Here is a 71,827-nt window from a genome sequence, read left to right as displayed (position 1 = left end):
CCCCTGAGGCGACGGTGGTGTCTGTTGACACCCTCCAGCCCAGGGTCAATATCAGGTGGTGGTGGAGTATGTTGTCCCTGAGGCAACAGTGGTGTCTGTTGATGCCCTCCGGCCCAGGGTCAACATCAGGTGGTGTGAAGTATGTTGCGACGATGGTGTCTGTTGGCGCCCTCTGGCCCAAGGTCAACATCAGGTGGTGGTGGAGTATGTTGCCCCTGAGGCGACAGTGGTGTCTGTTGACACCCTCCGGCCCAGGGTCAACATCAGGTGGTGGTGGAGTATGTTGCCCCTGAGGCAACAGTGGTGTCTGTTGATGCCCTCCGGCCCAGGGTCAACATCAAGTGGTGTGAAGTATGTTGCGGCGATGGTGTCTGTTGGCGCCCTCTGGCCCAGGGTCAACATCAGGTGGTGGTGGAGGATGTTGCTTCTGAGGCGACGGTGGTGTCTGTTGATGCCCTCCGGCCCAGGGTGAACATCAGGTGGTGGTGGAGCATGTTGTCTCTGAGGGGACGGTGGTGTTTGTTGGCGCCCTTTATCCCAGGGCCAACATCATTTGGTGGTGGAGTACGTTGTCCCTGGGGTGACAGTGGTGTCTGTTGACACCCTCCGGCCCACGGTCAACATCATGTGAGGTTTGAGTATGTTGACCCTGAGGCGACGGTGGTGTCTGTTGACACCCTCCGGCCCAGGGCCATCATCAGTTGGTGTGAAGTATGTTGCGACGGTGGTGTCCTTTGGCGTCCTCTGGCCCAGGGTCAACATCAGGTGGTGGTGGAGGTTTTCGCAGTTACTCCCATACCCTTTCTTGGTGATCGGTGCTTCCACAAAAGGAAAGACTACCCGCCTCACGCATACTGCTTTGGGAGGTAATAATGTGAATGTTAAGGCTAAATATACTTACAATCTCTGAGAGATAATGAGGGGAAGACAGGTGGCAGCAGACTGAGGGGCAGGGACAGGCAGGTGTCAGCAGACTAGGAGGCAGAATCTGGCAGGTATAAGCAGACAAAGGAACAAACGGAGAAAGGCAGGCAGCAACTGACTGCAACGAGTGGGAACAAGCAGGTGGCAGTGCACTAAGAAGAGAAATAGACAGGCTGCCCACTACTAGAAGGTGAACAGGCAGGAATAAGCAGGCAGCAAAATAGGGGTGGACCAGGCACAAAGGAAAAGGCTGCCTACACACAAGTCAGTAAACAGGCAGTCTGTTTCAGAATAATGGGGTTAAACAGGCAGGCGACAGTAGAATGGGTAAGAGAACTGGGTGGAAAAAAGCGGACAGCAGCAGACTGCTATGTAGGAGAGGCAGAAGTAGCAGCAGAAGGTGGGTAGAAGGGGAGCAGACTGCAATTGTGAAGGGGAACAAGCAGGCAGCATCAGACTGGAAAGGGTACAAGAAAGTGACACTTGACCGAGAGAGGTACAGTCTGGAGGCAACAGTCTGGAGGGGGATTAGGCATTCTGTAGCAGGCTAGGAAGAGAACAGACAGTTGGCATCAGGCTGGGGGAGCTAGAGAAGAGTGGCATTAGACTGAGGAGGAACACAGCCAGGCAGCAACATACAGGGGGTGTTAGGCAGGCAGTAGCATACTGGGAAAGGGGAACATGCAGGTGTAATCAGACTGGGAAGGGTTGAGGAAAGTGGCATTAGACTGAAAAAGGTAAAGCCAGACAGAAGGTGAATAGGTAGATAACAGCCAATGGGTTATTTGGGCAGGTGGCAAAAGATTGTGGGAAGTAACAGACAGGTGGCAGTAGAGTGTGTGGATAATTGGCAGCAGGCTGGAATAACTGGCAGGTAACCGACTAGTAAAGCAGGAACAGGCAGGCAGCAAAAGGGGAGGAAGGCGGCAGCAACAGAATAGGAGGAGAACAGGAAGGTGGGAACATGTATGCAACAAACTGGGAGGGCAGGAACCAACCGTTGGCAGCAGTCTTGGGGGGGCGACAGCAGGGGAACAGGCTGGCAAGATCAGACTGATGTGACAGCCAGACTGAGAGGGGGATCAGTCAGTCAGCAGGGGAAAAGAAAGGAGGGAATACGTATGCAACAAACTGGAGGTGGCAGGCAGCAGTCTGGGGGAAAATGCATCAAAGATTAGGCAGGTAGGTGAAGAAGGGGAAGGTAAGCAGGAGCAGACTGAGAGAAGGAGGAAGGGGCAGCAGAGGGGTGCAGCCAGGTGGCGAAAGACTGGGGGAATAGGCAGAAGCAATGGACCAAGGGGATGGTTGGCAGGAGGCACCATACTAGAGCGCAGAAGGCATGTAATAACTTACTAGGTGGGAACAGGCATGTAGCAGAAAACTGGGGTAATAGGCAGGCAAGAGACTGGGAAGTGGCAGGCATCCAGCAGATTGGGGGAACATGTAGGAAGGAATAGGCAAGCAGCAGAATGAGGGGAAACATGCAGAAATTAATAGGCAGATAGTAACTGGGGGAGGCAGGAAGTCATCAACAGACAAAATGCAGGCAGAAGTGGACTGGCAGACAGCAAACTAGGGGTGAGATAAAAAGCTCCATCAGGGGCAGGCAGGAAAGAATAGGCAAGTGGCCTACTTGGAAGGGGACAAGACGGCAGCAGAATGAAACAGAGAGAAGGGGCAGGTAGCAACAGACTGGGAGGGGGAAGAGGCAGGCAGTATCGGACTGGGAAAGGTAGCGCACAGCGGCATTAGACTGAAGGAGGTAAAACCAGGCAGCAACATACTGGTGAAGTAACAGGCAGCAGACTAGAGGGGGTGAATAGGCAGGTAACAGCCAACGGTTCATTTATCAAACAGGTGGCAAAAGATTGTGGCAAGGAACAGGCACCTGCCTGGGGGGGGAAAGCAGGCAACAGATGGAAGAGGCAGGCAACAGATGGGGAAACGGTCAGGCGGCAACAGACTTGAGGACAGGCAAGCAGCAACTGATAAAGGAGGTGATAGGTGGGGGCAGCATACAATGCAACAGCTATGTGGTAGCTTACTGGGGAGAGAATAGGGGGAATAGGCAGGCGGAAAACTGGGAAGGGGAAGGCAGCCAGTAGATTGGGGGCATACAGAAAAGAATAGACAGGCAGCAAACCGGGGGGGGGGGGCAGAAGAAGGCATGAGACCAATAGGCAGGAAACTAGGGGAGAAGGTACCATCTGCGGAGGGGGCAGCAAAAGAATAGGCAGAAGAAAGCATCATTACACTGGGGGAAATAAAGTGGGAGTACGTGGAGAAACAGGTGGGGAGAAAGTCAGGTGACAACAGATAGGAGGGACAGGCAAGAAGTAGCAGTAGAAAGTTGGTGTTAGTAGAGAAGTGGGCAAGCAGCAGCAGATTGGGAAGGAGAACAGCATTAGCAGCTCAAAGGTGGAAACAGGCAGGAGGCGGCACAGGGGGAGGCATGTGACATTAGAGAAGGATGGGCAGGCAAGGGGTAGCAGCAAAAAGGTGGGAACCAGGCAGTAGACTTTGAGGGCAACGGATAGGTGTCAGGAGACTGGGAAGGAGAACCATCAGAAAGTAGAGGGGCGAGGCATAGGCATGCGGAAGCAGACTGGGGAAAACAGGAAGCGGCGTGGGAGGGAGGAAGAGACAGGCGCAAACAGACTAGGAGGGGAAAAGGAAGGGGCGAATATGCAGGCAGCATACTTCAAGAGGGGGCATGACATATAACCCTGCGCAGGATGACACTTACTAAACCATAGAAACACCTAATAGTGGTCCAAACTACATGTTTTAAACACAGCTCCATGTTACTTATGGAGCTCATCTTCTGAGTTTAACTTTTTTTTTTCTCTCACTACACTTTTTTTTTTTTTAAGTTTCACACTGTGTGTTGATTGTTTTCTTACAATATTTTTTGGATACACTGAGGATACTTCCTTTGTTTCCAGCTACATATTTTTTGTAAGTGCGTATGCGTTAGCACTATTAGATGTTTTTATGGGTTCGTGTCATCCTGCAGGGTTATTTGTTTTTTTCATTTTTCTTCTTTATAGAGTGTATACTCTATTGTCACTCTTGCTGCAGGGTTTCATTTGTTTTTAGCAAACGAGGGGGGTGAGGCAGGCAGAAAGCAAATTAGCAGGGGAATTGGCAGGCAACAAAGTGAAGGGGAAAAACAGGCAGAGGACAGCAGACTGGTAGATATCGAAGAGGCAAGCATCAGACTGGGTAGCAGAACAGACAGGATGCAGCAGACGGGAAGAGAACAAGAAGGCTGTGGAGGGACAGGCAGGTTGCTGTAGACTGAGGAGGACAGGTAAGTGTCAGCAAACTGGGAAGAACTGGCAGTTGTTAGCAGCAGAAAACAGGGGGAACAGGGAGGTGGCAGTAGGGTAGTAAGGAACATATGCTGTAACAGACTGGGAGTGAAAGGAAGGCATCGGCAAACAGACCATTGTCAGCAGACTTGGGGTAAAAAGAAAGGCAGCAGCAATAGGAGAACAGGCTGGTGGGATCAAACTGATGGGACAGGCAGACTTGGAGGGGAAGCAGTCAGACCGCAACAGAATAGCAGGGAAAAGGAAGGAGGGAATATGTATGCAATAAGCTTGTAGGGGGGGGCAGGCAGCAGACTGAGAGCAAGATGGAAGAAAGAATAGTGAGGTAGCCTAACGTCAGACGGTAACAGACTGGGGAGTAGGCAAGGGGCAATAGACCAAGGGTGTGATTGGCATGGGGCAGCATACTAGAGGGCAGAAGGCATGTGATAGCTTACTAGGATGGAACAGGCATGCTGCTGAAAACTGGGGGGGGGACAGACAGGCAGAAGACAGGCAGGAAGGTGATTGAGAAGGCTCCATCAGGGAGCAGGCCTGAAAGAATAGGCAAGCGGCATAGTGAAGGGTTAAAACAGGCAGGTAGCAGCAGACTCCGAGGGCAAGACACATTCAGTAGAATGAGTAGTAGAAAAAGCAGGCAGCATCAGAGTGCGAAGGGTAATGGCAAGTGAGATTAGACTGAGAAAGGTACAGCCAGACAGTAGCAGACTTGGTGATAAGGCAGGCACTAGCAGACTGGGAAGAGGAACAGGCAGGCGGCATCAGACTGAAACAGGAAGAGCAAATTGGCATTAGACTGAGGTAGGTAACACCAGGTAGCAGACCTGAGCGGGTGAATAGGCAGGAAATAGCCAAGGGTTTATTGATCAAACAGGTGGCAAAAGATTGTGGCAACTGTCTAAGAGGGGAAATGGAAGGCGGGAATAGGCAGTGAGCAAACTGGAGGGGGCATCTGGGCAAATGAAGGAATAGGCAGACAGGGAACAACCAAGCAGCAAAGTGAAGAGGAGGGGGGAGAGGTAGACAGCAGCACAAAGTGCAGGAGTGCATTTAGACAGCATCAGACTGGGGGATAGGCAGGCAGCTGTAGATGGGGAGGGAAGTAGGCAAGTAATAGGAAACTGTGAAAGGGAATAGACAAGCGACATCAGACTGTAATAGGCAGCAGAGTGGAGTTTAGTGGCAGCATGCTGAGGCAACTGGCATGCCGCAGATTAGGTGGGGACAAGAAAGGCAGGAATAGGCAGGCAGCAGACTGGGAAGACCATGTAGTAATGATTAGCCATAAAGCAGACAGGGTGAAAAAGACAGGCTGCAGTAGGAGACTGGGAGGGGAACTGACAAGTGGCAGCACATGAGGAAACAGGTAGGAGGAACAGACAAAAAGTAGCAGCTGAAATGTGGTGAGGAGGCAGGTGGCAGAAGTAAAGGAATGGCAAGCGACAGCAGATTTGGAAGGCGAACAGGCAGCATTAGCAGCACAAAGGTGGGAACAGGCAAGAGGCAGCAAAGGGGTGGCATGTGGCATCAGAGTAGGAGGGACAGGCAAGGGGTAGCAGCAGAAAGGTTGACAGTAGACTTTGACGGCAACAGATAAGTGTTAGGCAGAATATGAGGGAGGGAACAAGCAGGTGGCAAAGTGAGGGGATGGGAAGAGACAGAGACAGAATTGGACGGGAAAAGTAAATATGTATTCTGTAAATGTGGATGATGGGGCCAGACTGGAGGGGAACATCCAGAAAAAACTAGGCAGTCAGTAGACTGCTGGGGAAAGCCATGCATCAGCAAAATGAAGGGGGGAGAACAGGCAGGCGACAGCAGGTTTTAAGGTATGAGGAAGAAGCAGACGGCAGCTGATTGGGGGAACTGTCAGGCAGCAACAGGCTGGGGTGGATAGGTAGACAGCAATAGACAGTGGGGATGATAGGCACCAAACAGGGTAGGTAGCATCAGACTGGATAGGGTCCATGAAAGGGATAGTCAGGCAGATGCAGACTGGGGTATTAACAGGCAGGCACGGTGCTCAAGGTGTTAAATAGGCAAGTGACAGCTGACAGGTTGATCAAGCAGATGGCTAAAGAATGTTAGAAGTAACAGGTAGGCCGCAGCAGAACGAGGAGTGTAAGTGGCAGCAGAAGAAGGCGAGAATAGGAAAGCAGTAAACAAGAGGGGCAAGCGGCAGTAGACTGGGAGGGGGAACAGTCAGACAGTAACTGAATAGGGGTGGAAAATGAAGGTGGAAATATGTGAACAGCTAACTGGAGGGGGCAATCAAGCAATAGAATAGGGGGAACATGCAGCAAAGAATAAGCAGGCAGCAGAAGATTCGAGGAGAAAAATTACCCCGATGAACTATTAAAAGATAGTCTAGTAAAAACTAAAGATATCAAAAGAGAAAAGATGCTGCATAAAGAAAAACGAATACAAAAAACGGAGGATTTTAATTTCGCTTTTATTACTCAATACAATGATAAAGCGTTTAAAATAAAAAAGGCGTTTGAAAAATGTTGGCCAATTTTACAGGGTGATAATGTGCTGCAGAATTTCCTTCCAGAAAAACCCAAAATTATATACAAAAAATTGAATACTTTGAAAAGTTTAATAGCCCCCAGTGCTCTTCCAAACAAAAAAATAAATAAGGATCACTTTTTAACCCATAAACCTGTGGGCTTTCACCGATGTGGCATATGCAAACTTTGTAAAACCTGCCACTTGCAAGATAAAAAAATCACCTCTTTTAAATGTACTATAATGAAAAAAGAATATAATATTCTTCGTTTTATACACTGCACATCAAAAAATGTAGCGTATTTATTAGAGTGCAAATGCGGAATTCAGTATATAGGACGTACATCTAGGGAACTAAAAGTTAGAGGTCTCGAAAATCTAGGAGGAATAAGAAATAATAATATGAAACACAGTGTCCCAAGACACTGTGTGAAATGTAATAAATTTTCGTTTCCAGATTTTAAAGTAATAGGGATAGATCTAGTATCCCCCCATTGGCGGGGAGGAGACGTAAAAGAAATTTTATCAAAAAAAGAAACCGAGTGGATATATAAATTCCAAACGTTTAAAAAAGATGGTTTAAATGTAGAATTTGATATATCTATTTTTTTGAATTAATCCACCTTTCTAATTAATCCACTCATTTTAAACAAATAACTCACACGTTTCCTTTTAAAATTCATTTTATTATATTCTTTTAAATAAAACATATTTTAAATATATAATAAATTTTATAGCTACATATATATGTTAGTATTCATATACATTTTATTTTATTTATTACATTCCCCCTTTTCTTAATATAATTTTTATACATCTCACATAACATCTCCACTCCATCTACGGGTTAATTGCTTAACCACAGAACAGATGGATATTAGCAACATTGTTACGGCAACATTCAATTAATCAATTAACGATGTTACAATGATTATATTTTATTCATCTCTCTCTGACGTCCTTTTTCCCTATGGGGGTTCTGTTCAACAAGATATATTCCTGTGGAAAGAAGAAAATATTCTTTTAATACATCAGATGCACTTTCCATCTCTTAATTGGTATCAATTAACATTGCTACTATGTTGCTACATTGTTTCACTTACCCACTTAAGTTTGGACAGATTCCAAACCGCATACACAGATGTCTTCTATCTTGATTTCGCCTGTCTGTTTTCTTCTATGGGTTCCCCGCTGTTTTGTGGCTATATTCCTGTGAATTTAAAAAAAGAAATTATTCAATTAATATATTCGATATGTCATTTTCGATTTCATATATTATTTATCTTGTATACTTACCGATCACGAATATTGGCGGCTACGAGTCCCGATGATACGATGGAATGAAAAGCTTCACATCGCTCGCTGTCATTTTATCCTGAGGCAACAACTAATAAAGAAAAGAGGAAAAAAGAAAAAAAGACTAAACGTGATGACGTAAACAGAAGAAGACGGCGAGCGGGAACCTTAAAAAACCGCGAAGATACAGACGGGATACATACTGACTTTTGAATTTCTCCTGAGGAAGCCGACATTGAAGTCGGCGAAACGCGTTGAGAGACTTTATAATCATCGATATTTGGACTTTATAAGGACTGGCTGAGTACCATTTCCACTTTTGTGAAGGACATCCTCACACTGCTTTTATGCATAACTCATTTGTTATGCCCATCCGTTTGTAAGTTTTTTACCTTTATTTATTAAAGAAATACCAATTTTTACTGCACTATTTCGTTTCCTATCTTCATCACAGAAATTCCAAGACAGAAAAGAGTCTGGATTTTTGACGAGCAATCACTTTCAAGTACACTTGTGAGTGCAATTAATATCAAAATTTTAATTTTCTGTCAAAATTTATTACACTATATTTGTTTTATTTTTTTCCCACATATCTATGCGCCCCGGTTTTTTGTCTATCCATGAAAGGGATAGCCAGGCAGATGCAGACTGGGGTATTAACAGGCAGGCACGGTGCTCAAGGTGTTAAATAGGCAAGTGACAGCTGACAGGTTGATCAAGCAGATGGCTAAAGAATGTTAGAAGTAACAGGTAGGCCGCAGCAGAACGAGGAGTGTAAGTGGCAGCAGAAGAAGGCGAGAATAGGCAAGCAGTAAACAAGAGGGGCAAGCGGCAGTAGACTGGGAGGGGGAACAGTCAGACAGTAACTGAATAGGGGTGGAAAATGAAGGTGGAAATATGTGAACAGCTAACTGGAGGGGGCAATCAAGCAATAGAATAGGGGGAACATGCAGCAAAGAATAAGCAGGCAGCAGAAGAGATACAGACATGCAGTAACAGAATGAAGGGGGAGAACAGACAGGCGACAACAGACTGGGAGGAGGTGGAAGAGGCATCTGTCAGGAGACAGGGGGAAACAGACCAGGGAGTTTAAGTTGATGACAATAGACCAAAGGCATGATAGGCAGGGGGCAGCATACCAGAGGGTACCAGGCATGGAGTAGCTTACTAGGGGGAAAACATGCATGGTGTAGCAGACTGAGAAATTGTAGAGGACAAAAGCATTAGACTTGGGTAAAGCCGGGCAGCTTCAGACTGGTGTAGTATCAGATAGGCAGATTACTGGAGGGGTTGAATAAGCAGATGACAGATGAAAGGTTGATCAGACAGGTGGCTAAAGATTGTGAGAAGTAACAGGTAGGCGGTATCTGAGTGGGGGGGGGTAAGCGGCATCAGGCTGGGGCAACTAGCAGGCAGCAGACTAGAATGGGAGAAGGAAGGCAGAAATAGGGAGAGAGCAAATTGAGAGGGGCATGAAGGCAGGAGATGGGGACAATGCAAAAAGAAATAGGCAGGCAGTAGACGGAAACAGAAAGGCAGTGGTCTCAAACTGGGGAGGAACTGGTAGATGGAAGCAGCAAAAAGGTGGGGAACAGACAGGTGGCAGTACACTGTAGGGTAATGGGCAAGCAGCAGATTGGAAAGGAGGGTAGCGTTAGAAGCACAAAGGTGAGAGCGGGGAGGAAGCATGTAGTAGCCGGCTATAGTGACAGACAGGGGGTAGCAGGTGAAAGTAGGCTTAAGGGGCAACAGGTGGGCAGCAGCAGACTAGGAAGGAGAACAGACAAGTGGCAGTAGATCGGGGAAGTATAGGCATGAGAAAGCAAACTGGGTGTAACACGCAGGTAGCGAATTGGGAGACAGATGACAGAAAACTAGAAGGGGAAAAGGCAGCCAATAAACTGGGGGCAGGCACCAACTTATCAGGGAAACTTGGAGGCAGCAGAATAAAGGTCTGAACAGTGGACTGCAGAATGGTAGAGGTAATAGGCAATCATCAGACTGGATAGAAGAAAAGGCAGATAGCAGCAGAGGGTAAGCCAACATGTAGGTGGCATCAGTATGTGGAGGGAGAGGCAGGATTAGATTGGGTGAGGAACAGGCAAGCAACAGCCTCTGAGGGAACACACAAGCCCCAGCAGAGTGGGGGAGATAGGCAGGCGGCAATTGACCAAGGGGGCAGTGAACTAGAGGGCAAAAGGTATGTGGTAGGTTACTAGAGGGGGAATTGAGTGAATAGGCAGGCAAAAACTAGGAAACTGTAGGCAGCCAGCAGATTGGAAGGGGGTGAAGGGAGGAATAGGCAGGCAACAATCATGGGATGTGTAGCCAGTCAGCAATAGCGCAAGAGGGGCAGTAGGCAGACAGAAGTTAACTGAATAATAGGCAGCAAAATGGAGGGGAACATCTAGGGGGAATAAGAAATAATTACGAGCAGCAGATGGGGAGTGAAAAGCAGACAGCACAGTGGAGGGGAGGGGAAAGAGGCTGCTGGCTGGGTGGGGGGCACAGTCATAAAGCAAAAGTATAGGAGGGGAAAATAAGGTTAAAACTGTATGCTGCAAACTGAGGGAATAGAGGCAAGCAGGCAGCAGACTTGGGTGAACAGGCAGGAAAGGATTGGCAGGCAACAGACAGGTGGGGACAAGCGAGGGGCAAAGCTAGGTGACAACAGACTGGACGACACAGGCAGTCGGTCACAGCAGAAAGGTGGGGAACAGGCCGGTAGGCAGTATACTTTAGGGGGAATTAGTAGACGGCAGCAGATTGGGAAAGACAACAGGAAGCGTTAACAGCAAAAAAGGTGGGAACAGGCAGGAGGTAGCAGATGGGTGAGGCTTGTGGCAGCAAACTGGGAGAGACAATGGTAGGCAGCAGACTGAGAAAAACAGGCAGGGGGTTGTAGGAGAAAGGTGGGAACAGGCAAGTGGCAGTAGACTGTGGGTATAGGTATGTTGAATCAGACTGGGAGGAACAGGCTGATAGCTAACTGAGAAGAGTGAACAGGCAGCAGCAGACTAGAAGGGAAGAGTAAGGCAGGCAGCAAAATTGATGGTTAGGCAGGCAAATAAACAGAGAAACTGGCAGGCAGTAGAGTGAAGCAGACCTGAAGTTGGAAGCAGACCTGAAGGAGGAGGAAGAGGTAGGCGGCAGCAGATGGGAAAATGGTCAAGTATCAGCAGGCTGGGGGGATATGCAGGCGGGAATAGACCAAGGGTATGTTTGACTGGGGGCAACAAACTAGAAGGGAGAACAGGCATGTGATAACTTACTAGTCCAACCTGCGGCCCTCCAGCTGCTGCAGGACTACATCTCCCATAATGCTCTTTCAGCTAAGGAGCTGGCTGAGGAGTATGGAAGATGTAGTCCTGCGGCAGGTTGGACGCCCCTGTACTAGAGGAAACAGGCATCCAGCAGAAGACTGGGAAGGAGCAGGCAGCCAGCAGCTTTGGGGCAATATACTGGAAAGAATAGGCAGGCAGCTGACTCGGGGGGGGGGGGGACATGCAGGAATGAATAGTAAGGACTCAAACAGAGGGGTGGGTGGGTAGGCAGTCAGCAATTGAAGGAGGGGGGATAGGCAGGCAGCAGCAGAATGGTTAGTTCAAGCAGGTATTATCAGATTGCGAACAGGAAGGTGGCATTAAACTAAAGGATGTAAAGCCAGGCAGCAACAGACTAGGGAGCATTAGGCAGGTGACATTAGACTGGGAAAGGTAGAGGAATTCTGTATTAAAATGAGGTAGGCAAACCCAGGCAGGCAGCTTGAGATGGAAAAGGTATGGGGAAGTGGTATTAGACTAAGGAAGGTACAGCCAGGCAGCAACAGACTGGGTGGAGGTGGTAAGATGCAGCAGTTTTTTGCAACTGGCAGGCAGCAGACTAGGAGGGGAAAATGAAGATGGGAATAGGAAGGCAGCAAACGGGAGGGAGAGGCAAGCAGCAACATACTGGAGGGGGAACAGTCAGATAGCAAAATAATGAAAATGAGCGCGGGAACATGTATGCGGCAAACTGTGTGAGGCAGACAGCAGATGGTGCGTCATATGTTGAAAAGAATAGGCAGGCAGCAGACTTGGGGCAGGCAGGCAGTAGCAGATTGAGGGAAACATGAAGGAAGGAATAGGCAGGCAAGGGAACAAGCAAGCATCAGAGTGAACTTGAGAGAACAGGCAGCAGCAGATGACGGGATGTGCACAGAGTGATGGGTGGAGAACAGGCAGGCGACAACAGGGGGGGGTGAAGCGGCAGTGGGCAACAGACTGGCCGGATAGGAGGGTGGTAACATACTGGGGTGAGCTAAGTAGATGGTGATAGACCAAGGGGTTGATATACAGGGGGCAGCATGCTAGAGGGCAACATGCATTTGGTTGGTTACTAGGGCAGAACAGGGATGCGGCAGAAGACTGGGCACAGCAGACAAGGGACAGGCAGTCATCAGACTGGGGGCATGCAGTAAAGAATAGGCAGGCAGTGGACTGAGAGGGGTCATGCAGGAATAAATAGTAAGGCAGCAAAGTAGGGGCAGGTAGTTAGCCATAAATCAAGGAGGAAATAGGCAGGCAAAACCAAACTGAAGAGGTACAAGCAGACATCATTAGACTGGGTATGGGAAAGTGGCATTAGACCGAGGGAGGTACAGCCAGTCAGCAACAAGAGGGAATAGGAGGGAAAAGGAAAGGCGGGAATATGGTGGGAGCAGGCAGGTGGCAGACTGGGAAAAATATGCAGAAATTAATAACCATGCAGACAGAGTGAAACAGACAAGCAGTGGCAGGACACTGGGAGAGGAACTCACAGGCGACAGAAGATGGGGACGCAGGTAGGTGAGTCAGGTGACAACAGACAGCGGGACAAGCAGGAAAAGCAACAGAAAGGTAGTGAACAGGCAAGATTAGCAACAGAACAGTGGGAACATACAGGAGGCAACAGACTGGGGGAGGCTGCAAAGGGGTAGCAGCAGATAGATGGAAACCAGGCAGCTGATATTTGACTTTGGTAAGGAAAACTGTCAGAAAGTAGGCGAGAAGCAGAGTGGGGGGAACAGGTAGTTAGTGGAGTGGGAAGGAGGAACAGAAAGGTGTCAGCAGATTAGCAGGGGAACAGGAAGGGACGAATAGGTAGGCAGCAAACCTGGAAGGGATCGCGATTTATAACCCTGTGCAGGATTACACTTACTAAGCCATAGAAACACCTAATAATGTGACCAAATTACATGTTTTAAATGCAGCTCCATGTTACTTACGACACTACGCTTATAGGCAGGGGACAATAGACCAAGGGGGTGATGGCAGGGGGCACCATACTAGAGGGCAGAAGGCATGTGATAGCTTACTAGGTGGGAACAGTCATGCTGCAGAGATCTGGGGGAATAGGCAGGAAGAAGACTGGGAAGTGGTAGGAAGCCAGCAGATTGAGGGGGACTCATAAGAAGAAATAGGCAGCAGAATGAGGGGAAACATGCAGAAATGAATAGGCAGACAGCAAATGGGACGAGGCAGGCAGAAGCAGGCTGGGGAGGAATAGGCAGACAGCAAAATTGGGGTGGGGTGATTGTTGGAAAGTAAAAGGCACGCAGCAGAGTGAGGAGGGGTAAGTGGCACCAGGCTGTGGCAAATGTCCAACAACAGACTAGGAAGGGAACAACAGGCAGCAGAGACCTTTACTCTGCTGCCTGCTCCCCGTCTGGGGAGAGAAAGGAATAGGCAGACGGGAAGCAGGCAGCAGAGAAAAGGTGAGAGAATAAGCAAGCAGTAGAGTGAAGAGGAGGGATAAGGCGGCAGCACAAAGTGTAGGAGTGCATTAAGGCGGGGAGGGGAGCAGGCAAGCAGTAGCAAATTGTGAAAGGAAATAGACAGGTTGCATCAGACTGGGAAGGGTAGTGGAAGTAAAGACAGGAAGCAGCAGACTGGTCTAGTGACAGGCAGGCAGCAAACACGAGTGGTTGAATATGCAGGTGGCTAAAGACTGTGAAAGTAACAGGCCGGGGCAACTGGAAGGAAGAGTGAAAATGAGAGAATAAGCAAGCAGCAGAGTGAAGAGGAAGGAAAGAGAAAGATGGCAGCACAGAGTGTAGGAGTGCATTTAGGCAGCAAAAGACAAGGGTAACAGGTAGTCAGCAACAGACAGGGGAGGGGGGAAAGGTGGCTAAAGATTGTGGGAAGTAACCGGCAGCCAACAGCAGTTGGTTATAAGTGGAAGCAGGCTGGGTGAACTGGCACGCAGTAGAATAGGATGGGAAAGGAAGATGGGAGTAGTCAGGCAACAAATTGGGTGGGGTAGACAGCTGATTGGGAAGACTATGCAAAATGGAATAGAGAGGCAGCAGACGGATGGGTGAAACAGACAGGCAGCAACATGAGACTGGAGACGAATTGGCAGGGGGTAGCAGATAAGAAAATAGGTGGGGGAGAATGTAGATGGCAACAGAGTACGGAAACAGGCAGTTAGTAGATCAAGGACATTATAGATGGGGGCAGCATACAAGAGGGCAACAGGCATGTGGTAGCTTACCAGGGGGTAACAGGCATTTGGAAGAAGACCAGGGGAATAAGAAGACAGCCATCAGATTGGGGGGGTGAAGGAACGAATAGGCAGGCAGCAGTCTGAAGGAGATGGGGAAGAGACAGATACCAACAGAATAGGAAGGGAGAAGGAAGGGGGTATTTGTGCAGGAAAGTGGGGATGTGTGGACCAGACAGAAAAGGCAGGCAGTAGATGGAAGAAAGAAGCAGTCTTCAGCAGACTGGAGTGGAGATGAGGCAGGAAGCAGGGGGCAGGCAGCAATAGACCAAGAAGGGGTGTAGGCAAAGGGAGACTGGAGAAGAATATTTTTTCACTTTTCTTCTTTATAGAGTGTGTACTGTGTTGTCTCTCTTGCTGCAGGGTTTAATTTACTCTGCTTCTTATTTCATTTGTTTTTAGCAAACTTGGGTGGGCATAAAGCAGATTAGCAGGGGAATTAGCAGGCAGTAGAACAGGGGAAAAACAGGCAGAGGACATCATACTGGTAGAGCGAAGAGGCAAGCATCACACTGGGTAGCACAACAGGCAGGAGACAGCAGGTGGCCGAGGTCGGGGCAGGCAGCACAGGTTCAGAATCAATAACAAAACCGAGGTCGGGGCAGGCAGTGTAGGAGCAAAGGTCAGGAACAATAGCTGAGGTCTGGTACACGGAAATCAGGTAGCGAAGGTTCAGGAGTACAAACGAACAAACACACACCCAAAGTAATACAGACTCTGCACTAGTGATGTCCGGATCATGAACGAATCGTTCATTTGATCCGATTCTTTTTAGTGATCCGGATGAATCGGTTCAGTAGACTGAGCGATTCATTTGTAGCGGTTCAGTCTGTGAATCATGCAGCTGTAACCTGATCCTAGAGCTGTGAGTCATCTGCAGAGCACTCAGACACAGACTCTGGGGTCAGGTTACAGCTCATTAATTCACAGAGGAACGATGACTCATAGAGTCAGAGACTCGTTCAAAGATTCGAATGATCCGAAGAGTCGAATGATCCGAAGAGTCGAATGATTCGAATCTTACAGGGATCCGGATCTTACAAGGATCCGAATCTTACAGAGATTCGAATCATTCAGAGAATATTACTGATACCATACTTTTATAAATAAATACATTAATAATGTTCACACTGCCCCCAGGATTTAGATTCCCCTGAGTTTGCCCCCCTTTACCTATAACTGCACCTACAGTTAACTTTATTAAATTAATTAAATTAACCCTCAGTCATCAGCATAAAATTAACCCTTATACCCCATCAACCATAACTGCCCCTGAAATTAACTGTAAAGATCCCATTAACCATAACGGTCCCTGAAACTAACCCTAAAGACCCCATTAACCATAACGGCCCCTGAAATGAACCCTAAATACTCCATTAACCATAACTGCCCCTAAATTAATTGCATGTACTCCAGATAAATTACCTAATAAATTGGTATGGTTGATGGGGTCTTTAGTGTTAATTTAGGGGCAGTTATGCTTAAAGGGGTGTTTAGGGTTAATTTAGGGGCAGCTATGCTTAATGGGGTCTTTAGTGTTAATTTAGGGGCAGTTATGCTTAATGAGGTGTTTAGGGTTAATTTGGGGGCAGTTATGCTTAATGGGGTCTTTAGTGTTAATTTAGGGGCAGTTATGCTTAATGAGGTGTTTAGGGTTAATTTGGGGGCAGTTATGCTTAATGGGGTGTTTAGGGTTAATTTGGGGGCAGTTATGCTTAATGGGGTCTTTAGTGTTAATTTAGGGGCAGTTATGCTTAATGAGGTCTTTAGGGTTAATTTGGGGGCAGTTATGCGTAATGGGGTGTTAAGGGTTAATTTTAGGGGCAGTCATGGTTGATGGGGTGTTTAGGGTTAATTTAATGGTGAGGGTTAATTTAATTAATTTAATAACTTTAGCTTAAGGTGCAGTTGCAGGTATGTAAAATCCTGGGGGCAGTGATTATTAATGTATTATTTATAACAGTATGGTAATATTATCTGACTGATTCGAATCCCAATGAAGGCAGAGAGTCGTTCAAAGATCCGGATCTTACAATGATCCGGATCTTACAATGATCCGGATCTTACAGTGATCCGGATCACTGTAAGATTCGGATCCCTGTAAGATCCGAATCTTTGAACGACTCTCTGCCTTCATTGACATCACTGGAGGCAGGGGGGGGATTCATAATGAAAGGGGCGGGGCCAATCGTTAGTGTGCCTGCACGGAGTTACTGGAAAACAGTAACTCCTGTGAGTCACACTGAGTGATCCGAAGATTCGGATCATGAATCGGATCATTTCAGTGAACGAATCGAAATGATCCGATTCACTTTAATGATCCGAACTTCCCATCACTACTCTGCACGGGCAGTAAGCACTGGGCAAAGAGGGATTATATGGACTGGAGGCGGGGAAAACATCCAATGGATGGGCGATGACGTCATCGCGACTGGCGCCCGAGAATGGCGCCGTCGCGATGACAACATCGCCAACAACAAGCTCTGCCTGTGTTACCTCCGCGCGCGGCGTGGATGGGCCACACAGGCAGAAGCGGTAGCAGACCGGTGATAATCACCCGATCGCCGCGGCAGCTCGACCCGAGCCGTGACTGGGCGGTAGGCGTGGCCTACCGCTGCGCACGTCCCCCCGTGCATGTGGCATGGCACAACCACAAGGAGAGAACGCGCGAGCGGCACCTCGGGAGGCCGCCCCGCCCATCCCATCCCAGACGGGACGGCGCGGGAGCCCGACCGGACAGGTAAGTGTAACAGCCGTAGTGTGAGGGGGAGGGCAAGTGGCAGCAAACTGGAAAGAACTGACAGAGTATTTGGGAACATATATGCGGTAACAGACTGGGAGTAATAGGAAGCAGGTGGCAGCAGCAGCAGCATTAGGGAAAATAGGCAGCAGGGAAAAAGGAAGGAGGGAATATGTATGCAAGAAACGAGGGTAGCAGGCAGCAGACTTGGGGAAAGATGCATGGAAGAATAGCCAGGTAGGCAGGGGGCAATAGACCAAGGGGGTGATTGGCAGGGGGCAGCAAACAAAATGAAGGCATGTGATAGCTTACTAGGTGGGAACAGACATGCTGCAGATAACTGGAGGAATAAACAGAAGACTGAGAAGTGACAGGAAGCTAGCAGATTGGGGGCTTGTAAGAAGGAATAGACAGGCAGCAGAATGAGGGGAAACATGTAGGAATGAATAGGTAGACAGCAAATAGGGTGAGGCAGGCAGAAGCAGACTGGGGAGAAATATTCAGGCAGAGATTTTGGGGGGAGGGTTGAGAAGTCTCCATTGGTAGGCAGGCAGAAAAGAACAGGTCTCAGTGATATTAGACTGAGAAAGGTACAGCCAGACGTTGGCAGACTGGGTGATAAGGGAGGCACTAGAATACTGGGAAGAGGAACAGGCAGGGGGCATCAGACTGAGAAAGGTAGAGGAAAGCAGTATTAGACTGAGGGAGGTAAAACCAGGCAACAGACTAGAGTGTTTGAATATGCAGGAAATAGCCAAGGGTTTATTGATCAAAAAGGTGGCAAAAGATTGTGGCAACTGTCAAACAACAGACTTAGAGGGGAAATGGAAGGCGGGGATAGGCAGAGAGCAAAATGGGGGGCATCTGGGCAAAGGAAGGAATAGGCAGATGGGGAGGGAACTAGCAGGCAGTAGAGTGAAGAGAAGAGGGAAGAGGTAGACGGCAGAACAAAGTGTAGGAGTCCATTTAGGCAGCAACAGACTAGGGGAACCAATAGAGTCGCACACACGTACCTTCACGGCGCGAACGCATCTGCTGCTGCTCCGATGTGTCTTAACCCCGTATTAACCCCTGCTAGGCAACCGGGAGAAAACGAAGATGAAACGAACACGAAGAATGTCCACGAATATTCGCTCGAAAAGAAGACGAAGTCTAGTTAAAACCATTTGTGACGCTACTGGAATAAATGGATGAATTCTGAGATTCTCTTGGAACGTTCCCCGCGTGCGGGATTCTATCCCAGTACCTACTACTGCTAAGATCATTTAGTTAAACCGTTGTGTCTGTGCCATGTAGCTGGTACGTCGGTGCTTGTGTTGGGATAACAAATACGCTGACTGACTACAGAGCTGCTTCATGTTCCCTGGGGGTCTCTGAATGACCCGAGTTTGGGTTTTGTGTCGGTCTCGACTATGTCCGCGCAAATCCTAAATCACAGAGAGACCCGTGAGACCTAAGCCACAGCTCCGGTATTATATTCCCCGGCTAAACCATGTCGATATCTGTGCTGTGATCGGTTACTGGGACTATTTTGCTGACATTCGCTTTGAATACATTGATCAAAGGCTTCTTTGCACGAGGAGTTACACAATAAAAAGGACGAGCTATTGGGGGGGTTATTTACATATATACATTACAGTGCATATGGTGGCAGAAGTTGAATACAGAAAAGCCGCCATCATTTCTGTGCTTTGACAGGGTGGTAGGTGACTGGAACCACCTCCCAGCAGCACACAGCAACAGAACTGAAATATGCCCAGGACTCCAAGATGAGAAGAAGGCAGCAGGAGCTGGCCAAGGTCACAAAGTCTGCCTAGAAAACAAATAAAACCGAATTAATCACAAATAAAAATACCGCCTACCCCTGGGAGTAGGAAACATGTCTAAAAACTGTATCAAAAAGCCGTTCAAATATAATAGTAAAATACCGGCTAAGGATTACAATGCATGGCGCGAGTTTAAGAAGAAAAGGACTTTTGTGGACCATTTGACCAAAATCTGTCACTGAATACGAGACGATTAAACAAATCTAATACTGAAAGAGTGAAAGAAGCCGATCTCTAATCCCGCTCCAGTCGCTCTCCAGCATTAACTCCGTATATCGTTTTAGATGAGCGCGTTCTGTTTATAGACAGGATTGAGTTGCGGAGATTACGGTGCAGAAATGTGAGTGTGAGTGAGAAGTTACCGGCCGGCTTCCACTCCAGCCATTCCGTTCCTCTCTCGGAGTTCTCATCGCTTCTGGATGCAGCAGCAGAATATTTGGAGGAATCTCCGCCGTATCGTCTCCCTCTCTGACTGCGCCTGTTTCGTTAGAACGTTCAGATGCGATTAGCGGATTTTACAAGGAAAACGCAGGCTGTTTTCAGATGGGGTTTCTCGGCTATGTGATAAGTACCGGGGCCGGGAATAGTAACGCTTTCGTGATCTCGTCATCGCAAACTCTGGACCTCCCAAAGATTTCCCATAACTTAGCAATTACGCCCCTTAATCCATCTCAGATACTTCTTAACCCCTTATATACCCTATGAGAATCAGCTCTAGGTCATTCTGTGTGTATACTGCTCTCATCTGATACACTGTATTGTATAAATATTCTGCACTGATTTCCGTTACTAGTCACACACGTATATATATATCATTCAGTAAGTGATAGACTAGCAGGCTCACCAGTTCATATTCCCTTAGTTTTTGCCGGGACGCCTCGAGTTCTCTCTTTTTTCGCAGGTAGTTGCTGTCCGCGCGTCTCGCTCGTCTCTGCTCTTTCCAGCCGGCTTTGCAGATTCCGCTCTCTTGACTGAAGCTGTTTCATGCGATTATGTTCCTTGTCTAAGGTCCAAAAAAGTTTCATCAAAGGGAGGAAAAATGGTTGATATATATGATGTATATGATATATATATATATATAATACACAGTAATAGACAATGATTACCGACTGGTATCAGCTATCCCCTTATTTAGAGTCTCTAGCGACTCCTATAATGGTCTCATCTCCCGGCTCTATTCCAAATGTTCACGTAAAGCCCACCTAATTCTTAGAAGTTTATTCTGTGCCCACCTAATACCCTCCACCCACATCTATTCTCTAGATCTTCACAGAGACCTTTCCACGTAACCTTTGCTTCTCCAAGTAATGACCCCCTTATGTTTCATTGTCCTCGACGTCCATTAGGTAGAAGCTCGTACGCTCTCGCCCTCTATTCCCTCTTGTCCGATAATGTGTGTTAATGTCATTGAAGTCTTTAAATATTGTATTTTTTTTTTAAACATTGCTTGTTTTTATCGTTCCCCTCAAAAACTGTATCCCCCCAAAAATCTGAAATTTAAAAAAAAATTGTGATGTTTTCCCTATATATATTTTTCCTATTTCTATTCCATATAAAAGTCTGGGCATATAAGGTGGGCTAAAAATCAGGGCAAGTTTATTAATATATTAATATATAATATATTATTATTTTACCCACATTAGCTATAATGGTGTTCATTTATGTCCCCGTGTTTCCTTCCATTTATACATTTATGAATTCGGTCTCAAATGTGAAAAGAAGAACAATCATTGGATTTTACCTTTTTGTAACTTCCGCATTTCTGCTTGAAAGAGGAATTCTTGGGCTTTCTGGCTGTGGCGGTTTATATCTTCCTTCAGATTTTCAATTGAAGCGTCTCGTTCTTGCAAAACCTTAAAAAAAAGCCAACATGGTATAGAGGTCGTGATCAAGGTTAAAAGCCAGACACTGCATTTACCTAACTGTGCTCGTTTATAACCTGTATATTTGTAATTCACTAACTTTATTAGTGTCCTCGTGGAATGAAATAATTTTAAATGTATAAATGTATAAAAAGCATATTGTTCTGTTAAAAGGGAGCGCTTCATTTGAAAGAGTGGATCCGTGTTTCTAAAACATCCGAACTACATAACACAATGTAGTATCAACACAGTGAAATACTACATACTATACACAATATTCTAAATAAAATTTAAAAAATATGTCTCTATAAAACTAAAATTATTTATTAAAAAAAATAAATTCAAAAAATGTAATTTAAAAATTTGTTTATATACGAATAAAAATATTTATAAAAAATTAAATTAAAAAAATTGAATTAAAAAAATATGTTTATATACGAATAAATATTTATAAAAAAAATTTAAAAAAAATAGAATTAAAAAAATATGTTTATATCCGAATAAAAATATAAAAAAAAGGAAAAAATTAAATTCAAATAATTTTATATCAGAATATCCTATTTATGTGTAGAACACGGAGCAGAAAAGTGTGAATAGTGCATCGTCCTGATCAAATACTTCTAGCTTATTATATGAGAGGGGCTTGTAAACCGTTTCCATATATATATATATATACACACGATCATACTTAATGTATTTATTTATTTATAAATTTATTTATTTACTCCATTTACTTTTTAACAACCAAGGAGGTCTCTAGTGAGAAAGTCTTCTGAAGTTACCTGCCGGAGATCGTCTTCTTCCTTTCCAGCGATTCTAAGCTCATCTTCCAAACTTCTCACCGTTCTGCCATATTCTTCCAGCGTCTTATCTATAGGTTCCAGTCTTGTCTGCCATTCCTCTACTTGGGCATCAAGAAACCGTCTGAAGTTCCGGTCTTCTTCATCCAGCTCTTCACGGCGTCTTATTAGTTGCTGCACCTTGTGTTGAATCCATAAAAAAAATGTCAAAAAACATAAAACACTCCATGTTATTTTTTGCTTCACATTTACTAATACTAACAGATTGTAAGCTCTGCGTCATGCCCTCTTGTTACGTGCATTAATAGTCTTTTTATATGCTTTTTTGGTTATTTGTGCTATAAATATCATATTATATATATAAATAATTCTATTATATTAATATTATATTAAATATATATAAATGTTTATTAAATTGGATGTTATGTTTGGAGTCACCTGAAGAATATTGCCGTTTGTTCGCTCGCACAGTTCCCCGATAACGCGATCCGAGCGCTGTATAGAAATCCTCGATTGCTCGTGGATTCCTGCCAAGCGATTCATCGTCTGGGCCGTTACTTCCGTGATTTGGGCCAGCAGCTGCCGCTCGGCCCCCAGACTCTCACCGTGGGCCCTTAGGAGCTGAAATGTAAAAAAAACCGAGCATTTTTGGCGTAACGTCGCGGAAACCCCATCGCTGAGGTTATTTGGGAGAAATACGCAAAATACGCGAGATTTGTCTGGGAAATTTTACCGGAATCCGTGAGTTTCGCCAGCTTTGAAATCTGGGTCTTTTAATAACATTATCGTACAAATGGCATTTTTACCGTAAACATTTTGGATGAAAAGATAAGGAAATGATCAAAAACGTTCCCCAAAACGTTCTTTCTAGAATGGTTATTATTCTTACGTTAGCGGCGCCCTGACATCGCTGAAGCTCCGAATCCTTTCCGGAGAGGACGGATTCGTACGATTCCGTCTGGGAGTCAATCTGTCTCTTGAGCTCGGCGACTTCATCCAGCCGTCGGTCTTTCTGTTTCAAAATATAAGCTGAGGCTTCAGTGTTTTCCTTTCTTATCATTACTATTGTTATTGTGTCCCTTTTAGTCTTTTTTTTAGGTTGGGCGCTCTGCTTTTATTTGTGAATTTTTACTTTGTAATGTTTAATGACGACACAAAAAAGGTATTTATGAAATTAAGAAGGTTTTTCCATCACCGATTAAATAACAATAAAGACAATAAAGTAACGCATCGGCTGTTATTCTGCAAAATAAAACAAGTTAAAAATCTAATAGTCGCTGCCCCTACTTATCATTTTAGCTGATATGATATTATTTAAAGGTTTTTGCACATTTACCATTTACCTAAAGTATTTGGCCCCCGGGGCGCATCCTATATTTGGAACGTCCCATGTCCTCTACCCTTTAAAGCAGGGGCGTCCAACGTGCGGCCCTCCAGCTGCTGCAGGACTACCTCTCCCAAACTCCTCAGCCAGCCCCTTAGCTGAAAGAGCATTATGGGAGATGTAGTCCTGCAGCAGCTGGAGGGCCGCACGCTGGACCCCCTGCTTTAAAATGTAAAGACCCCCGCACTCTCTCTCGCTCACCCTACCTCCGCTGTCTGATTGCGTGCGTCCATCTCCTCTCCCGCAGCTCTCCCTCGGCACTCGCCCATTTTATCTCCGTCGATCAGGCCTCCCGGATGACTTCTGCCAAAGGGGCCGAATGTTCTCCGAGAGGCCCGGCCAACGGTGCCGGTACCGAGGAGAAGCGGACGGAGAAGAGGCGGCAAATGAAGAAGCCGAGCTGCGGCAAAAAGAGGACGATGGAAAAGGTGGGGAGACAACGAGAACGAGAGAGAATTTCCTTCCGCATCCCCCCCCCCAGAAAAAACAAATACCCCAACGGACCAACCTCACGTCTGAGCTTCGTGAATTCAGTAAAACGTTCTCGATTCTGACGCGTGACCTGAAATTACAAAAATACATTTCGTTTATTAAGTAAAGTATTTGAAACGAAGTATCGGGGAGGAAAAACTTTACCTTTTTGTTGATTATTTCATGTTGCCAACACATAACATAGGTGGCCGGAGTGGCCCCGGTAGCAATGTAATCCCAGCCCTATATTTCATGGTGCCGTTTTGTGGCCCCCGATGGACAAACCCTGTATTTTATATTATATTTGATAAACACGTGTCATAAATAAGATACAGCGTGGCCGGTGATGCTGGGGTAATTTGTATAACGCAGAAAAACAATCGAGGAGGAAATGAATCATTTTCAGATGTATTTAACCCCTTAATGACAAAGCCTGTACATGTACGGGGTCAAAATGCATTGTTTTCAATGGGTTTAGGGATCGCCCATTGTCCTTAAGGGGTTAAATAAATTACTCAAAAACAAAGTTATTTAAAAAACAGAGAAATGACTTTTTCACAGAAGGTAATAAACATTGCAAATAAACCTGAAACTCTCCTAATAAAATAAAACAATTCAACAACAAATCAGCGACATATTCTGCGCCATTACTCAAGGTCGAAAGGTCATAGAAATAGAGGTGGTTCTGCAGAAGGGGCCAGACATTGAAAGAAGGATTTGAACGTATACCGGAATTAACCCATTTTATCAGCTACTACTATTATTTATTGTTTTGCATAGCGCCCTCATATTCCATAGCGCTGTACAGTGAATTTATTATATGGAAATCTCTGGAAGCGCTCTCTACTTACTCGCTCATAAGCAGCCGTCTCTTTCTCAAGTTCTCCTTTAGTGTCGTTAAGTTGGAGATCTCTCTGTCTCAGCTCTTCCTCCAGGTGCTGGAGAGCTGAAGCACTCGATCCGCCGGCGGACTCCATGCTAGCGGAGTAACCACTCTCACTCGCTGTAACCAAATAAGAAAGGAATACCTGCTGAAATCCCAGCGCCCGGAGACTTTACAGAGATGCCGGAGTACAGAATAAAAAGAAACACATTCAGAAATCTAAAGAAATGCTGATAAAGAATAAAAGGTGAGCGGAGTCTGGGCGCGGGTCACTCGCTGTATGACATTACAGCCAGTATCTGGACAGCTTGGTGACATCATCACTAGGCACAGCCAGTTTCTGCACAGCTTGGTGACATCATCACTAGGCACAGCCAGTGTCTGCACAGCTTGGTGACATCATCGCTTGGCAAAGTCAGAGTCTTCACGTCTTCATATGCCTTTGTGACCGTCCCATGGGAAAAACACTTTTCTTTTCAAATAATTATCAATATCACTTCAATGAATTTATTATATTATTATTAATGTATTATATTATTATTATTAATGTATTGTATCATTATTAATGTATTGTATTATATTATTATTAATGTATATTATTATTAATGTATTATATTATTGCTGTATTATATTATTATTATTAATGTATTATATTATTATCATTATTATTAATTAATGTATTATGAAACAAGGGGGGTCTTTAATGTGGATCCAATAAAATGTGTATGAGGTTTCTTCTTTAAATCATACCATTAAATATATAATTATACATACACACAGATACATATACAGGGGGGGCAGTGGGTAGGGGTGCAGGTGGGTGAGTAAGGGGGGCAGTGGGTAGGGGTGCAGCTGGGTTTGTAAGGGGGCAGTGTGACGGGAGGTACACTGGGTATAGTGTGGGGTAGGTTGCGGGGGGGTACACTGGGTATAGTGTGGGGTAGGTTGTGAGGGTACACTGGGAATAGTGCGGGGTAGGTTGCGGGGGGGTACACTGGATATAGTCTGGGGTAGGTTGCGGGGGGTACACTGGTTATAGTGTGGGGTAGGTTGCGGGGGGTACACTGGGTATAGTGTGGGGTTGGTTGCGGGGGGGTACACTGGGTATAGTGTGGGGCAGGTTGCGGGGGGTACACTGAGTATAGTGTGGGGTAGGTTGCGTGGCGGTACACTGGGTATAGTGTGGGGTAGGTTGCGGGGGGGTACACTGGGTATAGTGCGGGGTAGGTTGCGGGGGGGTACACTGGGTATAGTGTGGGGTAGGTTGCGGGGGGTTACACTGGGTATAGTGGGGGGTAGGTTGCGGGGGGGTACACTGGGTATAGTGCGGGGTAGGTTGCGGGGGGGTACACTGGGTATAGTGCGGGGTAGGTTGCGGGGGGTACACTGGGTATAGTGTGGGGTAGGTTGCGTGGCGGTACACTGGGTATAGTGGGGTAGGTTGCGGGGGAGGTACACTGGGTATAGTGTGGGGTAGGTTGCGGGGGGGTACACTGGGTATAGTGCGGGGTAGGTTGCGGGGGGGTACACTGGATATAGTGTGGGGTAGGTTGCGGGGCGGTACACTGGGTATAGTGTGGGGTAGGTTGCGGGGGGGTACACTGGGTATAGTGTGGGGTAGGTTGCGGGGGGTACACGGTATAGTGTGGGGTAGGTTGCGGGGGGTACACTGGGTATAGTGCGAGGTAGGTTGCAGGGGGGTACACTGGATATAGTGTGGGGTAGGTTGCGGGGGGGGTACACTGGGTATAGTGTGGGGTAGGTTGCGGGGGGTACACTGGGTATAGTGTGGGGTAGGTTGCGGGGCGTTACACTGGGTATAGTGCGGGGTAGGTTGCGTGGGAGTACACTGGGCATAGTGGGGTAGGTTGCGGGGGGGTACACTGGGTATAGTGCGGGGTAGATTGCGGGGCGGTACACTGGGTATAGTGTGGGGTAGGTTGCGGGGCGGTACACTGGGTATAGTGTGGGGTAGGTTGCGGGGGGTACACTGGGTATAGTGCGGGGTAGATTGCGGGGCAGTACACTGGGTATAGTGTGGGGTAGGTTGCGGGGGGGTACACTGGGTATAGTGCGGGGTAGGTTGCGGGGGGTACACTGGGTATAGTGTGGGGTAGGTTGCGGGGGCGGGGTACACTGGGTATAGTGCGGGGTAGGTTGCAGGGGGGTACACTGGGTATAGTGCGGGGTAGGTTGCGGGGGGTACACTGGGTATAGTGCGGGGTAGGTTGCGTGGCGGTACACTGGGTATAGTGTGGGGTAGGTTGCGGGGGGGGTACACTGGGTATAGTGTGGGGTAGGTTGTGGGGGGTACACTGGGTATAGTGTGGGGTAGGTTGCGGGGCGTTACACTGGATATAGTGTGGGGTAGGTTGCGGGGGGGTACACTGGGTATAGTGTGGGGTAGGTTGCGGGGGGGTACACTGGGTATAGTGTGGGGTAGGTTGCGGGGCGTTACACTGGGTATAGTGCGGGGTAGGTTGCGTGGGAGTACACTGGGTATAGTGGGGTAGGTTGCGGGGGGGTACACTGGGTATAGTGCGGGGTAGATTGCGGGGCGGTACACTGGGTATAGTGTGGGGTAGGTTGCGGGGCGGTACACTGGGTATAGTGTGGGGTAGGTTGCGGGGGGTACACTGGGTATAGTGCGGGGTAGATTGCGGGGCAGTACACTGGGTATAGTGTGGGGTAGGTTGCGGGGGGGTACACTGGGTATAGTGCGGGGTAGGTTGCGGGGGGTACACTGGGTATAGTGCGGGGTAGGTTGCGTGGCGGTACACTGGGTATAGTGTGGGGTAGGTTGCGGGGGGGTACACTGGGTATAGTGTGGGGTAGGTTGTGGGGGGTACACTGGGTATAGTGTGGGGTAGGTTGCGGGGGGGTACACTGGGTATAGTGTGGGGTAGGTTGCGGGGCGGTACACTGGGTATAGTGTGGGGTAGGTTGCGGGGCGGTTCACTGGGTATAGTGTGGGGTAGGTTGCGGGGGCGGGGTAGACTGGGTATAGTGTGGGGTAGGTTGCGGGGGCGGGGTACACTGGGTATAGTGTGGGGTAGGTTGCGGGGGCGGGGTACACTGGGTATAGTGTGGGGTAGGTTGCGGGGCGGTACACTGGGTATAGTGTGGGGTAGGTTGCGGGGGGGTACACTGGATATAGTGTGGGGTAGGTTGCGGGGGGTACACTGGGTATAGTGTGGGGTAAGTTGCGGGGGGTACACTGGGTATAGTGTGGGGTTGGTTGCGGGGGGTACACTGGGTATAGTGTGGGGTAGGTTGCGGGGGGTACACGGTATAGTGTGGGGTAGGTTGCGGGGGGTACACTGGGTATAGTGTGGGGTTGGTTGAGGGGGGGTACACTGGGTATAGTGCGGGGTAGGTTGCGGGGGGTACACTGGGTATAGTGCGGGGTAGGTTGCGGGGCGGTACACTGGGTATAGTGTGGGGTAGGTTGCGGGGGGGTACACTGGGTATAGTGTGGGGTAGGTTGCGGGGGGGTACACTGGGTATAGTGTGGGGTAGGTTGCGGGGGGTACACTGGGTATAGTGCGGGGTAGGTTGCGGGGGGGGTACACTGGGTATAGTGCGGGGTAGGTTGTGGGCGGTACACTGGGTATTGTGTGGGGTAGGTTGCGGGGGGGTACACTGAGTATAGTGTGGGGTAGGTTGCGGGGGAGGTACACTGGGTATAGTGTGGGGTAGGTTGTGGGGGGGTACACTGGGTATAGTGTGGGGTAGGTTGCGGGGGGGGTACACTGGGCATAGTGTGGGGTAGGTTGCAGGGGGGTACACTGGGTATAGTGTGGGGTAGGTTGCGGGGGGGGTACACTGGGTATAGTGCGGGGTAGATTGCGTGGCGGTACACTGGGTATAGTGTGGGGTAGGTTGCGGGGGGTACACTGGGTATGGTGCGGGGTAGGTTGCGAGGGGGGGTACATTGAGTATAGTGTGGGGTAGGTTGCGGGGGAGGTACACTGGGTATAGTGTGGGGTAGGTTGCGGGGGGTACACTGGGTATAGTGTGGAGTAGGTTGTGGGGGGGGTACACTGGGTATAGTGTGGGGTAGGTTGCGGGGGGGTACACTGGGTATAGTGTGGGGTAGGTTGCGGGGGGGTACACTGGGTATAATGTGGGTATAGTAAATGTATATTTAAGTAATGGGGGGTGATTTCTCTGCTCATTGAAGACATTGATTGATGTGCAGTTTGTGTGAAAGGAATCTGAGGAGGTTTGTATGCCTACCCCATACATGATTAAATTACTGTAACGTATTAGCCTCTACCACTTCTGATGGGAGGCGGATCCATTTATCTACTACCCCTCAGTACATGACACAGCTCCCTGTGAGTGTGAAGGCCCCCGGCAGTACAGTAAGTGTTTAAATTCCCCTTTCACATGCGGGTCAGTAGTAGATACTATAGTGGAGTTCAGGGGGGGTTGGCAGCTGGATGTTGCTTTTAATATCACTGGGTTCTTCCTGTCCTACAGAGGGGGGGGCGTTATTGTTACATTATATTATATATTACATTCTTTTAGAATCGGGAGATTTGGAGGGAAAACAGTTGCAGTAAAGTTTTATTTTAATGAATTTTTTGTTTGTCCACCACAGTTGGGATTTTTGAAAGATAAAGCAGGCCCAATAAATTTAGAATAATTGTTTAGGTGCTGCAAGGGAATTAATAGGGCAGGTACATTCTACTGGTTGCCATGGTGATGACAACCAGTACTTGTTACATTTTTTTTTGTCAATCCTTCAAGAAGCCCTACATGACTTAATTTCATGACATAGGCCCCATGTGGAGCTCTTCGCCCCGCCCATTTGAAAATGTGTCGTGACGCTCAAGGGGGCGGGGTCACACGGAAGAGTTCCTCGTGACGGGCGGAAGAGCGTGTTGGAGGAGAGCCGTCTCCAGGGAAAAGAAGCCAGCAAAAAAGTTAGTATTTTAAAACAAACAAACAAAAAAATAATACTTAGGGGGTTAAAAAGAAAATCAGGGAGGCAGAGTGGTATATAGGGGGTTAAAAAGAATATCAGGGAGGCAGAGTGGTATAGGGGGTATAAGGCGTTTCTGGGGGGGCAGCGTGTCATATAGGGGTTAAAAGAAATCTCAGAGAGGTAGAGTGGCATATAGGGGGTTAAATAGGAATCTCAGGGAGGCAGAGTGGCATATAGGGGGTTAAAAGGAGTATCAGGGAGGCAGAGTGGCATATAGGGGGTTAAAAGGAGTATCAGGGAGGCAGAGTGGTATATAAGGGGGTTAAATAGGAATATCAGGGAGGCAGTGTGGCATATAGGGGGTTAAATAGGAATATCAGGGAGGCAGAGTGGCATATAGGGGGTTAAATAGGAATATCAGGGAGTCAGAATGGCATATAGGGGGTTAAATAGGAATATCAGGGAGGCAGTGTGGCATATAGGGGGTTAAATAGGAATATCAGGGAGGCAGAGTGGCATATAGGGGGTTAAATAGGAATATCAGGGAGGCAGAGTGGCATATAAGGGGGTTAAATAGGAATATCAGGGAGGCAGAGTGGCATATAAGGGGGTTAAATAGGAATATCAGGGAGGCAGAGTGGTATATAAGGGGGTTAAATAGGAATATCAGGGAGGCAGAGTGGCATATAGGGGGTTAAATAGGAATATCAGGGAGGCAGAGTGGTATATAAGGGGGTTAAATCGGAATATCAGGGAGGCAGAGTGGTATATAAGGGGGTTAAATAGGAATATCAGGGAGGCAGAGTGGTATATAGGGGTTAAATAGGAATATCAGGGAGGCAGAGTGGCATATAGGGGGTTAAATAGGAATATCAGGGAGGCAGAGTGGCATATAGGGGGTTAAATAGGAATATCAGGGAGGCAGAGTGGCATATAGGGGGTTAAATAGGAATATCAGGGAGGCAGAGTGGCATATAGGGGGTTAAATAGGAATATCATGGAGGCAGAGTGGTATATAAGGGGGTTAAATAGGAATATCAGGGAGGCAGAGTGGTATATAAGGGGGTTAAATAGGAATATCAGGGAGGCAGAGTGGTATATAGGGGTTAAATAGGAATATCATGGAGGCAGAGTGGTATATAAGGGGGTTAAATAGGAATATCAGGGAGGCAGAGTGGCATATAGGGGGTTAAATAGGAATATCAGGGAGGCAGAGTGGTATATAGGGGTTAAATAGGAATATCAGGGAGGCAGAGTGGTATATAGGGGTTAAATAGGAATATCAGGGAGGCAGAGTGGCATATAGGGGGTTAAATAGGAATATCAGGGAGGCAGAGTGGCATATAGGGGGTTAAATAGGAATATCAGGGAGGCAGAGTGGTATATAAGGGGTTATGGGGCTGGTTGGGAAGTAAAAAGAGAGAAAAACAAAAAAAAGCATTTTTCTCCATCATAGTTTTTATTAAAAATGAGAAAATAGTTTATGCGCGAATTAATATTTGCTGGTGAAGCTTTTTTCTTATAGGGTAGATTTATGTTTTTTCCTAACGTATTATTAAATCGTAATCATCTTATAATCAGGGCGGTCTTATAATCGAGTATTTTATTAAAAAGCAGTAAATTGTGGCTTCAGGCGTCCCGGGTATGAAGACTTTTTTAGTGTACTGATGACTCCCACTCCCATCACATAAGATTCTGTCCTATATTATCTGCCGAGCTCTGATGTCATCTTTATCCAGCGCACATCGATGCCGAGGGGTTAAGATTCTGTCCATTTTATTTATTTCCATAAAACGGCCCCTAAACCCTCAGCACCGGGCCTGTGATGCTCTTAATCCGGCCCTGCCTCCAGTGTGCTCCATCTGAAACCCAGCGTGTGCCTCCAGTGTGCTCCAGCTTAAATCCAGCGTGTGCCCACAGTGTGCTCCATCTTAAATCCAGCGTGTGCCCGCAGTGTGCTCCTGCTTAAATCCGGCGTGTGCCCACAGTGTGCTCCAGCTTAAATCCAGCGTGTGCCCGCAGTGTGCTCCATCTTAAATCCAGCGTGTACCCGCAGTGTGCTCCTGCTTAAATCCAGCGTGTGCCCACAGTGTGCTCCAGCTTAAATCCAGCGTGTGCCCGCAGTGTGCTCCTTCTTAAATCTAGCGTGTGCCCACAGTGTGCTCCATCTTAAATCCAGCGTGTGCCCGCAGTGTGCTCCATCTTAAATCCAGCGTGTACCCGCAGTGTGCTCCTGCTTAAATCCAGCGTGTGCCCACAGTGTGCTCCAGCTTAAATCCAGCGTGTGCCCGCAGTGTGCTCCTGCTTAAATCTAGCGTGTGCCCACAGTGTGCTCCATCTTAAATCCAGCGTGTGCCCACAGTGTGCTCCAGTTTAAATCCAGCGTGTGCCCACAGTGTGCTCCAGCTTAAATCCAGCGTGTGCCCACAGTGTGCTCCATCTTAAATCCAGCGTGTGCCTGCAGTGTGCTCCAGTTTAAATCCAGCGTGTGCCCGCAGTGTGCTCCATCTTAAATCCGGCGTGTGCCCGCAGTGTGCTCCAGTTTAAATCCAGCGTGTGCCCGCAGTGTGCTCCAGCTTAAATCCAGCGTGTGCCTGCAGTGTGCGCCATCTTAAATCCAGCGTGTGCCTGCAGTGTGCTCCAGTTTAAATCCAGTGTGTGCCCACAGTGTGCTCCAGCTTAAATCCAGCGTGTGCCCGCAGTGTGCTCCAGCTTAAATCCGCCGTGTGCCCGCAGTGTGCTCCGGCTTAAATCCAGCGTGTGCCCGCAGTGTGCTCCAGTTTAAATCCAGCGTGTGCCCACAGTGTGCTCCAGCTTAAATCCGGCGTGTGCCCACAGTGTGCTCCATCTTAAATCCGGCGTGTGCCCACAGTGTGCTCCAGCTTAAATCCAGCGTGTGCCCGCAGTGTGCTCCATCTTAAATCCAGCGTGTGCCCGCAGTGTGCTCCAGTTTAAATCCAGCGTGTGCCCACAGTGTGCTCCAGCCTTGTGCCGTTTTATGTGGCTGAACTTGGTTTAAATGGTTTGTGGACTCTGTGTTACGGTTTAAGTCATTCAGTATTGCTAGAATAACACTGTATTAATATGCATTATAAAGCTAAAAAGGCCATATTTTCAGTGAAAAAAGAGTGCGGCCCTCTGCAGAAAAACTTGGACACCCCTGACATAGAGCAAAGGATCTGGAGTGTGCCAATGGTTTAAGATTATCGGGGGTGGGTGGATCTTTGAGGGCACTTTTTATTTTTTACTGACCCGGGTCGGGCAGGTTTTCCTTCCCTGTATGCATCTGTCTATTCCAGGGGTGTCCAACCTGCGGCCCTCCAGCTGCTGCAGGACTACATCTCCCATAATGCTCTTTCAGCTAAGGGGCTGGCTGAGGAGTATGGGAATTGTAGTTCTGCAGCAGCTGGAGGGCCACAGGTTGGACACCCCTGGTCTATTCCCAGCCCTTTCTCCTATTCATCCACCCCCCTAACTTTACCCCTTTCCCTCGCGCTCCCCCACCCCTCGGAAGCTGCCCCTTTCTATTTCGGTATCCACCATGGTGAATTTAACCCTTTGTCTTTGTAGATTTCTCCACACTCTTTAAAGTGTCTTTTAATTACATTTTTTTACATTTCCTACGTGCATATTTGGGTGAAACTTTATTTTTCTTGGATATGAAATTTTTCCTCCATCAAGGAACGTGGATCGGCTTCTGTCTGTAGTTTCTGTAAAGCTTTTAACCCCTTCAATCCCAAGCCCCGGAGCAATTTTGCCATTTTTGCGGTATGTCGGTTAAGCAATATAAATTTTCACTCTGAATCCTCACAAAATTGGGTAAAGTGATGGAAAATCCCCTCCAAGTTTATCAATTCAGGTGTCCTGATTTCAGAAATACCTAATTTCTATAGATTTTTCCATACTTTCCCAGCACTTATAGGGAACATACTATAAGGTGTACATTATTCGTAGAATTTTTATTATTTTTCACAGGTTTGGGGGTTGTGAGCGGGGGCAGGAGGGTTATACTGGGTAGATGTTATCTTAGGGCAATGGGATGTAAGATTTTTTTATATATATTTTATTTTATTTTTTCTTAATTTGTTTACATTTTTTTTTTGCATTTAAAAAAAAAAATTGTTAGAGGTCCTCTTAGGGACCTCTTGAACATGTTATTAATGCCAGTGATGTCACAATGACATGAACTCACAATGACATCACTTAGCTCACTTTATTGTTTTATTTTTTAATTATTTATTTTATTATTTTAGTGACTTTTTTTTTTTTTTGTTTTTTCTCAGTTTCATTTTTTCAGCATGGGAGGAGGGTGAGAAACATGGTTTCTCCCTGCATCAGATCGGACAGCAGAAAGCTGGCGATGCTGGCTTCTGCTGTCGGGGGGGAGTCCAGGCTGTCAAACAGCCTGATCTCCCGTGCAGCGGCAGGGATGTGTCCCTGACGCTGCAAGAAGGGCAGGACGTACCGGTACGTCCATAGGGGATTCTTGGGATGTGTTTTTTGGACGTACCGGTACGTCCATAGGGGACTGAAGGGGCTAATCTAGTATAGCAACCTGTCACTTCGTGTTTTGTTTAGCGCCTCAAACCCTGTTCATTTCTTGTTCTCAGGATGATGCAGAAGTCTGAGTGGGATGTCGGGAACCCGGAAGGAGTTGGCCACTCATCCATGAAAACCCCTCTGTCGCACCCGAACCTTATGTCTCCAGCTGTGGCTGCAGGTTTTGGGAGAGCTCGTGATACAAAAGGCAAGGAGGGGTTTGTGTGCCTCTGGCGCCATATTTCATGAACAACCTTTGCTCGCTATACTCCAGAGTCAGAACGGGGGCTGCAGTGTGATTCTAGAAACAGAAGGCATACCTCATACCCCTGAACGATGACTCTTGGTTTGAGTCTCCTGAGGCACGCGTTCCATTTGCTAGCTAAGGAGTCATACTTGCTATATTACCGTATTTATCGGCGTATAACCTCTCTTCCGGTTATAGTGAATGTTGCTGATTATCCCAACTTACCAAGTGTCCGCCTGCTCAGCTATGTCTGGCGGAACACAACACCCTTCTATAAGAGATCTGTTATTCTGTGATGTAAGCAGAATGCCTCCGCTGTGGCTGTCGCCCGTTTTATGCCAAATCCTGCTAATATTTAATAACCAACCACAATTGTGACAAAACACATCCAGCAATACAACAATAAATGTATTTGATTCCAGAATACAGTTGAATTATGTAAAGACGAATACCAAGAGGCGGTATGATTTTAATAATACCTCTGGCGGTAAAAACAATATATCGAAAAGGTTACCATAACAACAATAGACAACAATTATATTCTAAGCACATGGCGCTCACGTTTGTGCTTAACTTTAGAGAGTATCGGCGTATCAAAGACTCCTTTGATGTTCAGTGTCCAAAATGGGTCCTGATTCCAGGTCTATATAGAAGACTTTTTTATTTTTTTTATTTCAGTTACAATACTAGACACGAAACTAGTCCTCGCTTCTTGGCACTAAACTAGCCCAAGATGGAAGAGCAGCTTCCTACTTCATGCTTTTTCTCCGGCAAACTTTCACAGCTCCCGTAGCTTCTGCCAGCATGGCTTCCTTCTCCTCCTTTATCTCCGGTGTTTCCTGCTGACCCCGGCGTCAGTGTGCAGTCCTGGCCGCGTCCCGCAAGGGAAGGCTCCGGTTAGCCGGAGCCGAGGAGTTCCCGTGGCTTAGCCCACATGGCTTTTCATGTAGGCAGCCATTATCCATGGTCTTAGATGAACAGATGCACACGTCATCACTCATTCTCTAGTGCAGGGGTGTCCAACCTGCGGCCCTCCAGCTGCTGTAGGCCTACATCTCCCATACTCCTCTGCCAGGTCCTTAGCTGAAAGAGCATTATGGGAGATGTAGTCCTGCAGCAGCTGGAGGGCCGCAGGTTGGACGCCCCTGTTCTAGTGCTACCTGGTGGTTCTTAACCAATAGAAGAAATTGATATTGTGATGTATGCCGCAGTTAGAGGAGTGCTTCAGCCAAAGGGAGGTACAGATATTGCGTCTGTGACGTAAATAATAATAATGGACGACGCAATCCATGTCCGCTGCATCACAGCCTCTGTAATTGAATCATTTCAAGCTTTCAAAGCTTTGGCAGGCGCGTTCTCGTTAAGCTTTTGTCAAGTCGATAAAATGACCCCTCTCAGGCCCAGTATGCGCAGAGGATATTCGAGGCTATCGGCATTATCCAGGGCAAATCCAGAAGTTTGGGTCTTCGTTGGCCTGAGGTTGAGATGAACTTGAGAGTTGTATCATTTCACACGTAGCTTTTTTTTGGATGTATTTTAGTGAGAAACGATCAGAAGGGGGGGGGATGCTGTAATAAGAAATATCTGATACGAATGGGGGGGGCTTTCCTGGCGTGATTATCAGGTCATAGGATCTTGTCCTTGTCTCTCAATGTGATTTAAGACAATTCTAGATGTCTTTTTTTTTTTTTTTTTTTAATTGATCATGCTTGCAGCTGGGCAGGGTTGGGGTGATAGAATTACAAACTTTTTTTGGTGCCTTAATAGTTTTTTCCTCATTTTTTGCGTAGGAAGAGATTATCGAAGCCATCCAGTGAGGGCAGACTTTCATCTTGTAAGTAATAGCGACGTATGACTTGTTTTTGTGGAAGTGACAAGCTCTCATGTGGGTGATCGGTGGCCGTTGACTATTTAAACTGCTTACCCCACTAAATAACGAAAATATTATCTTTCCTACACTCCAATTAAGTTCATCCTAACTGTTGATCCAGAAGAAGGCACATCCATCCTTGACGTGACTTGTATAATGACGTCTCCCCTAGGACAGCTTTCTTCTTATTATTATTTTATTGAATAACGTGAACAAATTTTCTTCTAGTCTTTCTTCACAACGAGGGTGTTCCATTCTACCTAAGTTTGTATGTATGTCTTATCATTGACACAAAATTTACTCAAGATGGCTCCATTAAACATTTTACGACCTTAGGACTTATTCAACCTTTCCCTCCTCTGATCGCTGTCGGGGAAAAGGTTCCTCATCCAGAAAACGTACTGAATTTCACCCTGAAATCACTCTGATCAGTAGCAGTGGGGATAAAAGTCAAAAGGAGAAACAAAAAAAAAAAGACTCCAGTGATGTCATCATCACATCATGAGAGGTATTATACAGTTCCAAGAGAGATGCCTGAGGTATTTAAAGATGTTAAATGGCTCTCCAGTCAATAAAAGGGCCCACTCCTACTACAAATATACATTAACCCCTTAAGGACAATGAGCGGTCCCTAAACCCATTCGAAAGATATCGGCCGAAAAAGGCATTATCGGGAGTCTGAAGCACAGGGGGCAAGTCTGGGGATGCATAAAATAAGTTTTACTGATAAATATTAATTTACATGTAAAATGTTTTTCATATTTAATAAAAACTATGATTGAGAAAAATGCATTTTTCTTTGTTTCCTTTTATTTGCCATCCTGCCCTCCAGTTATGCACATCTGACCCCAGGCTTGCCGCTCCCCCCCCTCGACTTACCAGTGCATCCCCAGACTTGCCCCCCGTGCTCCAAACTCCCTGGTGTCTAGTTGGGGCAGCCGGTGGACATCTGCGCGATGCGCATAGAAGACCTCTGCTGCTGCCCAGCACTTTCACCGGGGCTTTTATTTTCCAACCTGCCCCCCAGTTATGCACATCTGTCCCCAGGCTTGCCTATCTGCCCCAGAAATGCCTTATACCCTCTAAATGCCACTGTGCTCCATGATATGCCTTTTAACCCTCTATATACCACTGTGCCCCATGATATGCCTTTTGACCCCCTATGTGCCACTCTGCCTCCAGAAATGCCTTACACCCCTATATGCCACTCTGGCATTTAGGGGGTTAAAACGCATATTTGGAGGCAGAGTGGCATTAAGGGGGTTAAAAGGCATATCATAGAGCACTCTGCCTACAGAAATGCCTTATGCCACCCGTTTAACAACACCCCCCCAACAAAAGTCGGGGCAGCGTGTAGACGTCTACGCGATTCGCGTAGGCAACTTCCGCTGCAGCCGGAAGGAGGTGCCGTTAGCAGCGGGGGAAGTCTGCGTCCATCGCGCATACACCCTCCGGCTGTCAGAGAGAATTCTCTCCTCTCTGACAGCCGGGGAAGGTCTGCGCAATGGATCTGGGGGATCTGGATCTTAGTCTCATAGTCAGGCCTCTATTTGAGGTCTGATTATAAGACGAGGGGTATTTTTCAGAGCATTTCCTCTGAAAAAAACCTCGTCTTATAATCGAGCAAATACGGTGGTAGAATCTATTTAGCATGGCGTTTCATTGGCATAAAGATGAGTAAAATATTTTTCAAGTACACGTCAGAAAAAGTTTCCCCCCCCAATTTTTCACTATATTTTATACTAAATTATATTTTACAATCAAAATAAGGGCATCTTGTCCAGCTAAACATGAGCAGCGCAGAAATGTTAAAAAAGCCATTTTCACAAAGGGTACAAAAAATAAAGTCAGCCATTGTCACGAAGGGGTCAAAATAACGTCGAATGGATCAGAAATACAGTGCAGACATTGTAAATGACAATTGCAGCTCGCAAAGTCTGATATGTTTATTTTATGGAATATCCTGACAAGTGTACAGAGTCCATTTTTATCAGCAAGCACCCCTCCTGTTTTCCATTGGCACATTATATTAGCTAATCCTTAAGGCCCCCGGGCTGTTTTTTTACTTTATATATATATATATATATATATATATATATATATATATATATATTCTCCTGTGCTTTTGTGTTTAGTTCTAATTTTCTATTTTGTCAGGGACAAGAATGGCTTTTTTCTTTTTTTTTTTTTTTCCTGTTAAGGGTTAAAGAGGTTTGACATTTTAAAATCTCAAATCTGGTCATATTGCCCACATGTCCTATTAGGGACGTCTTTGAAGCCAGCCAATTCAATTTACCCCATCAAACCATATAGGTTGGAAAACTATACACCCTAGGTTATTTCAAATGAATTGTATTTTAACACATTCTTTGCACCTACTCTACCACCAGCCTTTGTCAAAGTTTGACGTAGGAACTTGATTACACAAAAATATTACCGCAAACTTTGACAGTTTGAGAAGGGCTGGCGGAAGTATTAGTGCATAAAAAGTGTTAGAATACCACATTGTTGTCGCCCAGAAAATATGTGACTGCAGAAAGAAACACTATTTTATGTTCAGCAGTATCCTCCAAGTTAAACTGTCCCGCAATTCAACTTACTTTATTTCAATTTAACTTATTTTAGGTAAGTATGGAGTGCTGTAGGGCGTGGGAAGCGTATTTTTAACGTTTTCTTTTCGGGCTAAATATAGGATTTTTTATGTTTTTTTAATACCAGCTGTAATGTAAAGAGATCCAGTTTGGAGTGGCATAACCTGTTAGGGTTTCCCAGGACAGCAAATAGGGGGTTTTCCATATTGGGGGGCTCCACAATAATCAGGGGAATTCTACGGGGAGCCCTTTGATCACGCTGTGCATCCCTGTGTCTTCTTTGTCATACTGCTGCATCGTACCGACACTCACACTAATGCCAGCCGCTGACTTACAGAGGGATTCCCCAGTGCCATAAGTGATGACCTTTCCGGAGGAGATTAGAGTTTTGGCCAAAACCCCATGACGTCAGGGATATATCTTTGCTCCTCAAGGACTATATTTAGTGACCTATCCCCTACGTAACCGGTCCTTAAGGGGTTACGTTTACAAAAGGCAAATTGATCTTTGGAAATCTCTTTTGCAATTTTGTTTAGTGTATGTATATGTGCGTGTATGTTTTATATTTTTTTTTATTTAGAAAATATGTTGGACCTTTTATTTGTCACCTGGTAGTGTTTTTCTTTAAAGCTACAACCGCATTAAAAACGTTTTTTTGGGGTGAACAGGTGGGCAAGAAGCTTTTACCTGCAAAACAGAAGAAATCACATGTACTACCGGACAATATCTTCTCTGTGGACGGCGACCCGGCTCTCTTTAACACGATAAAGCCTGTGCTGCAGACCACAAGCTGTCATCACTGTGGTTTGCATGGTAAGTAATAGGGCTGCAACTAACGATTATTTTAATAATCGATTAGTTGGCCGATTATTTTTTCGATTAATCGATTAATCGGATAAAAAAAATGAATGTAAATTTTTCATTTATTTAAAATAATTTACTAAACAAATGATGTTAAATACAAACAGCAGAAAAAAAAAATTTGATAGTACATTTCTTGTCTTTATTTCCCAACCAGCCCCCCAATATATGCACATTTGAGCCCAGGCTTGCTACGCTGCCGCCCAGGCATGCCATGCTGCCCCCCCCACATATGCCACGCTGCCTACCACAGCACTCCACACTGCCTCCCACATATACCACACCACGCTGCCTCCCACATCTGCCACTCCACGCTGCCTCCCACATCTGCCACGCCACGCTGCCTCCCACATCTGCCACGCCATGCTGCCTCCCACATCTGCCACTCCACTCTACCCCCCACATGCCACTGTGCCTGATACGCCTTATACCCCCTGAAACACCACTCCATCCTCCCCAGACATGCCACCCTGCCCTCCCCACATATGCCACGCCATGCTGCCTCCCACATCTGCCACTCCACAATGCCTCCCACATATGCCACGCTGCCTCCCACATCTGCCACTGTGCCTAATACGCCTTATATCCCCTGATACCCCACTCCATCCTCCCCAGACATGCCACCCTGCCTCCCAGACATGCCACTTCTCTACCCCCAGATATGCCTTATACACCCTGATACACCACTCCGTCCTCCCCAGACATGCCACACTGCCCTCCCCACATATGCCTTATATACTGTATATGCCTTATACCCCCAGATATGTCACTTCACTGCCCCCAGGATTTAGATTCCCCTAAATTAACCCTAAACTCCCCATTAACCATAACTGCCCCTAAATTAACCCTTAACACCCCCTTAACCACAGCATCCCCTAAATTAACCCTAAAGACCCCATCAACCACAGCATCCCCTAAATTAACCCTAAACACCCCATTAACCACAACTGCCTCAAATTAACCCCAAACACCCCATTAACCACAGCTGCTCCTAAATTAACCCTAAACACCCTATTAACATAACTGCCCCTAAATTAACCCTAAACACCCAATTAACCATAACTGCCCCTAAATTAACCCTAAACACCCCACTAACCATAACTGCCCCTCAATTAACCCCCACCTCCCCTAACTTTCAGTAGCCCAAATATATATATATATATATATATATATATATATATATTACATACATATATACACACATACACATTATATATATATATATATATATATATATATATACTTACAGTTAGATGAGTGTCACAGCCATGTGGTTCTGGCCTGGAGAAGGAAGGGGCGGGGCCAGTTGTCACAGTGATTACAGGGAGGGGGAGTAAGTAGGAGCTGCTGCTGTGAGACGGTGAGTCAGACTAAACGGATTATATAATGAGGGGGATTTTTCAGAGCGTTTGCTCTGAAAAACCCTCATTTTATAATCGATAATAATCGATTCAACTAATCGATAATGAAATTCGTTGCCAACGAATTTCATTATCGATTATTATCGATTTTATCGATTAGTTGTTGCAGCCCTAGTAAGTAATCACAACTGAGCGATGAGCAGCACTCTCTGAAAAGCAATGTGATTTGTGAAATGTGCCTTTTTTTGTTTGACATCCTTCCTACTTAATTATGTTAGGTGACGTTTCACATACGTTACCATTCGGTCCCTTTCCCCTTATTTATCTTTCAGCGGCACTTACCGCTAACCCGATGGCTCGCTAAAATATTTGCATTGCGCTTGGCGTTCCCAAGTGTCCCTGTGAAATCCTGATCACCAGATCTTCATGTCATACCTGCTGATGCTTTAGCTCTCGCTCCAGTGCGGCTGCAAGGCGCTGAAGGATTTGTCAGTAATACGGGGGTGCCGTTTTATTTACTGTTTTCCCTTTGGGACAGGGTCACGGAGGTGTTCCCAGTGCCGGCAGACATGCTATTGCTCAGTGGAGTGTCAGAGAAAAGACTGGGCTTCTCATTCGGTCATATGCAAGCCGACCAGTGTGTAAGTTTCTGTTTTTCTGCGGAAGGGGAATGCAGCCCTCTAGAAGTCTGCGATTGCTAATCTCATCGCAGTTCCCAAGTTCCACCAAGTCGCCAGTGGATCTGTAGCTCATCTAAGGGAGGCTGCTGGTCCAAGTTGTTAAGGAGAGCATCGTCCTATAGCATTTAGATCGGCTGACTTTAGTAAGACAATGGAGCTTCTGTAGAGTGGGTATTGACGGGCCACTTGGAATTACTGCTCATAAATCTGATACATTACCTTACTAATGAATGAGAAATTAGCAAGTATCCTTTTCCAACTACTGGTTTTGTTTTCAGGAAAAACGAAACCAGCTGCCGAGTTCCTATTGAAGCTGCTGAAAAGAAAGCAAGTCCTTTGGTAAAGATTTCTGAAATGCTCCTTGCTGTATGTATTCAGTAATGAGAGGGCTCTGGGGTCGTGCAGTGGGTCCTTTATATTGTGTGACTTTATTTCCACCACTGGGGTTATAGAGGAGCCCGATCATTCCACCTGGAGTGAGAAGTAGAGTTAGGTTCTTGGTTCTCTCCAATTGCCTTTTTGCCTTTTTTGTTTTCCTTTTTCATTGGAAAATCTCACTGAAAGTCATTATACTTTTTTTTAATAAAACAGCAGCCTGGTGACTGTTCAGTATTGCATCTTGCCTTATTGCTAAATATGGAAACATATTTTAGACTGAAGGTAGTCAATGTATGTTGTATTCTCCTATTCTTTCTGCAGGTTGAACCCGCTGTTAGTGATCTCTCAAAGCGTCAGGAAACCGAAAAGAAAATATTTTTATGCGATTTACAAGAGTCGGGAATAAGGAAAGGGACAGAGATTCAGGTGGTGTTCGTTTGCCTGTTACAGTTTATATATTTCTATTTCATTTCTTACATCTCGTGGGGTTTGGGGGTTTTTTGCTTATCAGATAATGCCAGGGGCAGGGTGGCACGGAAATTGTAACTAAAATTAAGGTTATGTTTGCCCCAGAGGTGCTCTGTAAATGCGGAGACAGAGGGTGCGTTTGGATATTGTGTGGTGAGCAAACCTAAAACTAAAACTTGTAGAAGAAGTGCCCAACTGAACTTCAATATGTTTTTTTTTATAGGGCTTTGTTGTGGAATTCTCGAACCCAAGTTATTTCTTTATACATTCGTATATCGAGAAATCAGTGAAGTCTTTGTTCAAGTTGACAACCACACTACAGGAGATATACTCAAAACCTGAGAACCTAAAGAAGGGATATACCCCTGTCATAGGGGAAATCTGTGTGGCCAGATATTCCCAAGACCAGGTAAAAAATATATATATTTAGTTGGAAAGAAAACATGTGCTGTCTCCAGGTGAAGCTAAATCATTCCTATTGCAAGGCAAACATGAGTACAATGTTGCTTTGCATTGTTTGGTCACAAAAGCAGTGTAAAGATATAAAATTTTATTTGTAGCCCACGTTTGTATTTCCCTAAAATACTGTGTGAAAAAAATATGTATATACTATATATATATATATATACTTTTTAAGCAAGTCTTAAAATTAGCACTATATTTTCAAACAATTCTTGCATGGGGATTCTACTTTTAAAAAAATGTATGATTTGATGGGGTAAATTGAATTGGCCGGGTTCAACAATATCCCAAATAACACAGGGGGCAGGATGACTACATGTCAAAATTCATATATGTAAAATGCAGAAGTCCCAAATGTTAGCCCCCAGACAACCCAACAAACCGATGAGGGGTATCACTGAACTCAGTAGATGTTGCAGAACACATATTGTTGTGTTGTGTGAAAGTGACATATACCAGGAGCTGTAAATTCATACCTAAAATACTACTGCAAATTTTGACAGTCTGGTAAAATGTATGTGTGACGGCCCCGGGTTAATCGGTGCCGTCTGTGATAGTTCTTGTTTGTGATACCTGCATTTCCCAGTATATGTTGTGATTATGGTGTGTGCTTTTGTTCCCCTTGTTTGCTACCCTGTCCAGGTGCCACATGTCCTGCCCCCTCCCTCCTTACACAGACTACAGTAGAGACCCCCTACTGGGCTGAGTGCTAATACTCAGTCATATGCAAAGGAGGGCAGGATGTAATTCCCTTGTGTCTATTGGACGCAATTCCCTTGTGTGTCGATTGGACGTAACTCAATCCTTTGTACTGTTTAAATACCCCATGTGTTCCCAAATAAAGGGAGTTCCTGTTTTCACCTCAACATGAGTGTTGCCTGATGCTTGGGGTGGGCTGATATGATCCTGTATTGTCCTTTTCAGGACAATAACCACGCTGTGTAGCTAAGCTTCGGCTAGCCACAGTGCCAAGGTAGCTCCGGTGCAGCGAAGCCCCCCTTCTATCTACAACGCTGGTTCTGCCTGGCGCTGAAGGGGCTAATTGTTGGTGTCCCGGCAGGAGGAAGCAACGTTAGGCGGGAGTACCCAGTGGGGGTACAGGTCGGTCTCGTCACATTGGTGGCAGCGGTGGGATGCTTCCTCAGAACCGGGAGATCCAAACCACCACCGGGACTACACTCCAGTGAATGGAGCATCGTTACGAGGGCTTGAAGAGGCAGACGCTGAAAGACTTATTGGAAGCCCGTGGGCAGACGGCCAGCAACAAGTCAAAGGCTACCTTGATCGCGGAGCTAATGGAGGGAGACCGGAACAGCCTCGCCTCATCGGAGGGCACTGAAACTTCAGAGCTCCAGCGAGAAATCCGGTGGCGTATCAGCCTCCTGGGATCAGAACCGCCACAGGCGCTCATCGCCCAGATAGTCAGCGAGGCCACCCAGCTTCGCATCACAGAGCTCCAGAGAGATAAAGAACGGGCGCCCACGACAGATCGGATTGGCCCTTCGAACAAAGCTAAACTACCCTACGACGCCATTCCCCGATTTCAAGATGGCGTAGATGAGATAGATAGATACTTTCAGATCTTTGAGCGACAATGCGATTTGCAGGGCGTGGAAGCGGCAGACTGGGTGACATTACTGGTGAGTCGGCTGTCGGGACGAGCCTTGGAGGCTTATGAGGCCACCCCAGATGCGGACAGTACCAATTACTATCGGGTAAAGGAACGCTTACTAGCTCGATATGGTATCACCCCCGAGGCCCACAGGCTGAAATTTCGGAGCCTCCGACGCGCAGATGGGCAGCCCTTCACCGAGTGGGTGCATCGCATGACCCGGGCAGCCGAAGGGTGGATCCACGGGTGCCAAGCCTCCTCCGTCACAGATGTCCTCCAGCTGATCATACTGGAGAAATTCTATGACTTGACCCCCCCTGCAGTAAGAGACTGGGTACGTGACCGACGACCCCACACAGTAGACCAGGCCGCAGTTCTAGCTGACCAGTATATTGACTCCCGGAGGACTACCCCACTGGAAGACCGATCAGGGGCCCGCTATGTACCACCCCCACTTCGGCCACCTCAGGCTCACCGCACCGCACCTCGACCCCCGGCACAACTGCGGCCCACTACCTTCCGGGACAGTCGACCTTCGGGTGTCCGGTGCTTCGGATGCAATCGAGTCGGGCACATGCATAGGGAATGCCCCGCTAACCACGCTGCTAGACCGGGAGGGCGTCTACCAGCTGGGCCCATCCGGGCAGCTGCTAATTGCCTGGAGGCTCCATCATCCTCCCCACACCACGACTGGGTCGAAGAGGATTTCGGGGTACTATACGAGGCCGACCCGGTGCAGGTCGCCTCCGACGGACAATCGACATCATCACCGACAAGTCGTATGGCTTAACGGTCGCCCTGCTCAAGGATTACGGGACAGTGGGGCTACCATTACCTTGGTACAGCCACAGATGGTCGCCGCGACCGAGCAGACCAGCCACTCGGTCGCTGTACGGGTGGCGGGAGGAAAGGTGCTCCGAATCCCAACCGCCCGGGTGCATTTGGATTGGGGAGCTGGCGCTCGCGAAGTAGTAGTAGGTGTCATGAAGAACCTACCCGCGGAAGTTCTACTGGGCAACGATCTGGGTCACCTAACTACCGCGTTTCACCCGGATGACACCGCCGAGCAGTGTGGAGCCATCACTCGCCAGCAGGCACGGAAGGCGGACCACGCCCTCGAGGACGAGACCCGGGTGAGTACTGCTAACCCTGACATCCCTCCCCACTATTCCCCGACGGCCCCTACTTTGCCCTGGGCCTCCCCCGCTGACTTTGCCCAGGAGACCTTACATGACCCGACCTTACAGGGCTATAGGGACCGGGCAGGGGCGGGTGGGGACAAGGAAGACAGAATTGAATGGAGCCAGGGGCTATTATACCGACTTACGGATGGGCAGGGAGAGACCCATGTGCCCAAACGCCAGCTGGTCGTGCCGCAAAAGTATCGGCAAGAGATCATGCGTATTGGACACGACATTCCCCTGGCAGGCCATTTGGGGAGGCGACGGACCCATCACCGAGTCACCCGGTCCTTTTTCTGGCCAGGGCTGTCCAAGGATATCCAGCAGTACTGTAGCACCTGCGACACCTGCCAGCGAATAGGGAAGGGGCGTGGCCAGACGAAAGCCACATTACGCCCGCTACCCATCATAGATGAACCCTTCAGCCGGATAGCGGTGGATATAGTAGGGCCCCTACCCCGGCCTAGCCCTTCGGGGAAAAGGTACATACTGACCGTGGTAGATTATGCTACCCGGTATCCCGAGGCCGTCCCCCTGTCCAATATACATGCGGAGACTGTAGCCGATGCCCTACTTCGAGTCTTTGCCAGGGTAGGCTTTCCACAGGAGATAATTTCCGACCAGGGGACCCAATTTACCGCGGAGATTACCCAGCAGCTGTGGAGGTTGTGCGGGATTAAGCCTGTGTATAGCGCCCCTTACCACCCCCAGACGAACGGGTTATGCGAGAGGTTCAATGGAACACTGAAGCAACTGCTTCGGACTTTCGCTACCTCTCACCGGGACTGGGAAAAGTACCTACCACACCTCCTGTTCGCGTACCGGGAGGTGCCCCAAGAGTCCACCGGGTATTCTCCTTTCGAGTTGGTGTACGGGAGGCAGGTACGGGGCCCCTTAGAGTTGATCCGGAGCCATTGGGAGGGGGGAGTAACCACCGAGGGGACCCCGGTTATACAGTATGTCTTAAAGTTCCGGGAGCGGCTGAAGGCACTCGCCGGAATGGTTCGGGAGAACCTTCAAGCCGCGCAGGGGCGGCAAAAACGGTGGTACGATCGCACCGCCCGAGACCGCACTCTGCAAGTTGGGCAAAAAGTTCTTGTCCTCAAGCCGGCTAAGTCCGATAAATTACAAGCTGCCTGGCAGGGTCCCTACCAGGTAGTGAAACAACTGTGTGACACTACCTACCTGGTAACCAAATGCTCCGATAGGAGGATTCAACGAGCCTTCCATGTAAACATGCTTAAGGCTTACCAGGAACGGCCCGACGAGGTGGCCGCTATCTGTGCCCCTGCCGCAGAGGATTCAGAGGATCTTCCGCTACCAGAGTTACCCCAACGGGGCGCAGGGCAAGCGGGCATAGAGGCTATCCGAATTGCGGATCAATTAGGGGCGACCCAGCGGGAACAGGCCCGGCATGTACTGTCTAAGCGCCATCAAATGTTCTCCACTGCCCCTGGGTACACTACTGTAGCAGTGCACCAGGTGGAGACCCCGGGGCAGCCTCCCATGCGGCAAGCAGCTTACCGGGTACCCGAGACTGTACGGGAAGGTATGCGGTCCGAAATACGAGAAATGTTAGATCTAGGAGTTATTGAGCCCTCCAGCAGCCCTTGGGCTTCCCCGGTAGTGCTAGTGCCGAAGCGGGAAGGCACGACCCGCTTCTGTGTGGACTACCGTAAGTTAAACGACCGGACTACAACCGACGCTTACCCCATGCCCCGAGTAGACGAACTCTTGGACCGCATTGCTAGGGGAAATTTTCTCACTACCCTAGACCTGTGTAAGGGTTACTGGCAGATCCCCCTGGCCCCAGAAGCCATTCCGAAGTCGGCCTTCATCACCCCTTTCGGTTTATACCAGTTTAAGGTTATGCCGTTTGGGATGAAGAACGCCCCAGCGACTTTCCAACGGATGATTGACCGGCTGCTCGATGGCCTCCAGGACTTTGCGTGTGCATACCTGGACGACATCGCGATATATAGCGACAACTGGGACGAACACCTCGTTCACCTGGGAGTTGTATTAGATCGCATCAGGTCTGCGGGTCTCACCTTGAAACCAGACAAGTGTACGATAGGGGTTTCCGAGGTATCTTATCTAGGCCACCGGGTGGGCAGCGGGCGACAACGACCTGAACCTGCGAAGATAGAGGCAGTGGCTAACTGGCCCACCCCTACAACCAAGACACAGGTCTTAGCCTTTTTGGGTACAGCGGGTTACTACCGACGGTTCGTCCCCAACTACAGCGCCATTGCCAAACCCCTGACGGACCTAACCAAAAAAAAGTTACCCCGACAGGTCCTGTGGTCTCCAGAGTGCGAAGCCGCCTTCCAGCAGTTAAAGAGTGCCTTGACCTCCGCCCCAGTACTAGCCGCGCCTGACCCGTCCAAGCGTTTTTCTGTCCACACAGATGCCTCCACATTCGGGCTGGGAGCAGTTCTAAGCCAAGTAGGAACTGACGGCAGTGAGCACCCCGTAGCCTACATCAGCCGAAAGCTGCTACCCAGGGAAGTCGGGTACGCCGCCGTGGAAAAAGAGTGCCTAGCGCTGGTGTGGGCTCTAAAGAAACTCCAACCCTACCTGTACGGGCAATCTTTTACAGTGCTTACCGACCACAATCCCCTCATTTGGCTGAACCGTGTCTCCGGGGACAATGGACGCCTGCTGCGATGGAGCCTAGCCCTACAACCCTACAACTTCACGGTTCAGTATCGTCCAGGCAAACAAAACGGGAACGCTGATGGACTCTCACGGCAAACCGATCTCCTGCCCACCTAACTTCCCCGGACAGCCACACTCCAAAGACTGGGGAGCAGAGACAACCTAATGCCCACCTATCTTTCCCGGACAGCCCCAAGCCGACCCGTTAGGGGTCTAGTCGGGTCTGCCGGACTATGGGGGGGAGATGTGACGGCCCCGGGTTAATCGGTGCCGTCTGTGATAGTTCTTGTTTGTGATACCTGCATTTCCCAGTATATGTTGTGATTATGGTGTGTGCTTTTGTTCCCCTTGTTTGCTACCCTGTCCAGGTGCCACATGTCCTGCCCCCTCCCTCCTTACACAGACTACAGTAGAGACCCCCTACTGGGCTGAGTGCTAATACTCAGTCATATGCAAAGGAGGGCAGGATGTAATTCCCTTGTGTCTATTGGACGCAATTCCCTTGTGTGTCGATTGGACGTAACTCAATCCTTTGTACTGTTTAAATACCCCTGTGTTCCCAAATAAAGGGAGTTCCTGTTTTCACCTCAACATGAGTGTTGCCTGATGCTTGGGGTGGGCTGATATGATCCTGTATTGTCCTTTTCAGGACAATAACCACGCTGTGTAGCTAAGCTTCAGCTAGCCACAGTGCCAAGGTAGCTCCGGTGCAGCGAAGCCCCCCTTCTATCTACAACGCTGGTTCTGCCTGGCGCTGAAGGGGCTAATTGTTGGTGTCCCGGCAGGAGGAAGCAACGTTAGGCGGGAGTACCCAGTGGGGGTACAGGTCGGTCCCGTCACAGTATGCATGGAAAGAGTTAAAATACCAGCATTTAAAATACTCTGGGGTGTCTAGTTTTCAAAAATGTATGTTTTTATTGGACACATTGAATTGGCCAGGATCAAAGATGTACCAAATAGGGCATGGGCAGTGGATCTCCAGATGTCAAAGTCCAACATTTAAAAATGATCATCCACCAAATGTGGTCTTTTTGCCCCCAAACAGCCAGGCAAATTCATACCTGAAGTAAAATGTGTGTGGGAGAAAAAAGAACCTCAAACAAATGACCACCACAAAGGCTGGATGTAGAATTAGTGCATGGAAATAGTTATAATACTAGCATTTGAAATACTAATAAAAAAATGTATGGGGTAAATTGCATTGGCCGGCTTCAAAGATACCCGAAATAGCACACGGGGGCAGAATGACCAGATTTGGAAAAAATGGTTTTGAAATAGCATAATGCTACTTATTGCCCCATAATGTGCAGAAAAAAAACATAAACATAAAACATTGGGTATTTCTAGACTCAGGACAAATAGTAGAATCTATTTAGCAGGTATTTTTCTTTAGTTTGTATAAATGAGTAAAATATTTTTTAAGAAAAAGTCCTTTTTTCAAAAATGTTTACCATATTTTATTCTTTTTTTATCATAGTAAATGATACATCTAAAGCTAGCCCTTCGTGTCCTGAAAAAAATAATATATAACTTGTGTGGGTTCAGTAAACGTGGAAGAACAAAATTACAGCTCAACACGAGCAGCGCAGAAATGTTAAAACAGCCATTGTCACGAAGGGGTTAATGCATCCACAAAAAATGGGCTTCCTTTTGAAACCATAGAAACATGTAAACATCTATACTAAAATAACATTGCTTTTGCAGGTTTGTTTAGGTGTCTTCTGCTGAATAATATCCAAATTAATGTTCAGCAACATTTCCGATAACGGGGATACCCCAAATATTTGTTATGTTCTAGAGCCGTAACCATCCTTTACATTTTACCCCATGGTGTATTACATTTAATGTATGATTTTCTTACTGAGAAGGGCCCTCGGTAAAATAAAACTTCCTTATTACATCTGTGTCTGTGTTAGGTCCCTTTTAAGTATTTAAATGGTTTTACCGCATTTTTCTTTTTTTTTTCCCCCCAATAAAGCCATTGTGTGATATTTTTTTTATATTTACTGAAAAAGCTCTATATGCTACTATTGGCTGTATAACTTTTTTGTTTATTGTTTATTGAAGAGCACATATCACTTTTTTGTGTGCAAACTTGTTTTTTATGTGATTGAGAGAAACTCAAAAATATTTTGTGGTGGAGAATCAACATGGTATAATTCACTTCATATTCAGTCATAATAGTATAATAAGTGTTAAGAGTTCCCAGTGCTTGTCGCGTTCTGAAAGCAGTTGCAATAGAATTGAGAGACAGCTGGACATGCTGCTTGTCTACAACCCTTACTCTTCCAGAGCAGACGTGTATGGTGTGAAGAGTGATCAGATGAATTGCAATCAATTGCAATGTCCCTCTTTGCCATTAAAATGAACTTAACCCCCCCAAAAAACATTTCCACTGCATTTCAGCCCTGCCCCAAAAGGACCAGCTGACATCATGTCAGTGATTCTCTCGTTAACACCGGTGAGAGTGTTGACATGGACAAGGCTGAAGATCACCTGGAGATGCTGATTGATTTAGAACAGGGCTGTCATTTGTCGAATCGTCAAGAGCTTCAAGGAGAGAGGTTCAGTTGTTGTGAAGAATGCTCAGGGCGCTCAAGAAAGTCCAGCAAGCGCAAGGACCGTCTCCTAAAGCTGATTCAGCTTCAGGATCGGGGCACCACCCGTGGAGAGCTTTCTCAGGAATGGCAGAAGGCAGATGTGAGTGCGTCTGCATGCTACCATCAGTCCTGTTTCATCCCAACAGTAAAGCATCCCGAGACCATTCATGTGTGGGGTTGCTTCTCAGCCAAGAGAGTGAGCCCACTCACAATTTTGCCTAAGAACACAGCCATGAATAAAGAATGGTACTTACACAGCCTTCAAAAGAAACTTCTCCCAACCTTCCAAGAACAGTTTGGCGACGAACAATGCCTTTTCCAGCTTGGAGCACCTTACCGTAAGTCAAAAGTCATAACTAAGTGGCTCGGGGAACAAATCATCGAAATTGTGGGTCCATGGCCAGGAAACTCCCCAGACCTTAAACCCATTGAGAATTTGGGGTCAATCCTCAAGAGGTGGGTGGACACACAAAAACCCACAAGTTCTAACAAACTCCAAGCATTGATTATGCAAGAATGGTCTACCATCAGTCAGAATGTGGCCCAGAAGTTGACAGTGTGTTGGAGACCCGTACTCAGACTGAGTAGATCCGCCGTGGAGATCTTCCTTGCCACTGAAAGCTTAATTGCTCAAGGGATTAACCCTTCATATTCCCCCAAGCACTGGCTGAGACTTAATGTAGGGGTAAAACAGAACTCTCTTTATTGAGGACTGCACACACACACATATATATATATATTCAGCAAACATGATACGATTAAAGGTATAATCCCCTCAACCACCAGACAGCCTGGCGCCACCATACATTTCTACGGCCAGCAATGCCCACCCAACAAAGAGTCACTATTTCCGGGTGATCCCGAGGGAGCGGTGCCAATGGAGAGCTCAGGGTCTAAAGATGTTACGATCCAAAAAGCAACGTGATCAGGGAACGGTCCGCACGGTACCCAGGCCAGAGTTCCATAGCCACGGCTGGGTAAACTCCGGTCCTAGAAATTGATAATAAAACTAGGGTTCCCAACGGGCGCCCTCGCTGTAACCACGCCGAGCGTGTTGTGTTGCCCACCACGTGCTTAATGTACCCTCAAAAGAGCGACACTGTTCCAGTTGTTGGGGGGCATCGCCGCGGTTCCTAGCCGCCGCACAGTTCCATGAATTTGCGGTTAGGTCCCGGGCAGGCGCCAAGCAGGGGCAAGGTGGGATCCGACCAACACTAGGGGTGTACAGGGTCCGTGAGCCTTTGATCCTTGGGCAAACCACAGGGATGGGGCCAAAATAACGTAAGGGATAAAGAGATGGGCTGTCACAGACCGCATGCCAGGACGGATTGCAGAGGTTTTAAAAAAGGTCAACACTGCAAATATTGACTCTGCATAAACAATGTAATTGTCAATAAAAGCCTTTGACCCTTATGAAATGCTTGTAATTATACCTCAGTATGCCATAGTAAAATCTGACAAAAATATCTAAGAACACTGAAGCAGCAAAACTTTTGGCCACCACTGTGCTTCTCGCTATACCTGAAATTGGTTTTGTTGCTTATGATCACCATCAGAGGGCCTCCATGTTATCTCTGAAATCTCCAGATACACTTAGAATAATAACTAAACCTATTTACTCGCGGTGCCCAACACCTGGTTGGCGTCAGTCAATTAACTCTTTCCTAATTTAAGAAAGGCCTCATACTTGTTGTCAAGTGGAGTCTCACACAAAGACCATCTTACCTGTGGCAGAGAAGAGGGAGATATCTGTAAATCTCCAGAATATCCCAAACTCCACTTGCTAGAAGCTGACCTTTGGACCGATGCAGCCTGGCGGTGCTGTTTTTAATAGCTAAAAAACCATAAGTGCTTAATTTTTTTTATTTTATTTACTGGGTAAAATTGCCTGCTAAAATTTGGAACGTTTTCTACAACCCTAGGGAAGGCCAGTAAATGTGTCTGTGGTCAGTACCTGGCTAAATATTGATGACCACTGTGCTTGGATCAGAGGTCTCATCACACCCATTGTCCTTGGTGCTTTTCAGGTACACATGAATTACCCTGGGATCTCCACACTTAAATGTCTAAATCCACAGTTATTTGTTTCTAAGTAACTTCTCTGATCCCGTAAACCCTTTTTATATTGATCGTAGTTCTGTACAGTGAATCCAGGATATCTCTGTGTTTCACGAAGCCTCTGTCTCCCCTCGTTGTTTCTATTACAGCGGTGGTACAGGGTGCTGGTGCAGAACGTTGATGCCGCCACGAGAAAAGCGCATGTCCTGTACATCGACTTCGGGAATCAGGAGGCGCTGACGCTCGACAACTTGCAAAAAATGCATCAAGACCTGGAGCTGCTTTCACCGCTCGTAAGTCCGGCTTCCAGAAGCCTTCTGTTCTGGGGCTTATCTCCTAAAGAGTGAATGGAAAGATCCATTTTACCGGTGGCCCGGCACTAGGTTTTTGTAATTATTCCATACTACGTGTCATTTTAATGTGTAGTGAACGTGTAATTATGGAAATACAGGGAAGGACCATGATGAGCTGGAGAAGCTGCTTACATATCATTTGTATACTGCTACTTACCATGCAAACAGAAATACTGTGATTTTCCCCAGGCGATGAAGTGTTTCTTGGTCTCCGTCACTCCCCCTCCGGGCGGGTGGTCCCCAGTATGCATCGCAGAATCCCGGAAACTGATGGATCAGCAGAAAGTTTCCGTTGGCATTGTTGAGGTGCTGCGTGAAGAGGTGCCCTGTTACGCCGTGGATGTATGTGTGCAAGCCTCAGGTGTGTAGGCTGGAAACGGATTCTGTTTCCTACGTGGAGCTTTGTCTCTTGGCGTTCTTATTCTCTCAGATTGGTGCCTCTCTGAGTGATACGTTTACTGTGTGCGCAGGGATACACGTGGCCAAACTACTTCTGGAGAAAGGATTTGCTTCCGCTCATGACGGAGGACGTATCTTAAAAGAAAAGAACTCTGAGATTGGTAAGAGGGACGTTTCTATGCCATGTTGTCTTTGCATTTTCCTCTTGACATTCTAAATGCGTTTCTTGGTACCTTTCTGTAAATATGAACCCCTTAATGACGAAGCCCGTACATGTACGGGCTCAAAATGCATACAAACTGAACCTTTGAGTGGCAGAGGTCAGGCCAAATCTCCCTCGCCCCTGGAGATCGAGGCATTTTCAACATCCTTTTATTTAACCCCTTATTGACAATTGCCGGTTCTGGCACGTCACGCACTAACATCCGGTTAGTGACAATTGACATGCCAGGGCCGTCATGGCTTTAAACCCAAACGGTGTCGAGGGATTCAGCAACTCTGAGATCGGCATTGGGGGGGCCGTGTCTGGTCCCTCCCCAGGGTGTCAACGTCGGACAGACGCCCCTTTTAAATCCAGATTTATTTCATGTATATGTAGCGTTACACGTGAATGATTTATGGAGATCTTGCAACGCCGTCATTGGTCGTTACCTGGCTGTTTGTGTCATCGGGTGTTAAGGGGTTAACCTTTTTAGCTTTGTTTTTTTTTTGACAGGTCCTTTACCAGTAATGGCCATTGACAAGGCAGCAAGAAAAGAGGAGCTGTCTGATGCTCCCGAATCTCTGCCACGGATCCACGTCTTAAGCGGGACTGCGGTTTCTGTAGGTGACATTTTCAGTGCTGTCATCACAGAAATTAAACACCCCGAGGAATTTTATTGCCAGCAACTACAGAACGCAGGTATGTTTTTCCCATTATGAGCCGTGTTTAAACATATATATATATATATATATATATATATATATATATATATATATATATATATATATACCGTATTTGCTCGTTTATAAGACGAGATTCTTTTCAGAGCAAATGCTCTGAAAAATAACCATCATTTTATTTTCGAGGTCGCCTTCTAATCGGACCTCAAATAGAGGTCTGACTAAAAGACTAAGATCCAGATCCCCCGCAGCGCTGCAGGGACCTTGATCCTCCTCTCCAGAGGCGCACAGACATCCTAAGCTACTGCCGGCACTTCAATGGTGGAGCGCCGGCATCACATGTATGATCGGGTATAAGGCATATCTGGTGGACAGAGTGGCATATAAGGGGGTACAAGGCATATCTGGGGGGCAGTTGTGCATAACTGGGGGGCAGATTGGCAAATAAAAGGAAATAAAAACCAAAAAGCATTTTTCTCATTCATAGTTTTTATTAAATATGAAAAAAATTGTTTGCATGTGAATAAATATTTACTAGTAAAACTTTTTGGTTATATGATAGTCTTATACTCAGGCTCTTTCTTTATTTCCTAAATTGGGGGGGGGGTCGTCTTATAATCGAGCAAAACCGGTAACTATAAATATGTTTATATAGTAGCATTTTCTGTTCGTTCTCTAATTTGACCTAAACTTGATGCGTTTAGAGGAACTTTCCAAGCTGATGGAGTCGATGAGTAAACATTTTGCCGCAGTGCCGCACGTTCCCAGCTTCACGCCTGCTGTTGGCCAGGTCTGCAGCGCCCAGTGTGCAGGTAAATAAACCTTTTGATGGTTTGTCGTTCCCGCAGCCTCACATGGCGGACAGTATCCTGTAGTACAGCGAGATAAAATGGAACCTAATATTTTCACACCATCCTATGGGTATCCCCCCCAAAAAGAAAAAAAAATCAGCACAAGTAGGACTAAAGCCAATGTAAAAAATATATTAAATTGCCCTGATTTGGAAACTACCCTATAGGCCAATGATTTTCAGCAATTTTTTCCGTTATTGAGCAAATATTACAGGTTGCACATCACTTTTAAAACGTTTTAACTGATCTCTCAAAGCCCCATGATATAAAAGATACGTCGTCAAGAACCATTTTTTTTCTTGACATATCCCCTACGTCACCAGTCGCGAAGGGTTAAAAAAAAAACTAGAAGAGCCACGGGCTCCGTCATGCAATAATCTGTGAATTCCTTGAGGTTTATATCCTCAGGAATTTGGAATATCGGGACATTTATTCATTATTCAGGTGTTTTTACGTGTTAGGTTATTGCCTGAAAGACCAGGTTTTTTAGTCATTTATTGTATGTGTCGGAGAGGAGGGTGCAAAAGTAACAAACATGGGGTGATGGGTCTGCTAGGAGACAGGTGTACCCGAGCAAGACATCTCTGAGGTTCTGCGTGCTTATTGGAGGACAGGCAAAGTACGAGGGACGTTAAAAAAAGTTTCCGCACTTTTTATATTTTCCTTGGAAACGGTGAAGGTGGAAGGAGTAGTGGCGACTTTTTGAACGTCCCTCATATTTCATGTTTGGGAGGACGTTGATCACTTATTCGTTTGATTTTGCAGAGGACAGGTGCTGGTATCGAGCTAAAATCCTGGAGAAGAGGTCACAGGAGGCTTTACTGGTCGAGTACATTGATTTTGGAAACGTGGAAGTGTTGCCCCTATCGAGCCTACGACCCATTCAGAGCAATATGTTGAAATTGCCGTCACAAGCCATAAAGTGCAGCTTGGCAGGTTGGGACTCTTTCTTACACTACGCACGGCCATGTTGGTAAAGGAACGTTGTAGTAATCATTTTTTTTGTAAATCCGGCTCATTATGTGTGCAGGTGTAAAGCCGCGATTTAAGAGATGGACTGGAGAAACGTATGCTGCGACAGCGTCTTTGGTGGCCAACGACGTTGTGACAGTTGTAGTGGTCGGGCAGACGAAAACATCTTTCGTAGTGGAAGTGGCTGACAGGCACCCGACTGGCAGGGCACGCAAAACAGAGACCAGCCACGCTACACCTAGCGGCAAAGGGCAAAGTTGCGGTAAGTTACCTGCAGGGCGGTACGCCAACGAAGTGTTAATGTACAAACTATGTACAAAGCTGCAGCTTTGTACAAACTATGTACAAAGCTGCAGCTTTGTTAAACAATCAAACAAGAGGGAAAATTCTGTTAAATTTTGGTAAACAGTTCCCTTATTACTTTATACAAATAAATGTTCCCCCTCGAAGAATCTCAGGTACTGCAAGTATTGCCTAGTGTTGTGTACGTGGTTAATCAGAGGCCTTTTATTGGTACTTTAACCCCTTGATGACAATTGACGGTCCGGGCACGTCATGCACAAACATGCAGTTGGTGACAATTGACATGCCAGGACCGTCATGGCTTTAAACTGATTCAGGAAGCGATCTACATCACAGATCGACATTAGGGGCCGTATCTGGCCCCTCCCCGTTTTAAGTGTTTAGGTGTCACTGAAATGCCTCGATAGCGAGGCATTCAGCGACACCAAACACCCACCCGAGGACTCGCTCTGGAGAGCAGTCATAAACGCCACGGCAAGGTTTTGCTACTTGCAAGAGTGGCGGGGCGTTCTTAAAAAATAAATAAATAAAATAAAGAAGTTGAAAAAGTTTCCAAGAGGGTCTCTCCAGACACTACTGAGAACGCCCCTTGCAGTACTGCATCCAACCATGCATGTCAATGGAGGCCTGCTTTCTAATCACAATGTGATTAGTATATCGAAAAAGGGGCGCATGGACATGTGGAGAAAAATACCAATACAATAGTGTAGCAAGTTCAAAAATATATCTGTGTAGTGAATATATATTGCACTCACAAGAGTAACTGGTAATAGAGGCTCATCAGATAGCGACTGTTCTTTATAAATCCTGTAATGTAGATAAAAAACCGCCAATGGTGCAGTATTGTAGAAAATTATATTTAATAAGAAAAAACTGGATAAACTCACAAGTAAGTTGGCACAACAGGAATGTTATGCTAAAAGTGCAATGTAGAAACAAGCATCCAGCAAAATAAGAAGTATCCGTATGGAAAAGATCTCTTAACTCGTTTCACCAAACTCGTTGGCTTCTTCAGGAGCAGAATACAGATATTATACAAATAAAACAAAGTAAAATAAAGCTGCAGTCTATAAATCCTCGTCCGTTTGTCCCATTTTTGAAGGTTCCCGGTGGTGTTCCAGCCCAATCACGTCCTCACGCTACTTCCATCATCCCGGCGTGGTCGCACATTGACGTAATTGCGTCGCTATACGTATTTCGCCGCTCCCTCACGGCTCGACTTGAATCTTTGTTCCTCCACAACTTATTTAATAAAGATGATTCAAAAAAAAAAACGAAGGAGTGCTTCCTCTATCTTTCACCTTTTCTTTAAAGGATTCCGGACGTCTCGGGCATAGGTGTTTAAACTGACACCCCGGGTAAAGACAAAGACAGTAAATAAACATATTTAAAACGAAACAATGTATGTGTGTTTAATGACCAATGTATTCGAACCAAGAAAAAGGTAAGTAGAAGTATAAATGTAAACCAATAAAGAATGAAACAAAATGAAGATTAAAAATAGAAACAGACAAAGGGGAATATCAAAAAGGAATTCATTAAACGGTGATTAGGACAATAATATATATAATAATAATAATAATATAATCCATATTAATCAATGGAAGATCTAGATACATTTTTGGTACATATCAATAAAAACGATTATAATTTAAAATTTACTTCGAATATAAATAAAAAACAAATTGATTTTTTGGACCTCACTTTAATTGGTGTAACGGATGAAAAAATAGATACTAAAACTTTCTTCAAACCAACCGATGGAAACGGCTTCATCGACTTTTCTAGCCGTCACCATTCGCAATGGCTTAAAAACATTCCGAAAGGACAATTAGCGAGGATTCGCAGAAATTGTACACAAGACAAAGATTTTATTTCACAACATTTAATTAAGAAATTCGAAGAAATAAATTTTCCAAAAAAATTACTAACAGACAGTTTCACACAAGTTAAAAATATAAAGAGAGGTGACTTGTTATTAAATAAAGAAAAATCACAAGAGAATATGGAGTTTAATTTTGCTTTTTTTACCCAATACAATGATAGAGCGGCACAAATTAAGAGAGCCATCAAAAAATGTTGGCCTACATTGCAGGGAGATAACATTCTACAAAACCACTTACCGGAGGAACCAAGAATTATATATAAAAAATTGAATAATTTGAAAAATATTGTAGCACCTAGTGCTCTTCCGAGAGTTCAAATGGAAGAACATTTTTTTAGCACAAAAACCTCCAGGTTTCCACCAATGTGGGGTATGTAAATTCTGCAAGACATGTAATTTGCAAGATAAAAAGACGACCACATTTAAATGCACAATTACAAAAAAAGAATACGAAATCCGACACTTTATACATTGTAAAACAAAAAACGTTATTTATCTTTTAGAATGTAAGTGCGGTATTCAATATATAGGCCGCACATCAAGAGAATTAAAAATAAGGGGTCTGGAACATTTGGGGGGAATAAGAAATAAAAATCTCAAACATAGTGTCCCCAAACACTGTGTCAATTGTGATAAATTCTCCCTCCCTGATTTTAAGATGGTGGGGATAGATATGGTATCTCCCCATTGGAGAGGTGGAGATATTAAAGAAATGTTAAGTAAAAGAGAGACTGAATGGATATACAAATTCCAAACATACAAAAAGGAAGGTTTAAACGTTGAATTGGACATATTAACATTCATTTAAATATATATATATTTTTTTCCTTTATTATCAACTTTTTTACATATATATTCTTCACATATTATATATTTATATATTTTTTAATACTCATTTTTACATACTGTATTACATATATTTTTAACTTATTTATTTATATTTTTATATTGACTCAATTATATTTATACATTTAATATATTTTTTTATATATTTATATACCGTATTGGCTCGGATATAGGCCGCCCCCGTATATAGGCCGCACCCTAAAAGTTTGGTGCTTTTTTAAAGAAAAAGTTTTATCTTTAAAAAAGCACCAAAAAAACATGCTGCCACTCTGCCCCCCCCGAGATATGCTGCCACTGTCCTCCCTCCCCGAGATACGCTACCACTTTCCTCCCTCCCCGAGATATGCTACCACTGTCCTCCTCTGCTCCCCCCCGGACTTACCGGAGCAGACGCCCGGTAGTCTTGCGAGGCCGGCGGGGGACATCTACGCAATACAACTTCCGGTGTTGTATACGCGTATTGCGTAGATGTCCCCCGCCGGCCCCGCAAGACACCCGGGAGTCTGCTCCAGTAAGTCCGGGGGGGGGGTGGGGGCAGAGGTAAAACGCATCGTGCGGAGGTCCCCCCCCGTGGGAAGTGCTGGCAGGGGAGGCTGTCTGAGCGTATCGGGGAGTAGGATGCAGGTCCCCTGCACCGCTGCGGGGGATCTGTATCCTAACCCCGCTGCCTGCCCGGTGCCCGGGACTGCATGTCCCGGGCGTCGGGCGCTAGACCCCGAATATAGGCCGCACCCCCACTTTAAAGACTTAAAGTGGGGGAAAAAAGTGCGGCCTATATTCGAGCCAATACGGTATATATTTTTATATACATTTTATTATATATATTTTATTATTTAATTTTATATATTTATATATATTTTTTAATTTCATCTATTTATATATATCTATTACATATTTAATTACACATATACACATATATTTTATTATTCATTCACATACATATACTTACTATTCTATACAATTAATATGGATTATATTATTATTATTATATATATATTATTGTCCTAATCACCGTTTAATGAATTCCTTTTTGATATTCCCCTTTGTCTGTTTCTATTTTTAATCTTCATTTTGTTTCATTCTTTATTAGTTTACATTTATACTTCTATTTACCTTTTTCTTGGTTCGAATACATTGGTCATTAAACACACATACATTGTTTCGTTTAAATATGTTTATTTACTGTCTTTGTCTTTACCCGGGGTGTCCGTTTAAACACCTATGCCCGAGACGTCCGGAATCCTTTAAAGAAAAGGTGAAAGATAGAGGAAGCACTCCTCCGTTTTTTTATTTTTTATTTTTTTTTTGAATCATCTTTATTAAATAAGTTGTGGAGGAACAAAGATTCAAGTCGAGCCGTGAGGGAGCGGCGAAATACGTATAACGACGCGATTACGTTGATGTGCGACCACGCCGGGATGATGGAAGTAGCGTGATCGCGTCAATGCGTGATAACGCGATGACGTAATCGCTCGAGGACGTGATTGGGCTGGAACACCACCGGGAACCTTCAAAAATGGGACAAACGGACGAGGATTTATAGACTGCAGCTTTATTTTACTTTGTTTTATTTGTATAATATCTGTATTCTGCTCCTGAAGAAGCCAACGAGTTTGGTGAAACGCGTTGAGAGATCTTTTCCATACGGATACTTCTTATTTTGCTGGATGCTTGTTTCTACATTGCGCTTTTAGCATAACATTCCTGTTGTGCCAACTTACTTGTGAGTTTATCCAGTTTTTTCTTATTAAATATATTTTCTACAATACTGCACCATTGGCGGTTTTTTATCTACATTACAGGATTTATAAAGAACAGTCGCTATCTGATGAGCCTCTATTACCAGTTACTCTTGTGAGTGCAATATATATTCACTACACAGATATATTTTTGAACTTGCTACACTATTGTATTGTTATATTTCTCCACATGTCCATGCGCCCCTTTTTCGATATACTGTTGTGATACACCTGTGAGGAGTGTTGTTTTGGGAGCTGCAGAACCTGTGAGGAGTATATATATATCATTTTCACTTCAGACACGTGAGGGTGTTCTTCATTTTTCGTATTATTATCACAATGTGATTAGTAAAATAAATAAAAAAAAAAAAGAAGAACAAAAAAATAAAAATGGTGACGTAAAAATAATTTCAGCATCAGGGGAACCTTCCAGTTCCAAAAATGTAAAAAAAAAATAATTTTTATTAATAATAAATAAAAAAAAGTGTGTGTGTGTGTATGTATATGTATATATATATATATATGTATATATATATATGTATGTATATAATATATATATATATATATATATATATAAACCTTTTCTTTTACTATGTATGTTTTAGTAGACTTGCTTTCTTAATAAAGTGTATTTGTTAAAGGGGTGAAAGCGACAGGAGAAAAGTGGGGGAATAAAGCCCCGCAGATCTTGGTTGTGGGGACAAAGCTACAGGCAAAAGCTGTTAGTACGAGCGAGGATGGCTACTCTGTCGAAAGCGAGAGCTCCAGGCTGGCTACTCTGTCGAAGCGAGAGCTCCAGGCTGGTCAGCGACAAACTTATTGCCCAGCGTGAGGCTCGTTCCGACGATAACAGGGGAAACATATCAGCAGGGAGTATCGGCCAACCGGCAGTCCAGATACCGTGCAAGACTAGCTCCTCTGCCAAAGCTGTCGCACCGGAAACTAATAACAATGCGAGAAGTCCGCAGGTTATGGTCAGAGACCCATCGGGTAGTAGAGAATCTTCAAAGGATCGAGTGTCTGGTAGAAGTCATTCACTTAGCGATGACTCCCTGAGTAAGTTAAACAAAGCTGTACTTTGTCAGAAGAAATGCCCATGGTCCTAGGCCATCACTTGTACACGGTCCATTGCCATTGGCTTGCAATTTGCCAGACTATATTCTTTTTATGTTTGTTTTACTTTAGAATCTTGCATCCCTTGCCAGTGGAAATCTGTAGAAGTGCCACTTAATGAGCCCATAGAATCGCGCGTGCTGAGCGTGATCAGTCCCGACCTGTTCTACGCCTTTCCAAAAGAAAACAGAGGTGAGGGGACTGCACCTGCTTCACCGTTCAGCCTCAAATCACCGTTGCAATAATGGTTAAAAATTGGTTTTGGTTATTGAATATTTCCTAATGGGCAGCCATGGATGGTGAATGTGGAAAACTCCTAATGTAAAGTGTTTCCCTCTTTAGTTGACATACAGAAGTTGACGCAGGTGATGGTGGGTATTGCCGTGTATTGCAAAGCGGAGAAGACAAAGTTGAGCTACAGACCGTCAGTGGGGGATATGTGCTGTGCCAAATATACAGGTTAGTAGAGAATCTACCATGCAGCGTATGCGTTTTACTTAGACTCTTACAGACCGGGTAAAGTAATTCATAATGTGATTTTGGATAAGTTAGGGATACACAGTTCCCTCTTCTGTGGATGGCAGAACGATACACGGCTATGCGTTTCGTGGTCAGACTGGTGACACGGTTCCATGTTTTCTATCCAGTCAGTTTTAATGACCTTGTGCCTCATTCGGTGCTGTCATGTTACTAAAAAGCCGTACTTTATCATTTAATTCAAACCGTGCTTAACCGCTTTAGTCCCCTATAGACGTACATGTACGTCCTAAAAAAATGTATTGCGTAAAGCCCCTTACGACGTACAGGTACGTCTGGACTTTCTTGCAGCGGCAGGGACCCATCCCTACACGTGAGATCAAGCGAGTCTATGGAGTCTTGCGTGGAGAGTACACTGTGATTGGTGCAGGTAGGAGAGTGAGAAATCGTGTTTCTCACTCTTATCATAAGCTGAAAAATTAAACAAAAAAAAAAACAATTTTGTCCGGCTTTCTCTGCCGTAACACATATCCTGGGCAAAATAATCTAAGCAACGCAGGGGTGTTGGTGAAGAAAAGCGCAGGAAATAATTTCTGCGGCCACGTTTGATTGGTGGCCATATAGCTGCATGAAGAATGCCAAAATACCCCTGATACGATAGTCTGGGTTGTGAAATATATACTTTTGTGGGTATTTTTTGTTTATTTGTTTAAAACTAGAGTTGAAATCCCATCATACCTAATGTAAAAATGTACACCTTATAGTCTGTTCCCTATAAGTGCTGGGATCGTATGGACATTCTATGTAAATTAGGTATTTCTGAAATCAGGACACCTGAATCGATACATTTTGAGGGGATTTTCCATCACTTTACCTAATTTTGTGAGGATTCAGATGGGAAAATATATATTTTTCTATTTTTGGCTAGTTTTTACAAAATGTCTAATCCTACATTTTCAGCTAATTATCTAACTTTGGTATCAAAAGACAGCTCTATCTCTCCTTTAAAAAACAGTATATCGTTTACATGGGTTCACAGGAAAGGAGAATAATCGCTGAACTGACATAGTGCAAAATAGCAAAATCGCTCCGGGGCTTGAGGCACCAAAACCCCCTGGGATTGAAGGGGTTAAGGAGCACATTTTAAAATTTAAAGCGGCGATGGCGTTTTGTTAATTGGGTCCCCACACAAGTGCGGGGGCCTGCCATGACATCCCCCTCCTGCCTGATTGCTCCATAAGAGCGACACTGCAGCGTTAACCCCTTCAGTGCGACATTTTAGGGGTTAATAACCATTTTGTACGGGGCTCTGCTGCTGTGGTCTAGGCAGACCAGCAAAAACGAGCCCCCATAAGCGTTTGGTTCACTCCTATAGGAGTATTCCTGTACTCGGGGGGGGGGGGTGTTCTCAATACAAATCACAAGTTGTTTCAATAATTTCATTTACCCAAGAAAAACAAATACTGAAATACTGCGTTTGGATAAAATGGGTTTGTTAAAAAATGAAAAAAAAAAAATAAAATTATGCAATGTTTAGGACAGACTGGCACTAAAATGGTTAAATCAAGTGTTATAATGCCCCAAGTCAAATACTTTGGGATGTCATCTTTCAAAAATGTATTGTTTAGAAACAGTGATGCGTGTCATTCATATTTAACCCTGTAAGTGCCAGAATAAATGAAAATACCAGGCATTTGAAGTGTTTCCGAAAACCGGACAAATACTCAAATACACTTTTGGAGGTTTTTTCCAATTGCACTGGTTATTATAGGTGAAACTGAAAATATTTCCTTTTATTCCCTAATTTTCCCCACGTTTTTAGATATTTTTCATACTAAATGATGGTCTATATATATATAATTATTATTTTAAAAGAATGCACTACTTGTGCTGAAAAAAACCAATATATGATTTTTGTGGGGGGGGGCGCTAAATGAGAGAACTTACAGTTTAGCGCAAACATGGTAAAAAAAAAACAAAAAAAACCCTGTCCTGAAGGGGTTAATGGAACAAGAACCCAAACACAATATTTCTCAAACTAGGTTTTAATACCTAAAAATTTTTAAATATTAATTCACATATAGTCTATTTTTTCATATTTAATAAAAACTATGATTGAGAAAAGCCTGACCCCCCAGATATGCCACTGTGCCCCTTGTTATGCCTTATACCTCCCCAGATATGCCTTATACCCCCTGGGCAGTAGCGGAGAATGTCTGCGCGCATCGCACAGGTGCCCGCCGGCTGCCAGAGAGGAGGATCCGGGTCCCCTGCAGCGCTGAGGGGGATCTTGGTGTTACAGTCTGACCTCTGAGGTCGGATTATAAAACGAGAGGGGTATTTTTGAGAGCATTTGCTGTGAAAAAACCCTTATCTTATATTTTATGAAATTGATTCAACTAATCAAAATTGGTTGTTGCAGCCATAGTCCTCAAGTGTTAAAAAGGCCGGATGGGGTTAAAGAGAACTAGTTGAGGAAACCCATATAGCCTAGAAACGTTTGATCCCCAGAATGTTTGAGGTTCCCCAAATGTTCTCTGTACTGTTTCACCAGATGATGGCTACTGGTACCGAGCGATCGTGTTGGACACCTCTTTGTCTACTGCTAAAGTTGCTTATGCGGACTATGGGAACACCGAGGATCTGCCCTTCTCGTCCCTTCTCCCCATTACCGAGAATTTCCTGGACCCCCCTGTACCGATTGTAAAATGTGCTCTGGCAGGTAAGTGATTTTATTACGCTATCATTTTGTATTTCTTTAATAACTTGATCAGATCTTGTGACTATGGGTTTTAATATTTTTTGGGTGAGATTTTACTCCTTGTTTTATAATACTTATAATACCCCCCCCCCAAATGTCTATAATGTAATAAATAAGAAAACTCCAGAGATTAACCCCATATTAACAACATTTTAATCTCTTGAGAGATTCCAGTGCGATCGGGCATTCCATGAGTAACGGTGTACTGGCGCTTAACGGAGCGCTGTGACACACGGGCTGATCGCTGTCCTGTCTGATCTCTGATCAGGCTGTACCGGTACTTCCTAATGTGCTTCTTGCCACAAGTTGTAAGGACTTACAGATACATGCTAAGGAGACGGAAGGAGTTACGGTCTAAAACCGGCTTTGTAGCATGATGAGAGGCCTGCTTAACATATGACTTTGTTTGCAGGGTTAACACCGCTCTCAGAGGAGTGGTCACCGGCAGCTACCCAACTGCTAAGATTGCTAGTTCAGGAGCAGAACATCATCTTCACTGCACTGTCCGTGAACGCGGGAATCTATTCTGTGTCTGTGGAAAAGCGTCAGGACACCGGCGTGGTAAATGTGGCTGAAAAGCTTGTCGGTGACGGCTTGGCCCGCGACTCGCGCTCTACAGGAGGTCACTGTAAAGGTATTAGCTCAAAGCTTTCATGAAGTTATATTTAAAAAGGAAAAAAAACCATAAAAAATAGAGGTTTGTAATTTAAGAGGAGCTGGAGGCCAAACATACAGTATTTACAACCAAGGTATAATTTGTGTTGCAACTGAAAACATTTCCTTTTGCAAAGTATAGAGATGGGGGTAATTGTCGGGTAATCTTGTGTAGGGTTTTCATATTTCGTGTGTTTTTTTTCTTTGTTTAATTCAAGGTAAAGATGGATGCTGTTGTTGTTCACAAGACCTGCTCAAGAGGGTGAGTGTGTGCCGAGTGTATTTTACGCGTCCCTTACTGTCCCCAGATACTTAAGCCGTATAAATGATTAAATAACACTTAAGGTGCTTTAAGATGGAAAATACAATTTTTTTTAGTATCTGGTCATTCTGTGCTAAAAGGATTATGGTTGAGAACAAAAGAAAGGTTTTGGGGATTTGGAAGCTAAAATATATCTATTGATTTGAACAAACAAAAACCCCTTAACAACCACTGACGGGCCAGGCATGTCATGCACATACGGTCAGTTAAGGACCAACGACGTGCCTCAATAGCAAGGCATTCAGTGACACCGAACACCCACTCTGGAGAGCTGTCACTGCAAGAGATTTTGCCACTCGCAAGATGGCGGCATCCTTTCAAAAAACTAAACAAGTTTCCAAGAGGGTCTCTCCAGACCCTCCTGGGAACTCTGACTCCCCTTGCAGGTTGACAACAGGTACTTCGTTCAACCATGCAAGTCAATGGAGCCCAGCTTTCTAATCTCAATGTGCTTGGCCTGTCACTCAGATGGTGATAAAAACCTCAAAACCAAAACATTTGGTGCCCGGAGACGTCTATACCGTGCCTGGAAACTGAATGTTTGTTTCCCTGAATGCTTCAAAGAAAAGAGAAAGCCCCCTTATACAGACAATCATAGGTGTATATGCTGCTTTTTGGGGGGCATTATCACGGAACTAATTGCTGTGTCCTTCTGTCTTCGTCTTCTTATAGGTAGAAAAGTTGGAGGAAACACTTCGCCTTTTACTTAATGTGGAACACGTTTAATGATCACAGGGTGACGATCTGTTTCCTAAAGCTCCAGAGATCCCGGGGGTTCACCAGGAGCGAGTTGCCGGAGTCCTTGTAGTAGTTCTAGACTGCAGCGGACTGCATCCGAAATCAGAGTTCTAGTGATGTCAAGCGGGGGTGGGAGATGAAGAGAATCTCTCTGAGCAGAATGTTATGATTGTATTCACAGTTCAGTAATGTCAGGATAGGAGTAATATACTCCGAGGTGGTGTGTAAATCCTCATATTTATTTGCAGCGAGTTTAGAAATGTTTAGTGTTTTAATTAACCAATCTGAGGACTTTCTGTTTAAAAAAAAAAAAAAAAAAAGTTGAGTCAATGCGATTTCTTTTTGTTTCCTTGATTGGCTTTGTGTGAATTATGAGCAACACCTAAAGATGTAGGCTGTTGAAATTGACGCTACACACTCACACACACAAATTGTTTGGTTTATTTGCTTCCCCTATAGCAGGGGTGTCCAACCTGTGGCCCTCCTGCTGCAGGACTACATCTCCCATAATGCTCTTTCAGCTAACAGGCTGGCTGAGGAGTATGGGAGATGTAATCCTGCAGCAGCGGGAGGGCCGCTGGTTGGACACCCCTCCCCTATAGTCCTTTGCCCAGGGTAATCCACAGTAAAGTTGTGGCTTTGGTCCCGTTGGCCACCTCGTATTGGCAGTGGCAGAACTACCGGGGTCGCAACTGCGACCGGGCCCTGGAGTTCTGCCAGTCAGGGGGACCCAAGGGGTGCCGAGCGGTTGCTGAAAACGACCGCTCGGCAACTCTTTGGCCCCCCTGACTGACAGAAATCCAGGATGCCTCTGCTCCCAGCCGCTGCTGCCTCCGTCGCCGCCGCATGCCTCAGCGCTGCCCAGATGACGTCATATGCCGGCGCTCAGGAGTGAAACAAACGCCTCACGCTCCCAACACAGGAGTTGAAGGTAAGTGACCTACAAAGGGGGGGTTTAGGGAGGGAGTGGGTAGATCGGGAGAAGGGGGGGTAGGGAGGGAGAGGGTAGATCGTGAGAAGTGGGGGTAGGGAGGGAGAGGTTAGATCGTGAGAAAGGGGGGGAGGGAGAGGGTAGATTGTGAGAAGGGGGGTTAGGGAGGGAGAGGGGAGATTGTGGGAAGGGGGGTAGGGAGGGAGAGGGGAGATTGTGAGAAAGGGATAGATGGGTTGGGGGTGGGGGGGCCCTTAACAGATTCTCGCACCGGGGCCCTGAGGTTTCTAGTTACGCCCCTGCGTACTGGCAAATGCGCAGGAGGTTATTGCTAGGGTCTAAGCAAGGGTACCTTTAAAGCACAGTAGGTAGGTTTTCTCTCCGCTGCTGTACTTGTAAGAAACTTTAAGATTCCGCTAATTGGAGAAAAAGAAGTATGTGAACCCTGGCTGGATTTCGATGAAGACGCTGTCTATATTGTTTCAGAAATAGCTTTGGCTTCTCTTGAAGGAGCAGCTTCAAGCTTTTAGGTTCCGTTCCGCTTGCCCTCTGAAATTCATTCATTGCTGCTACATCGATATCGGCTCTTTGCTCCAGGCTTGCAAAGAGCAGAGAAGATCTTGGTGAACAGATTGGGTCGGTGTGCTGATGGACGTCCACTGGATATACGTATAAAACAAGGTGTATTCGTAACCATAGCGTTTGGTACCACTGGATCTATGGAAGGATACTTAAAACCTTAAATCAGTCCTTGGGCCAAGGATCTAAGAGGTCTCTAATGAAGTCAGTAAGGTTTCATGTTGAACGAGACTAATAGAAAGAAGAAGAATGTCGGCTTCGCTTTACCATGACTAACAATTCCCAAATGTTATATGGTGGGTGTCATGAAACTGGGAAATCAATTGAGGTCACAGCTTTCACGTGGCCACCACACTAAATATTGAAGCTGTGCTTTCCTTCAGTGCGTCTGGAGCTGCTGGAAGCGATCGTGAGCTTCTCCCAGGACCTCTGCGCTCCTGCAGACGGATCACAGGTACTGCGGTCAGCGATGGAGCCCTGTACATACAATTAAAAAAAACAATGTAAAACACCTTGTACCCCTCCTGCTAGAAGTATACTTAAAAAAAACAAACAAAAAAAAAAGTAAACAAAAATATAAAAAAATGTGTAGAATGTTAGGGAGCATTTTAATCGCTTGTACATAATTGCCATTTAGGCAAAACAAAAACTGGAGAAATGTTAAAACCCCCATTGTCACAAAGGGGTTAACATGGAACAAGGACAAATAACTAAAAATGTCACTACACACAGAAACACTATACACTGATGAGCCGTAACATGACCACGGACGACGGTCACGTGAGGGGAATGACACTGATAGTCTTGTTATCGTGGCACATGTCAGGGATAAGTTAGGCACCAAGCGAACATCTCATCCTCGAAGTTGATGCGTTAGAAGCAGGAAGTGTAAGGATCTCAGCGACTTTGACAAAGCCCAGATTGTGATGGCGAGATGACTGGGTCAGCGCATCTCCAAAACCGCAGCTCTTGTGGGCTAAGCCCAGTCTGCAGTGGTCAGTAGAGGTCCAAGGAAAGAAGAGCGGTGAACCGGCGACAGTAATGGGCAGCCAAGGCTCAAAGAACGTGGAGGGCCAAGGCTGGCCGATGTGAGTAAACCTAACGGATGAGCTATTGTAGCTCAAATTCCTGAAAAAGATAATACTGGTTCTGACACCACAGGACTCCTTTGGAGGTCTAGTGGCGTCCATGCATCGACGGGTCAGGGCTGTTCTGGCGGCAAAAGGGAGACCTACACAATATTAGGCAGGTGGTCGTAATGTTATGGCTGATTGGTGTAACTTCTTTCACATCATGGTTACCAAAGCACACGTCTTGTTTTGGAATACCCAGATTACCTTCAGCATGGCGTATACTGTTTCGGATAAAGGAAGGAGACCCTAAAACCGAAAACTGTTTTTATTTCAACTTCCTCATCAGTAATTATTGGTGGGACAATGTAAATGAGGTTATATATATATATACATACATATACATATATACATATGTATACATACATATATATATATATATATATATACATACATACATATATATATATATATATATACACATATTTCTGAATATACCCCAAGTACTGTTTGGTTGCATTCCATGATAAAATATATCCAATAGGCTTGGAAAAATAAAACTTATTTTTTTTATTTTATACACCGCACAATACAAGTGACTAAATACTCAGCACCTTGCCTATTTTTACACATTTTTATATCCGGTATACTACAAAATGGGTAAAATCCCAGTAAAACTTACTCTGTGAAAATTCTGCTACATGTCAGAAACTCAATGTAACGCTACAATGATACAACTCTAAAAATATACAAAAAACAAACATTTTTAATTAATTTGGCAAATATTGGCAAACCTCTTTTCTCACAAAGACAGTTTCCCCTTTCAAAAAAAGTAGTATGAATGGGTATGAGGAAAGTTGACAAAAGCATTTGGCATGACATATTCTCGGTTTTGAGAATAAATCCCGATATTTCCAGGCATCCATGGAAAGTGTGCGCTGTAGTTAGGCCTATGGCTTGATGGGAAGTACCGGTATTCATTTTCACTGGGAAGCCTGGATAGCTGAAAGAAGAAGTTTTAAGAGTTTCAGTTTGTCCAAGACTACATTTCCTGGCCAACTTTAATACTTGCAAGAGATGTAAATACGCTCTGTAAATGCTATTTTAATAAAATAGTAAAGAAATTATAAAAATTTTATTTAAAAGCATAAGCAGAAACTGATCATTTTTGATTTACAGTAAATTTATTGTTAGGATTTCTTGCAGTTGCCGGTGGTCTGGCTATTCTTGCTACAGCCAATCATTGGCAGTAAAGCATTCCCACTAGGGCTGCAACAACTAATCGCTAATAATCGATATTAAAAATCATTGCCAACGAATTTCATTATCGATTAGTTGAATCTTTTTTTATCGATTATAAAATGAGGGTTTTTTTCAGAGCAAATGCTCCCTAAAATATATATATATATATATAGTATAATCCAATAATCATCATTCAACGTAACTTACAGCAGTTACTACTTCCCAGGCCCTCCCTGAAGTCACTCTGATGGTTGGCCCCGCCCCCTTTTCTCCCAGGCCCTCCCTGTCACATGGCTCAGACATCTAACCGAGTATTAAAATAATATTAGGGGCGGTGATGGTTAATGGGGTGTTTAGGGTTAATTTAGGGGCAGTTACGGTTAATATGGTGTTAAGGATTAATTGAGTCTGTGCTGTGAACGAGTCTATGAATCTATGAGGGCACTATGGCATATCTGGGGGGTATAAGGCATATGTGGGGAGGACAGAGTGGCATATCAGGGGGTATAAGGCATATGTTGGGAGGGAGGAGTGGCATATCTAGGAGGCAGTGTGGCAAGCCTGGGCTCAAATGTGCATAACTCGGGGGCCTGGTTGGGAAATAAAAACAAGAAATGCATTTTTATCAGTTTTTTTATTCTGCAGTTTCTTTTTAAC

The 71,827-nt window shown here is 45.6% G+C and overlaps 2 protein-coding genes across 2 annotated transcripts; one reads left to right on the top strand and one right to left on the bottom strand.

Moving 5' to 3' along the window:
• Positions 1 to 19,999: 19,999 nt before the first annotated feature.
• On the bottom strand, positions 20,000 to 23,466 carry LOC128468197 (centrosomal protein of 290 kDa-like). Its single transcript, XM_053449890.1, has 6 exons — positions 23,404 to 23,466; positions 22,703 to 22,825; positions 22,252 to 22,434; positions 21,796 to 21,993; positions 20,893 to 21,004; positions 20,000 to 20,154 (listed from the first exon to the last, which is right to left on the bottom strand). The coding sequence occupies exons 1-6, from the start codon at positions 23,464 to 23,466 to the stop codon at positions 20,000 to 20,002; spliced, it is 834 nt and encodes a 277-aa protein (XP_053305865.1).
• Positions 23,467 to 34,095: 10,629 nt separating this feature from the next.
• Positions 34,096 to 67,669, top strand: LOC128468196 (tudor domain-containing protein 1-like). The gene is made up of 21 exons (XM_053449889.1): positions 34,096 to 34,231; positions 36,061 to 36,104; positions 39,400 to 39,544; positions 41,492 to 41,594; positions 41,912 to 41,972; positions 42,333 to 42,437; positions 42,703 to 42,888; positions 53,203 to 53,346; positions 53,596 to 53,767; positions 53,877 to 53,966; positions 54,521 to 54,706; positions 55,392 to 55,499; positions 56,304 to 56,474; positions 56,569 to 56,772; positions 61,925 to 62,086; positions 62,469 to 62,588; positions 62,739 to 62,855; positions 65,428 to 65,595; positions 66,047 to 66,268; positions 66,507 to 66,554; positions 67,287 to 67,669. The coding sequence occupies exons 1-21, from the start codon at positions 34,096 to 34,098 to the stop codon at positions 67,334 to 67,336; spliced, it is 2,742 nt and encodes a 913-aa protein (XP_053305864.1). The 3' UTR covers positions 67,337 to 67,669.
• The last annotated feature ends 4,158 nt before the right edge of the window (positions 67,670 to 71,827 follow it).

Source organism: Spea bombifrons, chromosome 11 (genome assembly GCF_027358695.1).
Source record: "Spea bombifrons isolate aSpeBom1 chromosome 11, aSpeBom1.2.pri, whole genome shotgun sequence".
Taxonomy (NCBI): domain Eukaryota; kingdom Metazoa; phylum Chordata; class Amphibia; order Anura; family Pelobatidae; genus Spea; species Spea bombifrons.
The sequence above is the reverse complement of the archived record's forward strand: the minus strand, read 5'-3'. Positions and strand labels throughout refer to the sequence as shown.

Excerpts from the sequence above, each read along its gene's own strand:
- LOC128468197 (XM_053449890.1), bottom strand. The coding sequence starts at position 23,466 with ATGGGCGAGTGCCGAGGGAGAGCTGCGGGAGAGGAGATGGACGCACGC. Across the intron at positions 22,826-23,403 it reads CACGCAATCAGACAGCGGAG|AAAGACCGACGGCTGGATGA; the intron begins GTAGGGTGAGCG and ends ATTTTGAAACAG. Across the intron at positions 21,994-22,251 it reads CAAACGGCAATATTCTTCAG|GTGCAGCAACTAATAAGACG; the intron begins GTGACTCCAAAC and ends ATTCAACACAAG.
- LOC128468196 (XM_053449889.1), top strand. The coding sequence starts at position 34,096 with ATGATGCAGAAGTCTGAGTGGGATGTCGGGAACCCGGAAGGAGTTGGC. Across the intron at positions 34,232-36,060 it reads GAGAGCTCGTGATACAAAAG|GAAGAGATTATCGAAGCCAT; the intron begins GCAAGGAGGGGT and ends TTTTTTGCGTAG. Across the intron at positions 53,967-54,520 it reads AGAAAAGAACTCTGAGATTG|GTCCTTTACCAGTAATGGCC; the intron begins GTAAGAGGGACG and ends TTTTTTTGACAG.